This window comes from Ovis aries, chromosome 13, assembly GCF_016772045.2.
Source record: "Ovis aries strain OAR_USU_Benz2616 breed Rambouillet chromosome 13, ARS-UI_Ramb_v3.0, whole genome shotgun sequence".
Taxonomy (NCBI): Eukaryota; Metazoa; Chordata; class Mammalia; order Artiodactyla; family Bovidae; genus Ovis; species Ovis aries.
In genome coordinates this window covers 65,091,880-65,148,199 of record NC_056066.1, presented here as the reverse complement: position 1 = coordinate 65,148,199, position 56,320 = coordinate 65,091,880, and the positions used below count along the sequence as shown (strand labels likewise).

General features: G+C 45.4%; 1 protein-coding gene and 1 non-coding gene across 2 annotated transcripts; one reads left to right on the top strand and one right to left on the bottom strand.

The window, feature by feature from the left end:
- Positions 1-1,901: 1,901 nt before the first annotated feature.
- On the bottom strand, positions 1,902-52,096 carry CNBD2 (cyclic nucleotide binding domain containing 2). Its single transcript, XM_042230093.2, has 12 exons — positions 52,046-52,096; positions 48,385-48,522; positions 45,398-45,451; positions 38,434-38,597; positions 32,976-33,132; positions 32,330-32,481; positions 30,345-30,483; positions 23,082-23,196; positions 16,631-16,808; positions 15,695-15,815; positions 8,410-8,573; positions 1,902-2,244 (listed from the first exon to the last, which is right to left on the bottom strand). The coding sequence occupies exons 1-12, from the start codon at positions 52,094-52,096 to the stop codon at positions 1,926-1,928; spliced, it is 1,752 nt and encodes a 583-aa protein (XP_042086027.1). The 3' UTR covers positions 1,902-1,925.
- On the top strand, positions 26,561-26,633 carry TRNAS-GGA (transfer RNA serine (anticodon GGA)). Its single transcript has one exon. It is a non-coding gene; the product is annotated as a tRNA-Ser (tRNA).
- Positions 52,097-56,320: the final 4,224 nt, after the last annotated feature.

The following is a 56,320-nucleotide window of genomic DNA, read 5'->3' as shown; positions in this document are numbered from 1 at the left end:
GTGGACAGAGGAGCCTGGCGTGCTGCAGTCCATGGTGTCTTATTGAACATGACTTGGCGACTGAACAATTGAACAACAACAGGAATCACCTAAAACACTGGGTTTCTGGGTTTTCCTGAAAAAAATCTGAAGCTTGGCCGTATTGCATCCACATTATTTCTTGCCATGGCATCAACTGATTGGAGCTACCGAGTGGCTGCTCCACTGGCATGGGGACATGGGGAATGTGCACGCCAGTCCCCACCATCCCCCATGACCTCCCCAGGCCGTCTGCTATGCATCTATCTATCTCTTTAATCTTAGCTGCATCTCGTAGCCTACCATCTCAACTTCCCTGTTGGCTCCAGGGGTCTTGGGGAATAAAATCCTCTACTTTGCCATACGTGTACCGCTTCTTTTAATCCTCAACAGCCATTATAAGTAGCAGACCTAGGATCTTTTGCATTCCAGTCCCCTATAATGAAAAGGACATCTTTTTTTGGTGTTAGTTCTAAAAGGTCTTGTAGGTCTTCATAGAACCATTCAACTTCAGCTTCTTCAGCATTACTGGTTGGGGCATAGGCTTGGATTACTGTGATATTGAATGGTTTGCCTTGGAAACAAACAGAGATCATTCTGTCATTTTTGAGACTGCATCCAAGTACTGCATTTCAGACTCTTTTGTTGACCATGATGGCTACTCCATTTCTTCTAAGGGATTCCTGCCCACAGTAGTAGATATAATGGTCATCTGAGTTAAATTCACCCATTCCAGTCCATTTCAGTTCACTGATTCCTAGAATGTCAACGTTCACTCTTGCCATCTCCTGATTGACCACTTCCAATTTGCCTTGATTCATGGACCTGACATTCCAGGTTCCTATGCAATATTGCTCTTTACAGCATTGGACCTTGCTTCTATCACCAGTCATATCCACAAGGCTCCATCCCTTCATTCTTTCTGGAGTTACTTCTCCACTGATCTGTAGCATATTGGGCACCTACAGACCCGGGGAGTTCCTCTTTCAGTATCCTATCATTTTGCCTTTTCATACTGTTCATAGGGTTCTCAAGGCAAGAATACTGAAGTGGTTTGCCATTCCCTTCTCCAGTGGACCACATTCTGCCAGACCTCTCCGCCATGACCCTGTCATCTTGGGTGGCCCCACACAGCATGGCTTAGTTTCATTGAGTTAGACAAGGTTGTGGTCCGTGTAATCAGATTGGCTAGTTTTCTGTGATTATGGTTTCAGTGCGTCTGTCCTCTGATGCCCTCTCATAACACCTACCGTCTCACTTGGGTTTCTCTTACCTTAGACATGGGGTATTTCTTCACAGCTGCTCCAGCAAAGCGCAGCTGCTGCTCCTTACCTTGGACGAGGTTACCCCTCCTGACTTTGAACGTGCAGTAGCTCCTCTTGGCCCTCCTGCGCCCGCGCAGCTGCCACTCCTTGGACATGGGGTTGCTAAACTCGTCTGCCACCCCTGACCTTGGACGTGGGTCTTAGCCCAAGTCACAAGACTCCAGTCAAATGCTTTAGCAAGATGGCTGTCATAGAATGAATGTTCTATGGATCTTAGTTACCTGACCTGGGATCAAACCCAGGCTCTCTGCAGTGGAAGCACCACCAGAGAAGTCCCCTACACTCCTTCAGACAACCTGTCTGGCCTTGCAAGACCTTTGAGTTCACAACCCTGTCTTTCCTCTGTGCCTCCTGTCCACGTCATAAGACCCTCTCACCCTGAGGCCACCCCAGTGATTAACCCCCGCGCCGCCAGACTCCTGACTGTCCCCTACTCAGCCCCACAAGTGCCAGGGGAGACAGTGCCCCCTAATACCTCTCCAGACCCCCAGGTCGCCCCCAGGGCCCCCCACTGTAAGCTCCACAACTCCCATGGCGGTTATTCAGGAAACATGGTGGTCGACCCAACATCTTTTATTGATTCTACATGAGGACCCCTGCATTCTTATACTGAGGCAGGAGCTCCTGGATTTTGTACCGGGGTGCTATAATGGTTTGGACAATCCTCAATGGGGGCAGGTATTTCTGGGGTGCCATAAAAATGGCATGACGACGTTTAGTCTTCTTGTCTAAGCTATACAGGTCCAGCATCACAGTTCTGGGGTTGTAGGTCCCTTTCTTCTTGGGCTGGATTGGAGTGAATGGGGGACGCCAGCGAGGCTCTACCAGTAGCCGCACCAGGTCCTTCCGGAAGATATTCCAGTTGTTCTCCTTGAGGAACCTCTGGCACAGATCTTCATCACTGAAGGTAAGGAACAGGTGTTGGGGTTCCCACACCACCGCCTCCTGACCCCCTGCCCCTCCAGTCCTGCCTCCTGCCACTCCTTCAGTCCCTAAACACCCTGAGCTCTGTCCCACCTCTGCGCCCTTCCCCAGGCCCTCTGTCAGCCTCCTTCACCTTTCCATGCTCCCATCCCCTAGACCTGCACTACTCCATGCAGTGGCCAGGACCCACATGTGGCTACTGAGTACCTGAAGTGTGATTAATCTGAATTAGAGATGTGCTCTGAGTATAAAATACATACCAGATTTCAAAGACTTAATACCAAAAAAAGAATGCAGAGTATCTCAGTCATTTTTATGTTGATTACATGCTAAAATGATAATATTTTAGATAGACTACATTCAATAAAATGTATTATTAAAATTAATTTCACCCCTCTATTTTTATTTCTTATAATGTGGCTATTAAAAATTTAAAATTACACCTGTGATCATTAGCCATCAGGGAAATATAAGCCAAAGCCATACAAGATACCACTTATGCCCACTGGGATGATGACGATTAAAGCGACAAATACTTATTAGTGTCAATGGAGAAGTGGAGATATTGCAATGAGGGTTCCAATACATTGCTGACAGGAATAGAAAATGATACAGCGACTTGGAAACACAGCCTGGTAGTTCTTCACAAGGTTAAACAGTTAACTTATGACCCAGCAATTCCACTCCTTGATATATACCCAAGAGAAATGAAAACATATGCCCACATAAAAACTTGCACAAGAATGCTCCTAGCAGCATCATTCAAAATAGCCAAAAGGTAGAAACCACCCAAATGTCCTTCGACTGATGAAGGGATAAATAAAGTATAATATGTCCATGCATTGGAATATTATTTGACAATAAAAAGGAATGAAATACTGATATTAAGTTGGCCCAAATCTTGGGTTTCTCTGTAACATTGTATGGAAAAAATCCTGAATGAATTTTTTGGCCAACCCAAAACTGGCTACAATACGAATGAACCTTGAAAACACTATGCTAAGAAGCCAGTCACACGCGCTGGGTTGGCCAAAAAGTTCATTCAGGGTGTCCTACCAAACTAATATATGGTTCTATCTATGGCAAATGTCCAGATCGGACAAATCTTTCGAGATAGGAAGTCAACTGGTAGCTGCCCTGGCTGGTCTTGGTGCCCTGCGTTTACTCTGCCCGCCTCCCCCATAGTACATGAGGGTAAGGAAAGAGGTGGGCAATGGTGGATGGGCTCAGGACTCACTGGCTTATTTCCTCCTGAGACTGCAGCAAGGGAAGGCCCGTTTGGCTTTCACTGCCTCAGCTATACTCTCACCCAAGGAGGCAAGCTTGGTAAATCACTAACACATTAGAGCATTCTTTAGGAAAACTGCGTTGACCAGGACAAAGTCAACTTTGATTCACAGAGATCAGCTTAATCCAAAATCTAGAGGTCAGAATGGGCTACAAGTTAGTCCCGAGACCTCAGGTCTCAGCAGTGTCAGCTCCTACCAGCTCACAAGAGCAGCTCCATGCTGAGTGACAACAGGCTGGTAGCTCAAAACTGGCCATGGAGGAGTATGTGTGCCATAGAAACTGGCCAACACTTCCAGTCAGGTGACCTCCCACCTCCCAAAGAGCTGCTTGTTGAACGCTGCCCAGCATACCACTGGAGAGTCTCGACCTAAAGAGCCCCATTAACTCCCACCTCTCACATGATAAATAACACGACCTAACCCTGCTTTGCACTCACCATGCACCAGGCACTTTATACTTGTTAACTCATCAGATCCTCATGACCACCCCATTTCACAAACGTGGAAACTAAGGCTCAAGGAGGTTAAGGAACTCACCAAAACTTAAGAGAGGGCAAGCATGTGACCACAAATTCTTAGAAGACCTTTTTGATGTTGTTGTTCCAGAGTAAAAGCTGAGACAGACACGATTCTGCGTCACCTCCTGATGCTGGTGGCCACGTTGATTCTAGTCTCGTCTCTCACTAAAGGGGGCAGCTCTTCTAAAGCCCTCCACTCCAAGCAGGGGTTCCAGTTCCACCCTCTGCCTCGCTGGAATTGCAACTGTCATCTGTCCCTGCAGGATGCCAGGACATGGTGCCCTCAGTTACTACCCCCATGCCACATCCGCCTGGCCATCCAGCGCCAGATCACACTCAGTGCTTTGGTTTTAGGTTGTTCTTCACTTGGGCCCATGGGAGAGTTCCCTTTTTTCCTGCGAACTCAGCTGTTCATATTCTACATGCGCTCCTTGTATCTGTAGGGGGACAGGCTTCAGATAGTCCAGCCCATGGCATCCACGGGACAGGTCTCACCCACGGACTGTGCCATCTTCAGCATGTCATGTCCCCCTTTCCTGGGCATCACAGTCCTCAATTAAAACATGGGGGATTTGAGCTAGATAATGGATATATTTTCTGCCTGCTTTAGCAGTCTAGAAAACCATGAGTTCGACAATTAATGAATAAGCCAGAATTCGGTCTGTCAGCATTGCAGACGACTGTAGCAGAGTGCTGACTGTGCAGCACAGACGCTGAGGCCCAACATCTGCCACCCTCAAGCCTGCGAAAACCTTCTCTGAATCCCAGTTCAGCCGTTAACTGACACCCATCACGCACCAGACGCTCTGTGAGAACCTAAGGCTCCTTAAACCCTTTCTTTCCTCCTTAAATCCTTTCTTTCCCCCTTAAATCCTTCTTTGAGGAGGTGGCTCTAAATAGCTATTTTCTACATTGATAGGCCACAGGTATCAGAGAACTGGAGCATTGCTGAACTGCAAGGAACCATCAGTGTTTCCCAAGTTGGTTTTTTTTTTTTTCCCCCCACAAAACCCCCCATTTTTCCTATTCCTTTAAAACTTTTTATTTTGTGTTGGGGTATAGCTGATTAACCATGGGGTGGTAGTTTCAGGTAAACAGCAAAGGAACTCAGCCATACATATACATGTAAAAACTGCCCCCAATCTGGATCATAGCTACATTATCACCTGTTCTTTTATTAATGCTTTTCTTAATTCCGCTTAATTTCTTTCACTTAAATATTTACTTTGGCTTGGTTCAAAAGCAACAAGATTGTCTAATCAAGGGTTTAGTGAACTAGTCCTGTTTTTCTAACTCATATTCAAATAAATATGTAGCTGTTTATAATCTGTGGACCACTTCAAATCATCTTGTAAGCCTTCTGAGAAGATGTTCCATAATTTGGGGAAACTGTTCTACTCTAATTGTTTTGTTTTGCAGTGGAGTCTGATGCCTAAAGGAGGGTAAGTGACTTGTCCATGGTAATACAGAGTCCATGTCAAATTCTTTCCTGTGCATATTAGATATGGTTGAAGTAACTTTACAGATATGCTTGCCTTCACCTCTTTCTCAACCACAGGAATCACCACAACTGCTTACAAAACCATGTCTGATCACATCACCACCACAAGAAAAGAAATAGGCAGGGAGGATGCAAAATTATACCTGCATGGTTTCTCTTATGAAAGTTTGTGTGAATGAATGATAAATGTATATTTGGCACATATCCCTGTAGTAAAAAAAAATACTGAAAGGAAATACATAAATTGCTAATTGGGATTGTTGGAGTAATGCAAACACTTTCGGTCTTCACCTTCTTAAATGTTCAGCCTTCTTCCAGTTTTCCACAGTGAGTGGGCCTCATTCATTCACTAACGTTTATCAAGCACCTATCTCGTGCCAAGTACTGTACAGGTGCTAGAGGTGAGAGGTGGATAAAGCCCAAACCCTGTCTTCAGGAGGAAATTAACCAAGTGGTGGGGAAAGAACTGTGCAAAAACTACACAGTTCTAAGGACTTCCCTAGCAGTCCAGTGGTCAAGAGTTCACCTTCCAGGGCAGGGGATGCAGGTTCAGTCCCTGGTCGGGGAGAAAGAGCCCACATGTCTCGCATTGTAAAAATTCAATAAGGAGTTTACAAATGGTCCACACTAAAGAAAAACAAACAAACTACAAAGCTCTAAACAGCTGTGATACAGCGTAGTGTGGCCACTGTGAGAGCTGTAGGACCATGAGTGAACAGAGAGGGGTACCTAGCCCAGCTTTCTGGAGGAGATGAATCTTAAAGAATGAGAAGTTTATCCGAATAAAAGGCTGGAAGGAGGACTGAGGGATGGCGTTGCAGGCAGAAGGGTCTACACTGGCAAAGCAATGGTCTAGGAGGCAATCTGCCTGGGTTGCCAGAGTGGGTTAGAGACAGCAGGAGTGCTACAGGGAGTTGAAGGGTCAGACTACGAAGGGCTGTTTACACGGCACTGAATCTGCACTGTGTCCTATAGGCAGTGAGGTACCACTGAAAGGTTTTAAACAGAAGCTTAACATGGCCAGATTTGAGTTTTAATAAAAGCACAGTGCAGGCTTCCTGGTAAGCTCAGCTGGCAAAGAATCTGCCCGTAATGCAGGACACCTCAGTTTGATTCCCCTGGGTCGGGAATATCCCTTGGAGAAGAGATAGGCTACCCACGCCAGTGTTCTTGGGCTTCCCTGGTGGCTCAGATGGTAAGGAATCTATGCCTGCAATGCCTGAGACCTGGGTTCGATCCCTGGGTTGGGAAGATCCCCTGGAAGAGGGCATGGCAGCACACTCCAGTGTTCTTGCCCAGAGAATCCCCATGGACAGAGGAGCCCGGAAGGCCACAGTTCATGGGGCCATAAAGAATTGGACATGCCTAAGAGACTAAGCACAGCACAGCACAAAAGCACAGTGTGCAGAAATGATCCAGCGCAAAGAAGATGGAGGCAGGAGACCAATGCTAAGATGGCTGCAAGAGGCCAGGTTTGGGGCTCCGAAGCAGGGCTGGGGATGTCACCTAGGGAGGTGAATGAGATCCACTGGGCTGTGTGACTGAAACAGTAGGACTTCATCTATATTTATCTTTGGCTTTTTTTTTTTTTAATTTAAATTTTTAGCCATATCAGGCAGCTTGCAGGATCTTAGTTTCCTGACCAGGGATCAAGCCTGTGCCCTCAGCAGTGAAAGCATGGGAGTCTAACCACTGGACCACCAGGGAATTCCCTCTTAGTCTTATTCTTTTTAAAGATCTATGTTTGCATATTTATAATGTATAGGAGGTAGACAACACACAGCATATATAGATATAACAGATAATAAATAAACATATGTTACTCATATCACATAATACATTCTAGGGAGTATGCACTCAAACACTCTTTAGTAATAGCAGTGTAAGATCAAAACAGTTCTGTGACCAGCGATCAGGCAATAAATTAGTTTTTACGTAAAAAAAAGTGGGTTTTTTTTCGCACTATAAAAGTATTCACTTTTATGGAAAATTTGGAAACTAGGGAAATAGAAATCTTTTTATTAAATCTTTTAAGATAAATATTTTTAAATTATAAAATAAATATATCATCATTACCAAACATTGAGAATAAAGGGGAAAACCCACTTGGGATGTTACTACTCTGACAATAACTTTAAAAAGTATATCATTTTTCCCCTTATTATGAAAGAAATAAATTTTAAAAAAGAAACATATACTCACCGCAAAAACAAACATTAGAGGAGTATATAACTATAACCAGAAAGTCCCTTTTAGTCCTGTCTTCCAGAAAGAATGACCATTACAAATCGGGCAATACCGCAGAATTATCATTTTTGCTCATTTTCCTGCTAGATTTTTCTCATGTTAGTGTTCTACAAAGGCCCGAGTCATAGTATATATACAACTTTGTACCCTGTCCTTTTCATGTAGCATTGCATCACTCATTTCACTTTTGCTTCTTCAAAAAAAGTTACTATTAAGAGAATGTATCACTGTTTTCTAAACTGTCCCCTTGGTGTGACACATGTGGATGGGGGGGGAGGTTTGTTTTCCTATTATGAACATGGCAGCTACAAACATCTTGGTATCTTTCCCTATAATTTAGTTATATAGAGATAAATTCACAGGTAGACCATTGCTTCAAAGGGTAGAAACAGTTTTGGGCCCTTGAAACATTAGTATCTAAAATTACTATCAAAAGGATTGAGCCAATTTAGAGGATATCAGCAATCACCAGTTTCATTCTACCCTTGTCAGCACTAGATATTATCACTTTTTTTCTTTTACTAAAATAAGAGGTAAAAAATTGTTCATTCAATCTGGCGGAATGCACACACTTTTCCAGCACTGACCTGGGGTACTTGATACTGAACTTTGACAATTTTTCTATTGTATTACTGTCAAGCAGTTCACAAAATTTTTCTTTCCTGATCCGTATCACCTCAGCTCCCAGGCTCACAAGGATCAAGGGCCGTGTGTCCTGTTGGCTCTCTGGGAGGAGGATCTGGTGAAGGCCCTAGAGAAAAGAAGTCCCAGAAAGTTCAATCTCAGAGACCATCCACTCAACAAGCAAATTTTCCTGATTAGAAAAGCAAGGCCCCACACAGGACTTGAATCCATCTGGGGTCATTCAGCAAGTGAGAGGGAGAAGTCCAGGGCTCTCTTTGCCAATGATACCAAAGTCCTCAAAGAACCATCTGAGCACTTTGTCCATAGTCCTACCTCCAGGAACAGGCTCTGCAAGAATCATGCTTGTGGGACTTCCCTGGTGTCCAGTGGTTAAGAATCTGCCTTGCAAAGAGGGGGATGCAGGTTCGATCCCTGGTCTTGGAACTAAGATCCCACATGCCAAGGGACATCCCTTGTGAAGCAATGAAACGCCACAACTAAGACCTGATGCAGCCAAATAAATAATTTTTTTTTTTTACAAAAGGGTTTGTACTCACACAGTCGCTTGCCAGGTAGCAGTATTTTACCAGCTTTCCCTGGTGTCCAGTCTCAACTCTTCTTTGTGCCAGATCAGCCCATTTTCTCTTCCTTATGATGATGACAAATAGTTCACCCTCCTAGATCTTCCCTTTTTTGCCACCACACCCTCCCTGACCCTTCCCTCCAGGAAGTTCATAGCACTTGTCCCCACGGAGCCTTAGTTCTTTCTGTCCCTCACAGGCTCTGGGGCCACTGGCGGCTGCTATGCAGCTCCCATTGCTCCTTGGGCTCTCTGGTGTGGATTCCTACTCCATCATATCTGGAAGGGAGATGGAGGTCAGCAGGCCCATCTGCTTGCTTTACAGGGACTGTATTCCCCTTCGTAAGGAGACACTTTGAGATGGAGCAAAGCTGGGACTAGAGTCATGGCTGCTTAAGTCCCAGTCCAGCGCTCACGCAGCCTCTCAGCTATTGAGACTCTGGCAAGGAGGGGAGAGAAGGTCAGTGGTCCAGAGCTTGCAATGCCCAGCTGTCTTGGGCTTAAGAGGGCATCAGCCATAAACCAAGAGGTCTGCTCTAGGCAAGCCAAGTGGGACTGGGAAAAATGCAGGCTTCAGAAGGAAGATGCACATGTTTACTTGTCATGTTCATAGGGACAGAGTAAAGGGATAAAGTAGGTGAATTAAATAGTTAATCCCACTAAAGGATCATAAGTAAAGGAAAAGGTATGAAGACCCCTGTGAGTCAATGATCGCGCTAGAAAGCAGGTTTGCTTAGCAACAAAACCACGTGACAAGAGCACATGATGCGCCCCAAAACAATAAAACAGTGGTGGCATGAGATCCACATCCTGCCTGGTGAGTTCAGTAAATCAATGATCCCAGGACGTGCTCTCTGCACACACAGAAACAATAATTTATGGAAAGGTGATCATTCAGATTCAGTGGATAGGACTCCAAGCTCTTTGATCTCTGGTTGGGGAACTAAAAGCCCACAAGCTGTGTGCCGCAACCAAAAATTTTGGGCTTCCCAGGTGGTTCAGTGGTAAAGAATCCGCCTGACAATGCAGGAGACACGAGAGATGCAGGTTCGATCCCTAGGTTGGGAAGATCTGCTGGAGAAGGAAATGGCTACCCATTCCAGTATTCTTGCCTGGGAAATCCCATGGACAGAGGAGCCTGACAGGCGATAGTCCGTAGGATCGCAAAGAGTCAGACATGACTGAGAACACACAGCATATCATAGGCATTTCAAAGTGAAAGGCTCTCATTGTACTGAGACCTAAATTAATTTTCCCATTGTGCTATGACAGTCCTGGCTAGACCATGTGGCGGTAAGAAAACTCCCCTGCCCAACCTTGGAGGAGGAACTGCTGATGGAAGCCTGATGACTATCCAGGAATGAGAAAGAAGGTGGTTTTTCCCCCTCCCCTCTTTTCCTTTGATTATAAGACTGTAGCCCACTCAAGTTCTCTGGGCATAGCACCCTCTTGCCTGCCTGCTTGTAAGCTTCACAAACATCTTATTCTAATAGATCACTTCTCACTGAATTTTTTGTGTTGAGACACAAAGGACCGGAATTCCCCAGAGCCCCCGGAAAGCCACCCAGCAGTTTCAATGTGACTTTGGGTAAAGTTACACCTCCCTGGTCCACTGTTTGCTCACCTGTGAAACAGAGGTGAGAACACCTGCCCCACATGTCTCTGAAGGATTCTCAAACTGAAGGAGACGTGAAGTAGGATTTGGAACCTTCCCCTCCCTCACCCTCGCCACACTACCACCACAATTTGGGTTCTAGACCTTAAAGAATGACCATCTGCTCTGAGCCCTGGCCTTGTCTCTCCCTGTAAGACTGGAGTGGAGAGGTGTCATTTTTCCTATGAGCTGCTGATGGTCTAAACAAGATGGTGTGTGTAAGGATGCTCTGGGAGATGTGAAGATGCTCACACTTCAGTTGTGCTTACAGCAGTGGGCATGAAGCCCCTTCTAATCAGCACCAAGCCTGGCACAGAAGCCAGAATGGCTGCTCTTTAGTCAGTTTCGAGAAGCATGGATATAAATTTAATCCTCACAACCACCCTGGGATATAGGGATTATCAGTCTTAGATGTGGAAAATGAGGTTGGGCAAAGGAAATTTGCTTGTCAAAAGTCACGTTTATCTTTTTACAGTAAGGATGATGCCTATGATACTGATGGCAGTGATGGTGGTGATGGTGATGATAGCACCAACTCATGTTTATTGAGCAGTCACTAAATCCCAGGCCCTCTTGTAGCTCTCTGGTGTGTGTTAACTCACATAACCCTCACTAGAACCCCACGAGGTGAGTTCTTTTATTATCATCATTTTACAGAGGATGAGCTGAGGTTAAGAAACATGTCCAACATCACACAGCATGGAAGCAATAAAGCTAGGATTTGAACTCAGGTGGGTCTGTCTTTAGAGTCCATGCACTTATTTATTTATCTGTTTATTTTGGTTGTACCATGGGGCATGTGGGATCTTAGTTCCCTGACCAGGGACCAAACCTGTGCCCCCTGCAGCGGAAGCACGGAGTCTTCACCACTGAACCACCAGAGAAGTCCGCAGAGTCCATGCTTTTAGCTACAAGGAAACTGAGCCACAAGGACGTTAACTAGTTTGCCAAAGGTGACAAGGCAGAAAGTGATGGAGTGGGATTCAACCCCATCAGCCTGCCCAGGACCTCACTAAGGGCAGCCCAGCAGCAGGCACTGTTATTCACCTCCAGTCCACCCTATACTTTCCAGCCAGAGTCAGGTCCTCAAACAGCTTCCCAAAGCTCCCAGGATCATATAAAGCTCTTCACTGTGGCTGCCTCACCCCTGTGAGGTTCCCACCTCATTCACTCCATTTCAGCCACACTGCCCTCCCTTCCAGTTCCCTCCACATGCCAAGATCCCTCCCGCCTCAGGCTCAACATGCTTTCTCTTTCTGGAACACTCTCCCTCCCAGGTTGTCCACAGCTCATTTGTCTTGTCATTCAGGTCTCCGCTTACACATCACTGTCTTAGAGCAACCTTCCCTGACCACTCCATTTAAGACCACCTCCCCCTTCAACCCCACTTCCTGCTCCGCTCCCAACAGCAATTCAAAACTTTCTGAATGCTTGCTGCTCTATCTGTTTACTGCCTGTTCCCAGACTAGATCATAAGCCCCACGAGGGCAAGAATGACATCAGTTTACTTGCCCACACTGGCCACTTGGGCCGAGCTCGAAGCTGGATAAACGCTCAAGAAATACTTGTGGGACTTCCCTGGTGGTACAGCAGTTAAGGCTTCGCCTTCCGATGGGTGGAGAATGAAGGCCTTGCTCTGAGCTCCCACCCAGCGCCTTCTAGGATAGTCTAGAGCAGGGGTCCCCGACTTCCAGGATCTAATGTCTGATGACATGAGGCGACGCTGATGTAACAATAACGGAAATAAAGTGCACAATAAACATAACGCACTTGAGTCATCTGGAAACCATCCCCTCCCACCTCTAGTCCATGGAAAAATAGTCTTCCACGAGCTTGGAATCAAGTCTAGAGTTCCACTTGCCACAGCTTCCCACATGCTCTCTTCCAGAATAAGCAATGCCCTTCCTGGCCTTGGTGCCTCCATTCACTCAGGGTGCTTGGCATCCCAGCCCCTCACTGGGCCGGCATGAGGCGCGTTCACGGCAGGTGCCCAGCCTCAGGCGGCCTGTGTTCAGTCCCGAGCACCTCGCCCTGAGACTCTGAAACTGCAGGGAGGCGGAAGCGAGAGGGCTGGAAAGCACATCACGTGACGCTGCAGGAATGGAGGAATGTTTTCCCTGAATAAGAAAATAATTAACGGGGCACTGGCCTGCTGCCTGGCTCCATAAATGTTGAATAGAAAAACAAAACAGCATTCTTTAAATTCTAAGAGGCCATCATGTGGCAAGGAAACTGATTTCTGTTTATTCTTGGGGGGTGGGTAGGGTGCAGTGGGTGCTGGGAAGAACTCGTTAAAAGCTGTAGGAGGCAGAGGTTTATTGAGCAAAAGGAAGAGCTGCTGAAAAGCTGCAAACTAGTCACTCAGCACTGACTGAGGGCTGGGCCAGGGCCTGGGGCTCCAGACAGTGCTGGGCTGGCCTCCCTGCCTCCCAAGGCACACAGTCCAGCAGAGCAGGAGCACCGGGAGATCAGCACATGGGGTGAAGGGGTATGAAGAGGACCCTGGGGATTCATGGTGACAATGACTGACCACACATCAGAAGTCAGGGCCCCCACCCCCAAGAAGACTGAGGCACACGGCTACTCACCAGGAGGCCTCACGCCCTCCCTGTGCCGCTCACCCTCTCCCAGCTCCAGCTTCTATCTTCTGGCATCTAGCTCCCACAACGGTCAGAGTTCAGGGTCAAACTTGTTTCACCCATACATTCTTGTCCACTGTTGGATTTTTTTTCCCCCCTGGCCGAGCAGCATGTGGCAATTAGAGCTTCCCAGGTGGCGCAGTGGTAAAGAATCTGCCTGCCAAACCAGGAGATGTGGGTTCGATCCCTCGTTCAGGAAGGTCCCCTGGAGGAGGACATGGCAACCCACTGGGTATTCTTGCCTGGGAAATTCCACGGACAGAGAAGCCTGGCGGGCTACAGCCCACGACGTGGCAAAGAGTCAGACACACCTGAGCACACACAGGACCGCACGGCATGTGGGATCCTAGTTCCCCGACCAGGGATCGAACCTGCATCCCCTGCATTGGAAGCACAGGGTTTTAACCACTGGGCCACCAGGGAAGCCCCTGGATAATCTTTAGAACCATTTTAGGCTAACAGAAAAACTGAGAAGATGGTACCTCTTAATCAGTTTCCCAGTTAAGATCTCACACTGTGTAAAAGTTTTGTTCCAATTAATGAACCACGATGGATACACATCAATAACTGAAGTCAATGAGTTATTTAGATTTCCGTTTTCTGTTCCACAGTCCTCTCCAGGACACATTACACTTAATTGTCAAGTCCCTTGAGGTTCCTCTCGGATGTGGCAGTTTCTCGGCCCTACCTTGTTTATGACGATCCGGACAGTTTTGAGGACTTCCAGTCAGGTAGGTCTTGGGTTGCCCCACTATTAGATTCTGACTGATTTTTTCCCCATCATTAGATGGGGGTTACAGGTGATCGGAAGACAACTGTAGTACACCATCGTCATCACATCACATCCCACATTTATCATCTCATAAAGAAGGGCCATGCTATCAACATGATTTATTACTGCTGATGTTGGCCTTGATTGCCTCACTCAGGGAGCATTTTACTTTCAGTACTTGCTCCTCTGTAAAATTATTCTTTTCTTCCTCCTTCCCATACTGTACTCTTCGGAAGGAAGTCACTAAGTGCCATCCATGCCTAAGGAGCAGTGAGGGCACATATCTACATAGATTATTTGGAATTCTTCTGCATGTGAGATTTGTGTCTTCTCATTTATTAATTTACTCATATGTATGCATTATATTCATTTGTACTTACAGATTTTGTTAATTTTATCTATTTTTGGCTGGGCTGGGTATTCCTAATGGAATTCCTATGTGCAGGCTTTCTCTAGCTGCGGTGATGCATCTTTTCATATTGATTTCTTTCCCTTAGAAATATTTTAAGGGAATTCCCTGGTGGTCCAGTGGTTAGGATTTGGCACTTTCACTGCCGGGGCCAAGGTCAATCCCTGGTTGGGGAACTAAGATCTTTCAAGGCACAAATTGCAGCCAAAAAAAAAAAAGAGAGAGAGAAAGAGAAATATTCATTTAACTTTGCCACGTCTTTTCATAGTTTGCTAATTTCTTTTTATTGCCAAATAACAGTTCCCTGTATGGATTTGTCAGGTTGTTCATATTTATTTACCTTTCCATATAAATTTTAGCATCAGTTTGTCAATATCCACAAAATAACTCACTGGGATTTTGATTTGGATTGCACTGAATCTATACATCAAGTGGGGACAAACTGACATGTTAATGATACTCAGTCTTCCAATCCACAAACATAGAATATTTCTCCATTTATTTAAATCTTCTTTGAATTCTTTCATTATAGTTATATAGTTTTCTGCATATAGTTTCTGAACATATTTTGTTATATTTATACCTAGGTATTTCATTTTTTGGTGCTATTGTAAATGGCACTGCATTTTTTGTTTCAAATTACAACTGTTCATTGCTTTATACCCTTGTGACCTTGCTATAATCATTTATCAGCTCAGGAGGTTTTATGTGTTCTATTTGTTTGTTTATTTGTCTTATTCTTTATTTTGTTATTTTGTTTCATTTTTTAATTCTTTTGAACTGCCATATTGACAATCATGTCACTTGCAAACAAAGAAAGCTATATTTTTTCCTTCCCGATCTGTATTTGTTTAATTTCCTTTTCCTGATGCACTGTCTAGGACTTCCAAAACAACACTGAATAAGAGTAGTGAGAAGAGACACCCTTGCCTTCTTCCTGGATTATTTTAAAGCAAGTCCCAGATGTCATATCATTTTATCTATAAATATTTGGATATATATAATGTCTTAAATATATGGACCTTTTAAAAAAACATAACCACAATACATTACCACATCTTAAAAAGTCAACAATATCCCTTAATATCATCAAATCCAGAAAAGGATGTTTTTACACCTTTACTCTCATTATCTAGCACCCTCAGCCCATCATGTTACACACTGTATTGTGAACAAGGCTCTCTGCACACTTACCAAGACCTCTCCTTGCTCCACTGTGTGGATCTTCATGTAGGCCCCCACCGCAGCCTCCTTGGGGAGATCGCCATACTTGGTTTGGATCATGGGACATTTGATCAGATGAGAACACCTAGACCTGAAATTTGACAGCTTGTTAAAGAGAACTCGCTCGAAGCTCTCGATAATCAGCCCTTGCTCTACTGCATGTTAAGATCGCCCCTCCCTTCTCCCAGGTGGTGAGAAAACAGAAAATCCAACCCTGGGAGAGACTGACTGTCAGGAATTGTAGAGGTTTAAACAGGGAGGAGACTTGGGAGAGGAGGATTTCATCAAACTTTTTGGCCAATCCATAAAACAAGTGGCCAATCCAGGTTCAAATCTCGATTGGACTGACTCTAAAGCCCTTATCTACTGACTCCCTTAGCTGAGTAGACTTTTATGAAAAAGCTCAGATTCAAAAAGGCCGAGTGATACACAGACAGAAAGTCACCAGCAAAAAATGTATGCAGCCCCTTCTTCAGATGGGCTCCCTGAGAAAGGAAGCAGCTGACTGCCTGATGAGGCCCTGTGAGTCGGAGGCAGAGAAAGTAGACCCCAATATCAAACCCAGGACCTCTCTCAGCTGCCTTCTTTTTTAAGTCTTTTTTGAATTTGAATTCGTTACAATATTGCTTCCGTTTTATATTGGTTTTCTGGCCACAAGGCATATGGGATCTTGGCTCCCCAACCAGGGATCAAACCCATACCCCTTGTATTGGAAGGCAAAGTCTTAACCACTGGACCACCAGGGAATGCCCCCTAGGCAGCCTTCTACAGACACCCCAATCTTTGGGGGCAAGTTGTGATTGCTATCTCTGCTCTCCCCCCAGCATACCTGACAGTCTGCCCTGTAAGTTATATCCCCTTTCAACCAGACTCTGAACCCTCCAATCTGTCAAGGGCAATGCTTACTTGATTTTTGAGCCAAAGGTCTTTGGAAGAGTATTTCCTGAGGTTTTAATCTTCCTACTGAAGCTGGATCCTTCTTGCTCCTGGGCTTTCTGGAGATGAAAAAGCTTCAGAAAACTAAAATCCTGTACAGGATATGACCTGATCTGGAATTCCTTAAATCTCTCCACAGGAGATAAATCTGTTAGAGAAAGCACAGGAAAACACATTAATGACTCTTTCCATACATGAGGATAAAACTGGTGGTGCCTGGAGGTGTATCATAGTCTTATGCATGGTGAGTCTGATGCACAGGGGAATTAAAAACAGAAAAGAAAAATATTGTGGTTTCTGCGTATTTTCCCTCTGGGCTGGGCCCTGAGCTACAGCTTTATAACCATTACATCCAGGTGAATGTCATTAGCCTGATTTAAGAGAGAAAAATGAGAAGCAGAATTTAACACCCAGGAAAGGGCCGAAGGGCTTCCAGGTAAAGAATCCGCCTGCAATGCCGGAGATTCCGGTTCAATTCCTGAGTCGGGAAGATCCCCTGGAGAATGGATAGGCTACCCACTCCAGTATTCTTGGGCTTCGCTGGTGGCTCAGATGGTAAAGAACCCGCCTGCAATGCGGGAGACCTGGGTTCGATCCCTGGGTCGGGAAGATCCCCTGGAGGAAGGCATGGCAACCCAGTCCAGTATTCTTGCCTGGAGAATTCCATGGACACAGGAGTCTGGCGGACTACAGTCCAAGGCATCACAAAGAGTTGGACACAACCGAGTGACTAAGCACAAAGGGCCAAAGCTTCAATTTGAACTCAGGTGTTTCTAATTCCAAGCTCATGTCTTTCCATTAACAGATCACATTGATCTGGTTTTTCAAACTGGGACTGGGGGTTCAGTTCAGTCGCTCAGTCATGTATGCCTCTTTGCGACCCCATGAACTGCAGCACGCCAGGCCTCCCTGTCCATCACCAACTCCCGGAGTTCACTCAGACTCACGTCCATTGAGTCAGTGATGCCATCCAGCCATCTCATCCTCGGTCGTCCCCTTCTCCTCCTGCCTGCAATCCCTCCCAGCATCAGAATCTTTTCCAATGAGTCAACTCTTCGCATGAGGTGGCCAAAGTACTGGAGTTTCAGCTTTAGCATCATTCCTTCCAAAGAAATCCCAGGGTTGACCTCCTTCAGAATGGACTGGTTGGATCTCCTTGCAGTCCGAGGGACTCTCAAGAGTCTTCTCCAACACCACAGTTCAAAAGCATCCATTCTTCGGCGCTCAGCCTTCTTCACAGTCCAATTCTCACATCCATACATGACTGGGGGTAGGGGTAGCAATAAAAGATAAAGAGATGACCAGCCATAAAACCCTGAGCATGTGCTATGCCTAGCACAGTGCCTGCACCATAACAGGCCCTCTGTGAGAACTATTAAAAAGATTTCCACGAAAATACCACTCAGAAATGCTATGCTGAGTGAATGGACCCAGACACTAAAAAGTATATACTCTATAATTCCATTTACATGAAACCCTAGGAAAGACAAATGGAACCTACAGTGATAGAAGACAGATAAGTAGTTGCCCAGGGCCAGGGGTGAAGGATAGAGATTGACTGGGAAGGGGCACAAGGGAAATTTTAGGGGTGCTAGAAATGTTCTATAACTTGGTTGTGGTGGTTACAACAGATGTAAATTTGGTAAAACTCATTGAACTACACACTTTAAATTTGTGTCTTTTATTTTATGAAAATTGAACCTTAATGACATTAATTTAATAAACAGATCTCCTGAGAGTTCCCTGGTGGCCTAGTAGTTAGGCTTTCACTGCCATGGTAGGGGGTCAATTCCTGCTCAGGGAACTAAGATCTCACTTAGAATCAGCAAAGTAGAAAAAAAAAAAAAAAAAAGAGCCCCAGTGTTAGAATTAATTGTTAAAATTAAAATTAATGTTAGTAGAAGTAAATCCAAACTACACAAGGAGTAGTACTGGAAAAACAGAGCACATGTTTTTTTTTTTTAAAAAAAAAAAAACCCTAAATACAACCTATTTAGAAGACGTTGTAGCAATATTTATCAACATTTAAATGCATTGCCAGTACACACTTGATCCAGTAATTCTAAGAATTTATCCAATATGCTTCTGTGCACAAGTATGCAAAGATAAACACACCAGGAAATTCACCACAGTAGGGTAATAGCGAAAAACAGAAAATAACCCAAAGTATTTGTAAAATATAATTGGTTTAATTGTAGTATGTCCATACAAGAGAATAAAACTCAGCTATTAAGAACCACAGATCTAGATTTTTGCTTCCAACCAGAGTAAAAGGGACTAGATCCACTAGATCTACTCTCTCACCAGAAAGTAATAAAATACTGGGCTGCTGCTGCTAAGTCGCTTCAGTCGTGTCTGACTCTGTGCGACCCCATAGACGGCAGCCCACCAGGCTCCCCCGTCCCTGGGATTCTCCAGGCAAGAACACTGGAGTGGGTTGCCATTTCCTTCTCCAGTGCATGAAAGTGAACCCATTTCCTTCTCCAATGCATGAAAGTGAAAAGTGAAAGTGAAGTTGCTCAGTCGTGTCCGACTCTTTGCGCACCAGGCTCCTCTGTCCATGGGATTTTCCAGGCAAGAGTACTGGAGTGGGGTGCCATTGCCTTCTCCGAAAATACTGGGCTCAATACACCGAAAAAAAAAATGGTTTTCAAGACATTGGGCATCAGGCCATGAAGAATCATTATCCCTGCAAGATAGAAAACAAATGGGATGAGCTCTTCTATTGCCCCAACCGACCACCTGGAGGCTTTCTGGACGATGGTGCGGCAAAGGGAAACCCAGGAGGACTCCAGCCCTCTCTCCAAATTAACGTGACAGAAGCGAGAGTGCGGGAGAAGACAAGGCAGCTGCAGTTCACGGAGCACAGTTCCGGAGAGGAGAGCTCAGGAGAGAGGTCTGAAGATCTTCCAAGGGTCTCCTTCAGTCTCAGCTGAGTGCTCAGCAACACACATATAATGTCAGGAAACCACCAGCGGAATGCAACCCCTAAGACGGCTCTCAATGATTCCCGCCTCCTAATGGCCACACAGGTGTGTACTGTCCTCCCATTAAGTGCGGGCTGATTCTAACAGAGAGAACACAGCAGAAGCGACAGGATGTCACTTTTGAGATGAGGTTTTAAAGATTGTGGCTTTCGCCCTTGGGTATACTCTGTTGCTCTCTCTCTCTCCAGGGGAAGCAAGCTGCCGTGTCAGAAAAATAGCCCCGTAGAGATACTCACAAGATGAGGGACTAAGTAGAGTTTGCAAACAGCCATTAAATGACCTTGGAAGTGGGTCCCTCTTAACTGAGTCTTCACATGAGAACACAGCCCCTGGAAGACAGCTGCAACCTCACGAGAGAACTTGAGCCAGAGGCACTTGGCTAAGCCATGCTCAAAATTCTGACCCCCAGGAACTGAGAAATAAGAAGTATTGCTTTAAGTCATTAGGTTTGGGATAATTTGTTCTGCAGTAATAGATATTGCATAGTAGTAACAGTAGTAATACCCAAGGCCGGGGAAAGAAACACCCAAAATGTTTAAAGATGATGTTTAAATCATCAGAGTTCTCAAAAGACCAGAAACAGTTCCTGTTCCCAATAGCTAGATTAGAAAGCCTCACAAGTAAAAACGGTTTTGTCTCATAAATGGGACAAAACTAGCTCTAGATTAACTGCTCTGATCTTACCTACCAAAGTCTAAGTGCTAGTTTTTAAAAGATTAAAATATTTCCAAATAACTGACCTGCATGCCAGAAACAAATCTAAGAAATATTTACAGGAATTTAAAAATATGCAGCACCCAAAATTCAGTTTGTGGCATTCTGTGAAAATTTAACAAACATGCAAAGAAGTAGGAAAATAGGAACCATATAAAGAGAAAAAAGCAAAGAATTGAAACTGACTCAGAAATGATACAGATGACAGAATTAGTATGTAAGGACATTAAAATAGTTACTATCATTGTATTCCAAAGAGGAAGTTTTGTGTACATTAAGCAGAAAAATAGAAATTATTTTTTTAAAGCCCCAAATCAAATTTCTAGATGTGAAAACTGCAAGGTCTGAAATGAAAAGATGTATTGGATAGGATTAATAGTAGATTAGATAATGCAGAAGAAAGACTGATAAAGTCAAACATATAGCAATAAAAATTATTTAAAATGACGGAGAGGAAAAAAGACAACAGCAAAATATTATTAGAGCATCAGTAAAACAACTTCAAGCAGCCCAATATACATATGATTTGAGTCTCCAAAGTGGAGGAGAAAAAAAGAGCATTTTAAAAATAATGGTTAAAGATTCCAAATCTGATGAAAAATATAAACCCAAAGATCCAAAAATTAAATGAACCCCAAGCACAGAAACATGATGAAAATTTTTCCAAGGCACAATGTAATCAAACTGCTTAAAACTGATAAAAGAAAAATTTTAAACTAACCAGGGCAGGGTAGTGGTGGTGATTTTACCACTTACATTGAATTGCTCCATTGTACACCAGGAACTAACATACTGTTATGGGTCAGTTTTACTTCAAAAATAAACAAACGAACTCGTAGAAAAAGAGATCAGATTTGTGGTTACCAAAGGTGGAGTGTAAGGGAGAAGGAACTGGCTGAAGGTTGTCAAAAGGTACAAACATCCAGTTATAAGATAAATACTAAGTAACAGAGGTGCAATCTACATGATTAATATAACTAACATCACTCTATGTTATATAAGAAAATTGATGAGAGTAAATCCTAAGAGTTCTTATCACAAGAAAAATGTTTTCTTTTTCTTTTGTATCTATATGAAATGATTAATGTTCACTAAATGTATTGTGGTAATCATTTCATGATGATTTGTAAGTCAAACCATCTTTCTGTTTACCTTAAACTTACATAGTGTTATATGTCAATTGTATTTTGATAAAACTGGAAGAAAAAATAACAACCTCGGCAAAAAGGCATAGTATGTATAAAGGATATAAAAAGTTTTGCAAAGAGATTATACAAAGGTAAGAATGTTGGCAGACTTCTTACTGAAAACAATGTAAGCCAGAAGACAGACTTTAAGGCAAGTCTTTAAAATATTGAGCAAAAAAAAAAAAAAAAAAACCAAAAACTGTAAATCCTGAATTCTGTACCCAGTAAGAAATTTATTTATAAAATTAATACAAAATCATTCTTAAACATAGAAAAGCTGACAGAAATGTTAAAGGAAGCACTTTGGGCAGGAAGAAATGGTACTATGGAAATCTGATCTATACAAAGGCATGAAAAAAAATCAGGAATGGTACCACATAAAGACAAAATAGTTTTGTTCTTATTATTTAAATGTTTAAAATACAATTATTTGAAGCAAAAATAATAACCATGTGTTGTAAGGTTTTTAACATATCTGAAAGTAGAATGCATGACAATAGCACATCTGAGAGGGGAGAAACACAAGTATCCCGCTGCAAGGTTCCGATTCTATACGTGAAACGGCGTAATATCACTTGAAGGCAGCCTGCGATAAGTTAAAGGTATATACAACAAACTACAAAGCAACCACTAAAACAACATGACAGAGCTAATAAGCCAACACAGAAAATGAAATGGAATCATATAAAATAATCCAAAAGAAGGCAGGGGAGAAAAAGAATGTACTTAATACTGTTGAACTGTGTGCTTAAAAATAAAGATAGTAAACTTAATGTTACGTGTATTGTACCATAGTTAAAAAGAAAAAATTGGGGGAAAAAGTGAGAGATGTAGCTTTTTCTCTGGTGGATTAGCAATGGAAAAGAGAGAAAAAGGACAGACGTGAGAAGAGAACTGAAATTTACTGAGTACCTGCTAGGCACTGTGCATACAAGATTTCCCCTCATTCAGTAGCAACCTCTGTGATAACGACAGTGAACACCATCTATGTACCAACACATCTAGGTAGTGTTCTAAGAGTGTTATATATTCATTTGCTTAATTTTATAACAAGCCTACATGGTAGATACAAGGGTCTGCCTTACAGACTCTGAGGGCATCAGTGTGCAGGCGCACAGAATCACTCGCCCAGTGTTCACAGCGAGTAAGAGAAGGACCCTAGGCTTATGCTCTTAACCACAACACACAGCGACAGGCTCCAAGACACCAGCCCCAGAGGCCTGAGTACTCACCAAAGTCGCCCTGCTAATCAGCGGAACTCACACCTAGCTCTGGCTAGCCCCAGACTATCTTTTCTCCACCCCTCTCCCTAGAAGAACCTGAGGCCGAGGGGAAAGGCTGAAAGGGGCTGCAGGGATCAGCAGAAGCCTCACCTGGAGGCCGTGTGGACCCGGTTTCCACAGCTGGTAGAAGATTGTCTATCCTGCCAGGCTTTTCTAGCTCTAGGTTTCTGCAAGATGCGGTGGACCAGGCATCAGGAAGCTGCAGGATCAAGCGCCCCCTGCTGGCCGCCGGATGTGGATGTCGGCTTACCTTTGAGGTGGATGTTTGGAGGTCCGTCGTCTATGAGCTGCAGATGCTCCCAGATCCACTTATGGTAGAAGGGCGAGCTCTCAAGGTCTATCAACCTCAGGACTTCACAGATGCCCTGGACACGTACGGGACACAAGCAGAGGGGTCAACCCCAGCTCCAAGCAGGACAGGCTTTGAAGATAAGCTCTTTTTTGTTTTACTTGCTTCATGCAAGCGGTTCAAGGTCCTTTTTAAAACTGAAAATGCTATCTACTCATAATTTAAAAATTCAAATAGCTAAACAGCACGAGAACTAAAAAAAAATCACCATTAAGGATGTTATACATATTTTAAAATTTGATATATATTGTCAACCAACCCTCTAGATACGTTAGATAAGTTTACACTCTCCCCAATAGTGCATAACACAACTCATTGTAATACATCTGTGTAATACACTGACAACTTGGTTTTCACAGCCCTTTTAATCTTTCCTAATCCGAGAGATAAGAAAGATTTGTCATTTTTCATATGCATTTCATATCTTTATTAGACCTTAATTTTTTAAAAAAAATTTGGCCACATCACACAGCTTGTGGACTTTTAGTTCCCCAACCAGGAATTGAAGCCAGGCCCTTGTCAGTGTAAGCATGGAGCCCTAACCACTAGAAAGTCAGGGAATTCCCAGTCTTAATCTTTTTTAGTAGGAACTCTAAGAGACCCATTAGGATTAATATTCAAGATAGATTACTGTTGAAGAGATCAAACATTTTAATAAGCCCTTATTATATTCCAGGCATTGTGTTAGGAGCTTTATTCAACATTCATTCAACAAACATTTATCCATCGGGAACTGCAGGTACTAGAAAAATACACATGAGCAGTTCTCTTTGGAAAGATTCTCATGGGTGTTTAATCGCATCTGAATCTGTGGAGAAAACAATTTCACCATGTGTTCCCAAATGATAAACTGTTCAAAATGAGTTGATTACGGGCATTAATTATGTTTGCAATGCTAGCAGAAATCATGTTCTCCAACTTTGCCCAGGCCCCAAGGACACCCAGCCACCCAAGGCCGATTTCTCCCTCTACTGGCAATAAGAGTAAACTATCAGAGTGGGGACAACTGTGCAAACAGCTGGCCAAGTGGGAAATAAAAATGAGGAAACAGAGTAGCCCCTTTAGACATGGCAGGTGCTCTTCAACTCCAGCCAGAAGGGCCACCCCAGAATACACCCCGGTGTTGCCTGATCTTCTGAATGTTCAGAAGAAGCCAGAGATCAGAATTTTCATGTATTATAGAGTCTTCACATTAACAATGGAATCAGGGGTCCTGCTTCTTTTGTCTGCTCAGGCTTTTCTAGTTGTGGCTCCAGGGCTCCAGAGCGTGTGTGCTCAGTAGTTGAGGTGGGATCTTTGTTCCCCAACTAGGGGTCAAACCCATGTCCCCTATACTGGAAGGCAGATTCCTAACCACTGGACCACCAGGGAAGTCCCATAAGTTGGGTTTTAACAGAAGACTGTAAGGGACTAGTCAACTCATCTGCTAGTCAAGGGGCCCTCTACCTGCTGTCACTTTGTGACATCTGTATTATTTTTCTCAGAATGAAATTCAAGCATCAGAAATCAGCTGTGACGCTTATTTAGAAGCAGATTTCCAGAGTTAATGAAGCAGAGTCTCTGGGATGAGGCAGGACTCTGCCTTTTTTAAGAAGCATGCTAGGAGTTCTTTATGCATACCAAAATTTAAAAACTCTTCCCCTAGGTCAGGGGCCCTCCAGCTTTAGTGCACATCAGAATCACTTGGAAGTACAGGTCAGTGTTGCCAGGACACAGAGTACTGAGCTCTGTCCTCCCAGAGTTTTGGGTTTACTAGCTCTTGCGTGGGCCTAAGAATCTGAATTTTTTAGTGAGTTCCCAGGTGATGCTGATGCTGCTGGTCCAGCAGCAACACTTCGAGAACCACTGGATTAGAAGATGACTGAGTAGAGTGAGCCTGTGCTAAACTAATCTCATCCTCACAGACTATGAAGTAAGTACACAGTCTCATTTTACAGATGAAGAAATGAAGGCTCAACCAGAGTAAGAACTTTCTGTTAGTCAGGATGTCATTATCATGCTGATTAAAGGAAGTCTTGAATTTATACCCCTCGCCACACATCTCCCTCATCTTTCCTGCTTACATAGTATCAAAAGAATTTAGAGTCAACTGGGGGGACACATGGCCTTCCTGGCTTTGGAGGCGATCACCCCAAAATTTTAGGAAAGAGGAAGCAGAAATCAGGGAGGGGAAGGAATGGTAAATTACTGAGGTTGGCCTTGCCAGGTGGCGCTAGTAGTGAAGAACCCGCCTGCCAATGCAGGAGATGTAGGAGATGCAAGTTCGATCCCTGGGTCAGGAAGAGCCCCTGGAGAAGGAATAGCAACCCACTCCATATTCTTGCCTGGAGAATCCCATGGACAGGGGAGCCTGGTGGGCTACAGTCCAAGGACTGCACAGAGTCGGACACGACTGAAGCGACTCAGCACACAGGTTGGCCTTCAGGGCTCTCCCCTACCAGTTCCTCCTCTAGGCCCTCTCCCACCTCTCCTCACATAGGATTCTCCAAACTTACCAAACCATTCCCCGCCCTCCACTGGCAAGGACCTCACCCTCATCCTCACCCTTCTCTGGGTCAGATTCTGTGCATTGAATTCCCCTTCAGTGTTAAGCGTGTAGAGGCCAGCAGCCAAACACTACATTTCCCATGCTCCCCTGCTGCTCAGGCTCTGGATGTGATTTTTTTTTTTTAATTCTTGTATTTATTTATTTGGGGCTGTGCTGGGGCTTTGTTGCCGTGTGCGGGCTTTCTCTAGCTGCGGTGTGCGGGCTTCTCGTTGCAATGGCTTCTCTTGTTGTGGGGCACAGGCTCTCAGGGGGGTGGGCTTCAGTGGGCGTGGCACATGGGCTTAGTTGCCCTGCGGTATGTGGGATCTTCCTGGGCCAGGGATAGAATCTATGTCCTCTGCATTGGCAGGCAGATTCCTAACCACTGGACCAGCAGGGAAGTCCCTGGATGTGATTTAGCTTCCACCAATCCAATGAAGCTGGGCAAGGCTTGGTTATGGAACTGAGGGACATCCACTTTGTCAGTGGAGACAGTGGTTGTAAAGGTGGCTTCCTAAACTTGGCAGGGGCAGCAAGTATCAGGGACAGTCCAGTTCTGGATTCTGGTCTGAAGTTATGTGAGAGTCACTTTCAGTCCAAAGCCTGTTTATTCAGGTCTCCCCTCACTAGTAAATCTGTTAGTCATTTAACATCCCATTTACAGTAAATCCCTTTCCTGCTTACACTAGCTAGACTTGACTGTTCTCTCAGACTGAACACAGGATCACAACACAAACATACTCCTGGAGATGCTCAAACAACCTGCTCCTGGGTAAAGTGTATCCATGTTTATACATTTTACTGTTATGAAGGGTGCGTTACACACAACTTATACACAGTAGTAAAATGGGCTTCCCTGGTGGCTCAGAGGTTAAAGTGTCTGCCTGGAATGCAGGAGACCCAGGTTCAATCCCTGCGTCAGGAAGATCCCCTAGAGAAGGAAACGGCAACCCACTCCAGTACTCTTGCCTGGAGAATCCCATGGAGGGAGGAGCCTGGTGGGCTACAGTCCATGGGGTCGCAGAGAGTCGGACATGACTGAGTGACTTCACTTTCATTTTCAAAATGTACCACACTCTTATTGGAAATTCTATATAGCCAACTGATTCTCACAGAACGCTTTCGTTGATGTTGGCTGAACTCATATGCCTGTGGCTAGCCTGTAGTCACAGTTCAACCATGATTTGACAAATTAAGTTACGTGCCAAACTACTCTTTTCCCCAAATAATTAATAAGTCTGACTTGTAATCCACTGGTAAACTCTTTTTCACCCTCGTATAAATTATATTCATTACACTGAAACCTCTTTCAGGTTTAACACTATGTATATTAACTTTCCTGGTGGCTCAATGGTAAAGAATCCACCTGCCAACGCAGGAGATGCAGGTTCGATCCCTGGGTTGGGAAGATGCCCTGGAGAAGGAAACGGCAGCCCGCTCCAGTATCCTTGCCTGGGAAATCCCATGGACAGAGGAGCCTGGTGGGCTACAGTCCAGAGGGTCGCAAAAGAGTTGGACGTGACTTTGAGACTAAACAACACTGTGCATATCAGAACTTCACCTCTTCATCAGTGAGGACTTTTAGGATGAATCTATGATGGGTCTTTCTTAAATACTGGAAAAACATTTCCTTAATTTTTTTCTCTTTACAACGTAACAGCTAGACACCCAGCCCACTGTGGAATTTAATCTGCATTATAAATATTTTCTGTATAGCTTTCTTAAGACAGTCAGCAAGGTCATAAATCAATGCCTGACTTAAGAGTGTCTGCCTATTTCCCTTGCATACATGCTTCCACTACGGCTGATTTTCAGCTACCAGTGGGAAGTCGCTGAACACGGAATTGAGAAGAGATGGGCACAGTGTTTAGATTTCCACCACACGGATATGACAGGCAAAAGCCACCTCGAGCGCACAGATGATAGTAAAATGCAATAACGCTCAGGAATGATATGTTTTCCAGTATTAATAGCCTTGTTTTCAATATAATAAATTTAATTGTAATTAAATAAATTGAATAAATTCCTGAGAACTTAACAATCAGCTTTCACCGGCCAGGAGGAGCCAGCTCCAGCACACAACCAATCTTAACCCCTGCTTTTGTTTGCTGCTGCTGCTGTTAAGTCACTTCAGTCTTGTCCGACTCTGTGCGACCCCATAGATGGCAGCCCACCAGGCTCCTCCGCCCCTGGGATTCTCCAGGCAAGAGTACTGGAGTAGGGTGCCATTGCCTTCTCTGCTGCTTTTGTCTAAGGGCCCTATATTTCAAGGCTCATCCCCCACCTCACCTTCTCCAGGAAGCCCTCCTGAGAGCCTTCAGCCTTTCAAGAGTTTCCTATCCTGAATTCTTATAATTCACAGAGTTTGCACTAATTGCTCGGTAACTGGCACTGACAACTTTGTTTGTCTACACACAGAATCTAGTGGAGAATATATATATAAGGAGAGAGAACCAGCCTTTTCCACCTTTGTATCCCTCCAGGGCCTGAACCAATGTGTCATGACCTTGGCAAAAACTTGCCAAATGTTTGTCTTGGTTTAACATGTAAATCATAGGTCTATGGGAGATACTAAAAGTCCGGGGGCAGAGTTCTGGCTCTGCCACTGGCTAGCTGGGTGGCCTTTCCTAAGGCATCTTAGCCTCAGCTTCCTCAACTATAAACTTGGAATAATAATACCTTCCTGGTAGAGCTCTGGTGAAGATTTATGGTGGAATGGTACTTGATACATGGCTGTTCATCAAAGCACTGTTTGAAAAAGCAAGTGTTGAGATAACCTAAATATCCATCAATTAGGGAACTGGTTAGATAAATTAAAATACAGCCATACAGTAAAATACTACACAATGTTAAGAGAGAATGAGTAAGTTCTTTAGGTACTGATATGGAACAACCTATAGAAACACTTATAAGTGAAACAGCAAAGTGCAGAAGAGTCTGTATACGGTGATGCGACTTATGAAAAAAAAAGGAAAACACACACACATGCATTTGCCTGTGTACACAGACAACGTGTGCAGAACAGACGTGAGAAACTGGTGCCAGGGGTGGTCTGTGAGGAGGGATAGAATGGGGAAGAGAGGGGAAAGGGAGCCATCACTCTTGTGAGTATTTTGAATTTTGAACCATGTGAAGTACTACCTATTCCAAAGTAATGCAAAACAAGATTAATGATGCCCAGAAGTGAAGAGCCTCTCCCCGCCGAAATGGTGGTTTTGATGATGAGGATGTTGGTGGTGATAACGAGCTACTTAGGGGTCTGAGCAGAGTCAACAGGTGACAGAAAGGTGGACTCAAGTCAATCCCAAGCCCCAGCTTCTGGGAAAAGGAGCCTTGGGGTCAGACAGACCTGGGTTCAACCCTGCCTCTGCCCCTGATCAACTGGGTGAACTTGAACAAGCCACTTAACACCGTCCCTTTCGTGTCTATAAAACAGGAATGATGACAATAGCAACATCCTTTGGTTACACAGTAAACACACAATAAATTTAAATTTTTCTTTTCATTATCAACCAACAGAGAAGTTGGCAAAGGACATAAAGCAATTTGCAAAATACAAAATTGAGATAGTAAACAAATAGGATTAATCTTGTTAGTAATCAGAAAAATTATGTAAATTAAATTCTCAAAGAGGTAGTAACCGTACCTATGAAATTATTGGAAAAGACAAAATTTATATAGTAAACAAGATTAATCGCGCTAATAATATAAAAGAGTATATATAAGTTAAATCCCCAAAGAGGTAATAACTGTCACCTATTAAATTAAAGAAACCTTTGAGAGAGCGACTGGCAGAGGTTGGTGGCACTGACAAAGCTGTATGTTGCTGGGAGCTAGAGAAAGTGGAGCCCTCCTTCTGGAAAGCAATTTGCTCTGAGAGTCAAAAAAACGGTGATTTTAAGAAATATCACTTTTGAAAATCTATTCCCAGGTGAAGAGCTCATTGTCTCCTCTTCCTGGAAATTTTTATAATACGGTCATTATCACTTTTACAATTTTAAGATAATAATTTTTAAAAAGTGATCTGGAATCCTTAAAATTCAATTGCCAAATGCATAATTTAAATATGTATCTATAAATAAACACATAGATGAGCTCAAGGAAAGAGAACCCTCCCCCAACACTTGCCTTCTTTCTGATGGAACAGCTCTGTATCTTAACGATCACAGAAACCCTCTGATGGTGGGAGGCCAAAGAGTGTCCTTTGCTTTTTTAAACTCAGTCACTCAGTTGTGACTCTTTGCAACCCCAGAGACTGAAGCCCATCAGGGTCCTTTGTCCAAGGAATTTTCCAAGCAACCAGGATGTGGGTGCTCAGAAAAGGATGTGCTGGGACTTCCCTGGTGGTCTAGTGGTTAGGAACTCACCTTCCAGTGCAGGGGGAGGGGCTCAATCCCTGCTCAGGAAACAAAGATCCCACATGCCTCATGGCCAAAAGAACAAAACATTAAAAAAGAAAAGAAACACTATTGTAACAAATTCAATAAAGACTTTTAAAAAATGGTCCAGGTTAAAAAAAAAAAAAATTAAAGAAAAGGACATATGACAAACCAGGGCTCCCCCCGGTCACCTGGCCACAGGATGCCAGACTAGCCATGGTCTCCTTAGCTTCACCACCCCCGCCCCAGACCTCTCACCTCACAGACAAACATGATGGAGGACGATTCTATAAAGTCCTTTGAGATCAGCTGCCCGTAGGAGAACTTCTCTACCTTCCCCAGGACTACGAGCTTCCAGAGCGTCTCATCGGACCAGGAGTGAAACAGGTCCATCTTCCTGAGGGGAAAAGCCTGTGAGACTTCCTCACTGTCCATCACGGCAGAGGCCTAGCACTTGGCGATTCCTGGAAAGGGAGTGTGTGCTCCTGCTCTGGCAGAGGCCTGAGGTGGATGACTTCGTACCCGTCCTGCTCGCTAGCCCTGCCTGCAGCCGGCCTCCTGTCACTTGTCCTTTGCTCCCCTGCCCTCTTCTTCTCAAGGCCCTGCCCTCCAACTGCTCCCCTCACTGCACCTCAGAGGCACCCGAGCTATTGGGGCTTTGTTCTCTTTCAATCCTCCCTCCAGAAGCTTCTTCCAGCTGAATCCCCCACCAACCTGGAGACCACTAAACTGCTCCCATTCCAAGGAATACCCAAGAGTTCCTCACTTCAGCTGTCCTCTCTCCCAGCCCAGCAGTCCAGGCCCTGCCTCTGGTTTGGGCAGCTCATTCCAACCCTTGTCTCCCTCCTCCAGTCTACTGACTGCCGGTCCTCAGCCCTGGGCCAGGGGATGGCGGAGGTCAGGACCCTCTTCTTTTGGCCTGTTGGTGCCCTATGGTGGAAGGCCCACCCTGTGATGACCACCCCTTCTTTGACCTCAAACCTAGTATACCATAAATCATGGGCTTTCATAGGTGGCCCCACTGGGCTGCTAATAAGCATCACAGATCTTTTCTCAGCTCCAAATTGTGAGCTCAGAACTCGGGTGACTCAGGCCTCAAGCTGGGGGTGGGGGCAATGAGCTCCATCGGGGCATCAAAGGGGAACAGGGTCGGCACTGTGTGCAAGGAGGAGAGGGGTCTGGAGACAAGGAGGAAAGTGGGGCGACCAGAGAAGGAGCGCCTCCTAGGCCAAGACTGGGCCACACACTTCCCATGAACATGGCATTGGATTCTTACAATGACCTTGGAGAGAGGAATCCTGATCCCCACTTTCCAAGGCAGGAGATGAAAGCCCAGGGAAGTGAAGTGACCTGTCGAGAGTCCTGTGGCAGATAAACTCAAGAGCTGTGATTAGAACATGGCCCTATTTTTCTTCCACTGTATGAAAATATGAACTGCCCCTCCCTTCAGGACTGAGTCCGCCCTTGAAGGGCTGCGGCCCCTTCATGGGGGTGGCTCTCTTAGCTCCAGCCCACAGAGGCCAGAGCCCTCTGCCCATCACACTTCTCTCTGCTTCTGCATCCCTGCAACCTGTATCCTTGGTGCCAGCATGGATGCTGCAATTGATTTTCACTCTTTTCCTCAAGGCGAGGAACAAAAGATAACTGGATGAGCACCTGTCTGTGCCTGGCACTGGGACAGCAGAGAGAAGATGATGGTGAAAAAGGCAGGCCTGTCCTTGCCGCTGAGCTGCTTGCTTACTGTCTGATGGCACAAGAATTATAGTTTGGATGGGGCTTTAAGGAAACACAGGGTGTGATAGAGCACTGAGGGGGGCACCCACTCTATTCTGGGATGCAGAGAGGTGGCCTTGGTGAGGGAGGTGAGGCAGTGAAGCCTGGGGACTTCTAAGTCAGACATTCTGGACACATCACCATCCTGAGCTTCGCTTCCTTCACTATGAACTGGGGAGAATGAGAAACAACACGGTGGGATTGAATGTTCACATTAGATAAAGTGGGTGGTACAAAAGGCTGAGCCCAACAAGTGTGCAAAGCATGTTACCAGCTCATTAAGAAAGGGATATTTGAGCTGCGACCTGAAGGTATAGTAGGAGTTTGCTAGACAGAAAAGTTGAAGTTGGGTGGGAGGTGGGTCCCAAAGAGCATTTCAGGCAGAAAGAATGGCACCCAGTGTTCCCCACCGGGCCAAGGACAAAGGTGCCTACGAAACACAGGAGGAAGGTGCTGGCTGCCAGAGTTACCTAAAAAATTCAAACCGAAGCTGAGCATCCTTTTTAACTTCTTCGTCCAGCTTATTCGCCATGAAATCCTCTCGGTCGACAACCAAGAACTCCGTTTCTTCCATACAGACCACGGTGGCCCTTCTCACTGTAGAGATGAGGGAGCCCATTTCCTGTTGAATGGACAGGAGCACAGGCAAATGAGAGGCACCCTGAGCTTTCTGTCTGCAGCCTTGACCACCTCTTCCCCGTTTCCATCTCCCCCCAGAAATCTCTCTTCCCCAGAATGCGGGTTCCCTGGCCCATTCTGTGCCCCTGCTCACTCCCTGCTGCTGTGGATCGATCCCCTGCCCCTCCACTGCCCACCGCCATATGCTGCCTGTGGAAAAGAGGCAACCAGGCTTAACCAAGGCAGGGAAAGGAAGCTGGAGAGGCCTTGCTGAGGGTTCACTGCATCTCTGGGGGTTACAGAGAGAACATACTCCTTAAAACATCACAGATGAAATGGTCGGACTTGGACATTACCAGGCCCAGCTCAATCGGCATTTGACAGGGCAGGGACTCGCACGAAGCAGAAGGCAGGACTGGGCCGGGCCTGGAGGTTCCAGCAGGAGTCCTGTCACCCCCAACCCCTCCCCAGGAGGGCAGACCCTTCCCCCGTGCTCACCCCAAAACAGCTGCCCTTTTGCAGCAATGTCGGGTGGGGATCCAAGAAGGCACTGCTGCCATCCTCGTCCTCCGTCACGGCCACCGTGCCCAGGTAGATAAAATAAAAGCTGTTGCCCCTCTGGCCCTTCTTGATGATCACACGCCTGCGACCAAACCTGGGGAAAGACCGTGGCCGGTTGGTCTGGTAGCAACACACAGTCTGGTCCCTGCCAGGAGGATATCTAGATGGCCTGCTCTTTGTTCTGGAGTGTGAAAGCACAGACGGGCTTCCCAGGTGGCACCAGTGATAAAGAACCCGCCTGCCAGTGCAGGAGACCTAAGAGACTCGGGTTCGATCCCTGGGTTGGGAAGATCCCCTGGAAGAGGACATGGCAACCCACTCCAGTATTCTTGCCTGGAGAATTCCAAGGACAGAGGAGCCTGGCAGGCTACAGTCCATAGGGTCACAAAGAGTTGGACACGACTGAAGTGACTGAGCATGCACGTGCGCCTGAAAGCACAGATGGGGCTCGAGGGACCTCAGAACTGTCCAGCCCCAGCTCCATCAAGCTTGACCTCTTCACTAACATGTGTCCAGTTCCCACCTCCATTAGACGGAAGCTTCAGGAGAATACAGCCTTTGTCAGTCTGCTTTAGGCACCTAAGTAAATGCTCAATGAATGGTCATTGAGTAAATGAATGAACAGCTGCTGGAAGCAGTGGGTGAGTAGCTAAATGATTAACAGCACTGGCTTTAGAGTCACACTAGGATCCAAATCCTGGTTCTGCCCTTAGCTGTGTGATAGTAGGTGACTCATATCCCCTCCCTGAGCCTCAGTTTCTCCTGTCTGTAAAATGGAGATGAGCATATATAGAAAGAGATGGATAAACGGTTTTATTATGATCCCTAATAGCTCAGTACCCAACTAAGAACTTCTAGAGCAGAGGTAGCCAGGTTCAAAGCAAACTAAGAGTTCTTAAGCTCAGAGGAGGATAGTTTCTATATTTCAAATACAAGTTCAAACCACACCTCTTTTAATATTTATTAATCCATTCAATAAGTTAGACAAATACCAGTGGTATCTACCAGGCTTAGTGATAAAGGACACAAATCTTGTTCTCAAAATTATGGTTAAGTACAGGAAGTAAATAAGATTTTATTTTATTATTTTTTTTAAATAAGATTTTAAAATGCTTTAAAATGAGAATTCCCTGGTGGTTCAGTGGTTAGGACTTCACACTTTCACTGCCTGGGTTCAGTCCCTGGTCAAGGAACCAAGATCCTGCAAGCTGCAAGGCACAGTCAAAAAGAAAATCACTTTAGGAGAGGCTAATTCAGAAGCACAGAGAAAGGGCACTTAACCCAGTGTAGGAAGACCAGAGAAGCCTCTAGGATAGTGAGTGGAGTCATCCAGGGCAACAGAGAGATGGAAGAGACTCCTAGGCAGAGGGGCCACCATGTCCAAAGGCAGAGAGAGCTGGAAGCCTGCACGTTCAGAGAAACAGCAGTAAGCTCCAGCAGAGGGGACAATGTACAAACCAGAGGCTTTATCAACAGAGGAAAGAGGAGAGGCCCAGATAACAGTGACTAGTTTGGAGAAGGCAGGTATATTCAGCCGGGAAAGAAGACTTTAGGGATAAAAAGAACACAGTTCAGTTCAGTTCAGTCTCTCAGTCGTGTCCGACTCTTTGCGACCCCATGAATCGCAGCACGTCAGGCCTCCTTGTCCATCACCATCTCCCGGAGTTCACTCAGACTCACATCCATCGAGTCCGTGATGCCATCCAGCCATCTCATCCTCTGTCGTCCCCTTCTCCTCCTCCCCCTAATCCCTCCTAGCATCAGAGTCTTTTCCAATGAGTCAGCTCTTCGCATGAGGTGGCCAAAGTACTGGAGCTTCAGCCTCAGCATCATTCCTTCCAAAGAAATCCCAGGGTTGATCTCCTTCAGAATGGACTGGTTGGATCTCCTTGCAGTCCAAGGGACTCTCAAGAGTCTTCTCCAACACCACAGTTCAAAAGCATCAATTCTTTGGCGCTCAGCCTTCTTCGCAGTCCAACTCTCACATCCATACATGACCACAGGAAAAACCATAGCCTTGACTAGACGGACCTTAGTCGGCAAAGGAATGTCTCTGCTTTTGAATATACTATCTAGGTTGGTCATAACTTTTCTTCCAAGGAGTAATTTTAATTTCATGGCTGCAGTCACCATCTGCAGTGATTTTGGAGCCCAAAAAAATAAAGTCTGACACTGTTTCTACTGTTTCTCCATCTATTTCCCATGAAGTTATGGGACAGGATACCATGATCTTCGTTTTCTGAATGTTGAGCTTTAAGCCAACTTTTTCACTCTCTACTTTCACTTTCATCAAGAGGCTTTTTAGCTCCTCTTCACTTTCTGCCATAAGGGTGGTGTCATCTGCATATCTGAGGTTATTGATATTTCTCCCGGCAATCTTGATTCCAGCTTGTGTTTCTTCCAGTCCAGCGTTTCTCAAGATGTACTCTGCATATAAGTTAAATAAGCAGGGTGACAATATACAGCCTTGACGTACTCCTTTTCCTATTTGGAACCAGTCTGTTGTTCCATGTCCAGTAGGCCAGCCTTTATTCCAGGGTAGACCCTCAGAGATCATCCAGCTCATCCAACATTTGGGGGGGTGAAGAAAGATCTCTCTTATAGCAGATATCTGTTTCTTTCTTTCTTTTTCTTTCTTTTTTTTTTTTTTTTTTTGCTGTCAAGCATCTGGTCACCTTTTTCCACCCACTGATTTTTGGTTTTGTTTGTTTAACTTATTTTTGGCTGTGCTAGGTCTTTGTCTCAGTGCCTGGACTTCTCCTTGCAGCGGCTTCTCTTTCTGTGGAGCATTGTGGAGCATTCTCATTGCTGTGTGCTTCTCTGGAGCACTGGCTCAGCTGTTGTGGTGTACAGGCTTAACTGTTCCATGGCATGTGGGATCTTCCTGGACCAGGGATCCCACACAGAACAGAGACTGTCCACTGCAGATTCCTAACCACTCAACCACCAGGGAAGTCCAGTCCCTGATTTTACTTTAGGGAAAACACCTTTTCTTGACTCTCAGGCAATCAGAACATCACTGACCAATTGGTGATTCGAGTGAGGTCAATCTGGTTCAGAAAATACTAATCCCAAGGCTCTGACTTAACTGGGAAGAGGTAACTCCTTTTCCCAATGGACTGAACTTGGACAGATGGAAGCTTGGAGCTGTGGCTGTGGTAGCGGGCTGGCTACCATGAAGTGGGAGTCTCAGCCAGAGACCCTCCTTTGCATCCATATTTGCATAAGCTGCAAATATATATGATATATATGAGCCATCAACACATTCCCCTAGGCCGGATTTTCTGTCACTTTCTAGTGGAAGAATCCTGTTTGATCTGTTAACCCCCAGTCTCAGAAATAACAAGCAACCAGCAGAGAGCTTTAATAATCATGACCTCCTGATGTTCACAAAAAACCTGGAGATTTCATAGTATTGTCTTCATTTCCCCCATGGAAATTGTAGGCTCAGGAAGGTTAAGTGGGTTGCCTGAGGTCACACCAAGGCAGATGGGACATTAAATTCCAGAGTTTCTAGGCCTGTGATTCTTTTTCTTACTGTGATACAATTCTGCCTGCTATTGAATCTTACAGTTAAGACAGCAGTGATACCCTCCCCTCTCCCCTGAACTGGAGCAAAGAAGATGGTTCCCCCTGCCTGAGATGTCCTGTGTACAACTCCACCTGTCAAATCTACCAGCTCAAACACCACCTCTTCTGTCAAACTCCCTTGGCCACGTCAGCTGGAAGGTTATCTCCCTTTCTTGGCTTTTATTATCTGTGAGATGGACCCTGCCTTGGTAATGAAGGGTCCATTTAGTTAGTGGTGGTTATGCCCTAGACTGTGACCTCTATGAAGGAAGATAGAACACAAACCTATAGTGAGCTTACATTTAGAGTTTCAAGACAGGTCTTACCTCAAATACTCTACTAGGCTGCCCCCCTGAGGCCACTGAAATTTCCTGGAAATAATGTGGAAATACCACAAAAGCACCTCTCAGGCTTCTCTACGCCAAGGGACTTACTCGGTCCTTTCTTTGTGCCATGGACCAACTGGCAATCTGGTGAATGCTTCACAAAACAATGTTTTAAATGTATAAAAGAAAATATAGCAGAATTACAGTTAACACAAATCTAAGTTTGTGATACAGCAATATATCTGCCTCTTTCTGCAAAACAAGAGCTAGCAACAGACCTAATAACTACCATCTTTTCAAGACCCAGAGAGATGTTATGGGGAGGGAGGTGGGAGGGGGGTTCATGTTTGGGAATGCATGTAAGAATTAAAGATTTTAAAATTTAAAAAATAAAAAACTTAAAAAAAAGATGTGATAAATGAAAATTGGCTTTTGAGAAATCTGCAACATCTTAAATATGTGATAATATCTCTAAGTTCTTTTGGTTTAAAAAATTATATAGTGGTTTGTTACCTACATTCACGACTGAAGGTAATGATAAATTTAAGAGGGTAATGAAAAAAGAGATAATATTTTTTCTCATCCAAGTTCACAGACCCTTCCCCTAGTTGTTGCTACCTGGATGAAGTACACCTCATCTGTGATCCCTTCTGGCTTTTAAGGCCTGAATTTGAGTCTCAGCTCTGCTACTTCTTTAGGGGGTGAACTCAGATGAGTCATTCCCCTCACTTTGCCAACAAAGGTCCATCTAGTCAAACCTATAGTTCCCAGTAGTCGGGTGTGAGAGTTGGACTATAAAGAAGGCTGACCGCCAATGAACTGATGCTTTCAAATTGCGGTGCTGGAGAAGACTCTTGAGAGTCCCGTAGACAATGAGGAGATCAAATAGGACAATTCTAAAGGAAATCAACCCTGAATATCCATTGGAAGGACTGATGTTGAAGCTCCAATACTTTGGCCACCTGATTCGAAGAGTCGACTCATTGGAAAAGGCCCGGATGCTGGGAAAGATTGAGGGCAGGAGGAGAAGGGGGTGACAGAGGATGAGATGGTTGGATGGCATCGCCGACTCAATGGACATAAGCTTGAGCAAACTCTGGGTGGGAGATAGTGAAGACAGAGAAGCTGGGCATGCTTTAGTCCATGGGGTCGCAGAGAGTCGGACCCAACTAAGCCCCTGAAAAACAACAACAACAAATTCCCCCCCACCCACAGCCTTAGTTTTCTCATCTGAAGACAGAGAGAATTGGACCATATCCTTTCTGAGGTTCTAACTAGCCACACTCAGTGGCTCCTTAATTCTGAGCAGATTCTCAATAAATGGCTGAGATACAGCATGCTGTCGTCATAACAGTGAGCATGAAGGTGAAATGACAGACGGTTTCTCACAGCCGACACCCCACAGAGGGGCTGGTGGACCCAATGTGGCCTTCACAGCCGGGCCCTTCTTGCATTGCCCCGCCCCAGGCCAGGGGCCAAGGGGTGAGCCCCTCACTGACCGTTCAAAGCGCATGACCTTGGCCAGGAGCAGCTGCAGGGGCTCTGAGTAGTTCCGGTAACTGTCCAGAACCTGCAAGAGGTTGCAGAGTGACTGGATCTCGTGCTCTGCCCTCCAAGCGGGCTGCTTCTGCGCGATCTGAATGGCCCTCGGAGGGAAGTGACCCTGGGGGGAGAGAGAGCCAAAGTGATGCAGAGGACCCAGTAGTTGCCCCCAGAGGCTGGTGGGCAACTCCCCACGCTCCTGCCCCACCCCTTCCCATTCCCACACAACAGTGGCTGACATGTGATGAGTGTGCCCTGTGTGCTGGGTATCAGGACAGGCATCTTACACATACCATCTCGCTGCATCTTTGCCCAAAGAAGCGTGGCGCGATTATTATCCCCATTTGACAGATGCAGACACTCTGGCAGGATTGTGACCTAGAACTGCTACATGCCAAGGCCTGTGTCCCCAGCTACTGACCAAGAACCACTGCCATTCACTGACCCCACCAGTCAGTAATGGGGCTCCCTGGGCCCATTCGATACATTGCACGCTTCGGTCAAGGCGGACGTCCCTTGTCTCAGCCTGTACCTCAGCAAGCCTCAGGAGCCTAAGGAACAAAGAGAACCTACAGAGACTCTCAGCTAACCCTCCTAAGCCAGGACTCATGGACCAAGATGCGGGCAGATCCAGGCATTCGCTCGCCACTCCCACCTTCCAGGGAAACAGTGTTGTGATATTTACTTGTATGTATTTGGCTGCACTAGATCTTAGTTGTGATGTGTGGGATCTATTAGTTGCGGCACGTGGAATCTAGTTTTCCCAACCAGGAAGCGAACCCGGGCCCCGTGCATCAGGAGCAAGGAGTCTTAGCCACAGGTCCACCAGGGAAGTCCCAGGAGAAAATCTGAACTCCTACCACAGCCTGGGGCCCCACGTGGTCTGCCTCCCTACCTGCTGACTGCCCTCCACCCGTGCCTTCTGCCGCTCTCCTTCTTTCTCTGGTCTCCCCTCGTCTTTTGCCTGTGCCAGGCTCACTCCTGTCTCTCAGGCTTTGCTTGGACTGCTCCCTCTGCCTGGAATGTTCCTCCCCTGGATTTTTACAAGAATATGACTGCCACTTCCTCCCCTATTCTGCTCTCAGCTCATATGGCGCCACATCTTCAGAGACTCCCTTCTGGATTATCTGAGCTAAAACAGTAGGGCCCCTCCCAGCACTCTGTAAGCTCAGAATCATTTTCTTCAAAGCATTTAATACTTTCTGAAATGATCTTACTCTTTTTTGTTAAAGTAAAAGAAAGTGAAAGTCGCTCAGTCATGTCCACCTCTTTGCAACCCCATGACTATACAGCCCATGGAATTCTCCAGGCCAGAATACTGGGGTGGGTAGCCTTTCCCTTCTCCAGGGGATCTTCCCAACCAGGGGATCAAACCCTGGTCTCCTGCATTGCAGGTGGATTCTTTACCAGCTGAGCCACAAGGAAAGCCCCCCACTTTTTTTTCAACCCCGTGGCCTGGAGCCTGCCAGGCTCCTCTGTCCATGGAATTCTCCAGGCAAGAGTACCGGAGTGGGTTGCCATGCCTTTCTCCAGGAGATCTTCCCGATTCAGGGATCGAACCTGGGTCTCCTGCATTGCAGGCAGATTCTTTACTGTTTGAGTCACCCAGGAAGCCCCCTTTTCTGTTAAAGTGTATATTATGTCATTTTCCCACCATAAACACACACACACACGCACACACAAATCTTGAACTCCATTGTCCAATATGGTAGCCAACAGCCACATGTGGCTATTTAAATTTAAAAATTAGTTCCGGAATTCTCTGGTGGTCCAATGGTGAAGAATTCACCTTCCAATGCAGGGGACACAAGTTCGATTCCTGGTCCAGGAAGATTCCACATGCCCTGGAGCAACTAAGCCTGTGCACCACGACTCCTGAGCCCACACCCTCGAGGCCGTGCTCAACAGCAAGAGAAGCCACGGCAGTGAGAAGCCCACGAGTCGCAACTAGAGAGTAGTCCCCACTTGACTCAACTAGAGAAAGCCCAGGCACAGCAACGAAGACCCAGTGCAGCCAATACATGAATAAATAAAATTAGAATAAAAGAACTAGTCCCTCAGTCCCACTCGTGACAAGTGCTCAGTGGCTACACGAGTCTGCTGACTACTGTACGGGATAACGCAGACTACTAAACATTTCCGTGTCACTGAGAGTTTGATTGAACAAAGGTGTTCTAGAATATAAGCCCCAATATAAACACAATAAGGACTTCATGGTGGTCCAGTGGTTAACACTTCACCTTCCAATGAACGGAGTACGGGTTCAATCCCAGGTCAGAGAGCTAAGATCCCACTTGCCTCGTGGCCAAAAAACAAAAAAGACGCAAAAATACTGTAACAAGTTCAACAAAGCCTTTAAAAATGGTCCACGTGAAGAAAACCTTTTTAAAAGATAAACACAGCAGTGGCCTCATCTCCCTTGTTTACCATTTTTAGAATGTCTCACCTGTGGTGGACACTTGACGAAATAAATGTTTACAGAAGTAAGGATGAATGCCGGCATCTTACATAACAGTAACTGTCTTGAAGAAAAAGGAAAGTGGGTCACGATGAGAATTCTGGTCATCACACCAGGAGATCGGAAGCCATGCGCATCCACTCGGAAAGATAGTGTAGCACAGTGGTTAAAAGCACACAGGCTTGGGGACCAGATGTTGGGTTTGAACTTGGTCCTGCTACTTCCCAGCCAGCTTTGTGTCCTTGCACAAGCCTCTTCTCCCAGAGACCCAGTTTCCCTGTCTGATAATAACAGAAACTTTATGGGCAAACCAGAGTTAATGTCAAGGGCTTACAATGTGCCTGATGCAGAGCAAGGGTTATGGAAGTGTCACAGTCTCTTTTATGGTCCGAATCCATTCCTTCTTACTATCAATAACCCATTAGGACTTCTATTATAGGGTCTATTTTTGGCAAAACACAGATGCCTTTGGCTTCTATGAACCAGGCTCACTTAGGGCCCTAATTCCTCCAGGAAATACTTGTTACCACCCTCAACCCTTGAGACCTCCTTCTGTGGGTTCCTACAGATTGTTACTTAACTTTCTGAGTAAGTTCCATCACCTTAACTCCTATTAGCTGCTTAAGGACAAGTGTGAATGTTATAGTCATCCCTGTTCCTCGTATCCACTCGGGTGGGGCAGGGAGGAGTGGATTGGTTCCAGAACCCCTGTCAATACTAAAATCTGCTGTTGCTCAAGTCCCTCCCTTAATATGGTGTAGTATTTGTATGTCCTTCCATATACTTTAAATCATTTCAAGATTACTTAAAATACCTAACGCAATGTAAACCCTACATAAATGTTGTAAATACAATAAATAGTTACTGCCGGCAACTATTTATTCCAATTTTGCTTTTTGGAACTGTCTGGAATTTTCCTTTTCTGAATAGTTTCTACCTACGGTGGGTTGGATCCGAGGATGTGGAACCTGCTACAAAGATACAGGGAGCTGACTGTATTCCCCACCACAGACACAGACCAAGGCCTACCTAAGGAGCTCAAAAAAATATCTGGAATGAAGAAAAGGAAATCACTCAAACACAGCCCTGACTGTTTCTCAAACACCATTTCTCAGCACTGTCAATTTCACTCACTTCAGGCCAGTTATTCCCTCACTGTGGTCCTCTAGCACAGCAGTCCCTAACCTTTTAGGCATCTGGGACTGGTTTTGTGAAAGACATTTTTTTCACAGCCCAGGTCAGGGGGATGGTTCAGGTGATAACGCAAGTGATGAGGACTGATGGGGAGTGGCAGCTGAAGCATCACTTGCTCGCCCACCACTCACCTCCTGTTGTGTGGCCCAGTTCCTAACAGGCCATGGTTGGTAGCAGTCCACAACTCTGGGGTTGGGGACTCCTGCTCTAAAATACAGGGAGGATAAAGGAAAATAAGAGGGGCCGTTCATAATCTCAGCGCACAGAATTAGCCATTAACATGTGGCATTTGCACACGTGTGTGTACATGTGTGCTCAGTCGTATCCGACTCTTTACAACTCCATGGACTCTAGCCCACCAGGCTCCTCTGTCCACGGAATTTTCCAGGCAAGAATACTGGAGTGATTGCCATTTCCTTCTCCAGGGGATCTTCCCGAGCCGGGGACCAAACTTGCATCTCTTGCATCTCCTGAATTGGCAGGTGGATTCTTTACCACGGTACCACCTGGCATTCTTGCTTCCTGCCTTTTTCCTATGTAGACATAAAATTTTTGAAACTAACACAATATAATGACTATTTTTCCATTAAAAACCAGAACAATAGATAGTTAAAATCCCCTCGTACCAGGTCACACCTAATCCAGACCTGCTCTCCACCACTGGAATTAATTATTTGTATATGCTATTTTTTATTATATTTGTTTTTCACTCTGCTGGGTCTTCACTGCTGCGAGTGGGTTTTCTCTCGTTGCAGTGAGCAGGGGTTACTCTCTAGGTGCAGTGCGAGGGCTTCTCATTGAGGCGGCTTTTATCGTTAGGGAGCATGGGCTCCATAGTTGTGGCACACGGGCTTAGTTGTTCTGAGGCATGTGGGATCTTCCCAGATCAGGGATCGAACCCATGTCTCCTGTATTGGCAGGCAGATTCTTTACCACTGAGCCACCTGGGAAGCCCTATGTATATTATTACAAACTTATACATGTGCCTACAGAGTACATATAGAATGATTTTGCTTTTATTTACATAAATATCAAGACTGCTGACATTGTTTATGCAACTTGCCTTTTTTTCACTCAAAACTACATTTTAGAAATGTGCCTGTTGTTTCCAGCATCTCACAAATGGTATAATAATTGAGTTTGTGATTCTAAGCCGTGATAATTCTTAAGATTTTTTTGAGAAGTTTAGTGTTAGTAGAGTCCTAATATGGACTATACTGAAGTTAAGTTTTCAAGTGTTAACCTGAGAGACAGCTTATATATGTATAAATATGTGTATCAGCTTGACTGATGTATAATTTATATATAATTCACCACTGAAAGTGTCCAGATCAATTTTTAGTGTATTCAGAGTGGTACAGATATCACTACAATGGATTTTAGAGCCTTTGAATCACCCTAACAAGAAATCTGGTACCCAATACCAGTCACTCAAAGGGCAGGTTAGACAGCATCACCGACTCAAAGGGCACGAGTCGGAGCTAGCTCTGGGAGATGGTGACGGACAGGGAAGCCTGGCGTGCTGCAATCCACGGGGTCACAGAGTCGGACATGACTGAGCAACGTATCAACAACAAAAAGGCAGGGTTTTTTTTTTTTTTTTTTTAAAGCGAAGTCGCTCAGTCGTGTCCGACTCTTTGCAACCCCGTGGACTGTAGCCTACCAGGCTTCTCCGTCCATGGGAGTCTCCAGGCAAGAGTACTGGACTGGGTTATTCTCCATCTCCGTGTTGGAGACAGAGCCAGAGAGGCCTTGCCTATAAGGTGGACTTCCCCTCTGCGTCCTCCTCTCTCCCTCTGCTGCTATGCACGAGACTGCCCGCATCTCTAGAGCTCTGTGGCCCTCTGAAAGACCCCTAGTTTCTCCCATCGGAAGGGCAAAACTTGGGTAGTATTTCATGGCCAGCATCAGACACTGGCTGGTCTTGAAATCTGAAGAAACTCAGAATTTGGATGATTTATTGTGCTTCATACATAATGGGACATGAGAAATTGGATTATGCCCAGTGGAGGCAGGCAATAGAAGCCACACCTTGGTTCCGAGGGAGGAGAGGGGAGCAGAGCGATCCAAGTGGTCCTGTACCTGTTAGAAAGCTCTGTGCTCCCTGCTCCTCCCGAGAGGAAAACCAGCATGGCTGCTCCAGGCCAGGGTTGAGTCAGGTCTATGGGGGTGAGAACTTCAGATCTTTCCTATAAATAGAGAAGCCCCTTTAAAGTTGACATTAAATTTCAAATTTTAATTTAACGTCCAGGATTTGTTGGAACATAATAATGCTTGAAATTCGGAGAGCAAATCGCACAGGCCAAGCCACACGATGCTGGCAAAGATGGAAGGCGGGAGGAGAAGGGGACAACAGAGGAGGGGATGGTCGGATGGCATCACCGACTCGATGGCCAGGAGTTTGAGCAAGCTCCAGGAGATAGTGACAGACAGGGAAGCGTGCTACAGGCCACGAGGTCACAAAGTCGGACACAACTGAGCGACGGAACCACTGAACAACAAGCACAAAGTCACATGGAGGCATCCCCTCCTCAGGTGGCCACCCAAGCCCAGGCCAAGGACAGGGGTGCCCAGCACCTCTCGGGAAGTCTGGGGAGTTCATGCAGGCCAGGGCTTCTCCCGCCTCACTGGTTATTTCTCCTCTGTTTGCAACTCTCACATCCTCTGCTTCGCCTTCCACTCTTTCCCACTGGTCCAAGCGCAGGAGACCTCCCCTGCTGGTTCGGCTCAGCTATAAAGCAACACTGAGGACTTTCCTGGTGGTCCAGTGGTTAAGAATCCGCCTGCCAATGAAGACAACATGGGTTCGACCCCTGGTCGAAGAGAAGATCCCAGATGCCAGGGAGCAACTAAGCCTGCGCACCGCAACTGCAAGTGCCCAGAACCTGTGCTCTGCAAGAGAAGCCACCGCAATGAGAAGCCCATGCATTGCTGCCAGAGAACACTCCACGTACAGCCAAAAAACAAATTAAAAAATAATAACAATAATAAAGCAAAACTTTAAAAATAGTGAATATTAAATAAAGCAACAATGGGTTCAGGGTGGGGGGTGGGCTCACAGTCTTGGGATGCCAGAACTGAAAGAAACCACTGAGAGCAACTATTTCATAGGTGAGGAAGCTAAGTGGCTAGCTCTGGATGGCACACTGGATTGGTAGCAGAACCTGATCTGAACCCAGCGATCCTGATACCCAGCCCACAGCTTCTCTGAGACTATGAGGTAGGAAAAAAAAAATTCCCAGCAGAAGGTCAGAGCTTTCTATACATACCGACTCTGCAACGAAGTCCATAGTATCAAATGTGATTCGGCCTTGTTTCCTCTTCTGGAAAAAACAAAAACAAAAAAAGGAGAGGAAGGAGAATCAGCCAGACTGCTTCTAGAATTTTGCACTGAGACCCTTCTGCATAACTAGACCACCATGCAAGGCAGGCAGCCTTGAGAAACGTCCACCTCTGCTCAAAAGCCCAACTCTGCACAAGACTTGGGCCCAGAACTGACAATATGTTATTATGGAGGCAGAGAGAGAGAGCAGGGGTGGGGAGAGGGAAAGGGGGACAGAGAGGGAGGAAGGGAACCCAAAAGAGGAAACAGAAGCAAAAGAGAAAGGGAGGGAAGTACAGTAAGTCCGCTACATTCCGAGAGCACCTTTGTAAGTCCCGTTTGTTCTAAGTCCAACAAACAGCCTGGAAACCCAACTAACGCCATCGGCTGTATAGTACTGTACTGTAATAGGTATGTAATACTTTCCACACAAATAATGCCTAAAAAACAAACAAAAAAATACAGAAAACATTTTTAATCTGACAGCACAGTGTCTTGGCTGGCATACAGGGGCTGGCATCAAGTGAACAGGCAAGAAGAGTTACCTACTGGAGGAGGAAGAGGAGGTGGGAGATGGTAGAGCTGAAGGGTGTCAGCAGAAGGAGACAGGGCCAGCTGCAATTTCACTCACATCTGACATTGATGGGATGCACGTATGCATCTTTGAAAGTTCGCAAATTGAAGGTTTGTTTGTAGGGAACTTACTGTATGGAAGGGGAGAGAAAGAATAGAAAGAGGGATAAAAAAAAGGAAGGAACAAATGAAGCCTGTCTTCGCTAAGTGCCTATAGCAAGCCAGGCACGGCTTATCTTATTCCATTTCATCATCAGGACATAGCAGGTAGTATTGAGCAGCCCCGCTGGGGACTTGAAGTGGGTGAAGGAAGTTGCCCAAGAATCACGCAGTAAAACGGTCCTGGCCTAAAGGATGGCCAGGAAGAAGAGGTGTAGGAGGTCTTAGGGAAGAACTAATCCAACCCTATTTCCTAACAGATGCAGGGAGGATGTGGAAAGAGTAGAGAAAGGGGCAGAGAAAGAGGGAAAATGCTATGATGGGGGAGAAGAAGGGAAAACAGGGACAAATAAGGCCCTGACCACCATCCTATGTTACACTAGGGAACGTGAAAGTTGCTCAGTCAAGTCCGACTCTTTGTGACCCCATGGATTATAGTCCATGGAATTCTCCAGGCCAGAATACTCGAGTGGGTAGCCTTTCCCTTCTCCAGGGGATCTACCCAACCCAGAGATAGAACCCAGGTCTCCCGCATTGCAAGCAGATTCTTTACCGGCTGAGCCACACTAGGACCCTCATTCATTTCTCTGAGCACACCTCACTCCTCCCCCAGAGCCCACTTGGATCCCTGTCTTCTCCCTCCATTTATAGTTTGTGCATCCATCTGGTGCTTCTCAGGGAGGCTGATGAAAGAAAGATGTAGTATTCAGAGAGGTCTGGACTCATATATTTCACTGAAAATTAGTCTATGGCTCTCTGCCTGACGCTCCTTCCCAGCCCGCCAGGTTCCCTGCCCGGAAGCCGTATGACCGCCATAGGCTGGCCCATCCGGACAGGGCAACATTGTTAAGTCTCGCACTCCCTTGATGACAAGCCTGTCATCTGGTCTTCAGCTTCCAGCTTCCCAGGCATCACCCCAAGTCTTCTGGTAACCCAGAGACTCCTGGTCTCCAGGGCCCTTCCCTTCACCACCGTGTGACAGCCTGTACCAGAATGTACCAGAATGTCCTTCCTGAGGTTACGATTCTCCTACTCTATCCCTTCTCATCTCAGGGCGGAATCTGGCTGCAGACTTGTTGGCAGCACAGCATCGCATCTTCAAAACGTGAATTTGAATGAATTTTGATGGGGCAAATCCTTCTCCTGCAGCTGCCCCCAGGTGCTTACTTCCTGCTACATCTTCAACTCAGCCACAGACACAGTTACATTACCTGCTGTCCCCTTAGAACCCAATCTAAGACACTTCCCTGTCCCCCATCACCACCCCCCCCCCCCCCCGTGACCCTCTCCTTGGCTGCTAGCCTTCAGAAACTGTGCTGGGAAATACTTCGGAGGGAATCACCAGATGAAGGGGGGGAGATGGGGCTGGGTCTAGTCACTTTTGGCAAACAGGACTCTGGGTAGGGTTTGTCCAGGAACTGGATGAAGAAACTTTGGAGCCCTGGATAGTAATGAACACACCTTTGGGGACCCAGAACAACTTAACAGAAAGGTGATCTTTTTGAGCCAAAAAGGGCCTCAGGATCCACTGCTGGGATAAAATATCTGAAATTGAGACCTTCTAGAAAACCTAGAAAGCACGGTCACCAGGATGGCCCTGCAAATGTCTCCTTGTCCAGGCAGAGGGACAGGACAGAAGGAAAGAAGGCAGACGAGATGAAGTTGGAAGGGATGTGGGAAACCCTGGCTTTGTTGTGGCTCCCAGGTTTCCTCTGGTCGTTTGATCTCCTTTGGAAGGGAGACGGCTCCTTCCCCACTCCTGATGCTTCTCTCCATGTGGAGGGAGTTGTGCTAGGAGAACATGACTAGCCCTGCTCCTTTCACATTGAGAGGGAGTAACCTAAAACTCTCCGGTGAATCTGGAAGAAGAAATAGACCATGATCACCCGCACCTCCCTCCCTTCAAGCCCACATTCCGCTGTGCCCATCTCTGCTATGAAAGGAGGGCAGGAAAGCCTGCTACTGCAGTGGAGGCCTGCCTTGGTCCAATACTGCCCCTGACTGGGGTCGTTGGTAACACTGTCTCATTCTGGGGTTTAGCATTAGGTAACCACCGGGCTTGATGACACCCAATGTATTCTCCCAGCTGATTCATCCTTTGTCTTCTCTCTCAGTTGATTCAGAACTAGGGCTGGGAAGTGAGGTGCTATTTGTTGGACCCCTTTAAACCCTCTTATAAACCTGCTAAGCTCAGCAGCTTACATCCCAGAAAGAGAAGATAGGGTGCTTTCTGTGAGCAGTCTCAATGATCTGATATTCCCGAAATCCCCTGAGGCCTTGACGGAACATTTTACACACACGGTTCATCATGATGATGTCCATGGAGAGCTGGTACAGACGCTGTGGAAACAAAACAAACACAATCCCTGGAAACCAGCTGATTTCAACAGCCAACAGCAAGCTGGATAGTGCTGAGCAAGGTGAAATGCAACAGGATTAAATGCAGTGCTGCTGCTATACCCATAGCTACATCTTCAGGAAGTTTTCAAGTCTGCTGAAATCCTGTTGGTAGCTTGAAATTGGCCAGTATGGGAGTATTTATGCCCTAGAAACTGGCAACTGTTATCAGTGGGGCATCTCCCTCTCCAGGAGCCAGGTGTTGAAATATTTACCAGCCCGGCTTTAATTGGACTTCTGAGAGGGTAACAGGCAGGAAGGCCAGGGGTCTCCAAATGGAGGAAATAGCCTGCAAGTGTCAGACATTTTTATCTCTCTTAAGCGGAAGGAGGAAACAAACTAGCGATATTTTTTCCTTCTCTATACAAATTTAAAAGGAGGTTTCTCTTAAAATTCTGTGTTGCCATAAAGACACCTGGTTTCACTTGAAGCTAACCATTGCCTTTTTCTTATGGAAATATTTAGCTTAAGCTATGCTAATGTACTATGCATTTACCCCAAACTCTGTCTCTGACTTGATAAACCAGTATGTTATACTCCGATATTGTTCCTCTAATCTATGTAAATGAAACTATTTGTATGGTGCTCTGCCCTTCTTCAAGATTCAAGTTAATCCTTTTATGGCTCAAGATAAACCATTTGGTGCCAAGATTATCCCAAAGAACATCTTATGGGTGAGGGGCCTGGTGCCATTCTAAGTTTTGAGACATTCCTTTCTTTCATTAACAGACTGCTGGTGACTATATATCATCCAGCTGAAGACTAGCAGGGGGGTACTCTTTCTGCCCCCTTCTGATGCCTATGTTAGAAGCTTTCTCTATCTCCTTTATACTTTAATAAATCTTTATTACACAAAAGCTCTGAGCGATCAAGCCTCATCTCTGGCCCCGGATTGAATTCTTCTCCTCCGGGGGCCAAGAATCCTGGCGGCGTGATTCAACAACCTTTCACTTCCCTGGTGGCTCAGATGGTAAACTGTCTGTCTACAATGCAAGAGACCTGGGTTCGATCCCTGGGTTGGGAAGATTCCCTGGAGAAGGAAATGGCTTCCAGTACTCTTGCCTTGAAAATCCCATGGACGGAGGAGCTTGGCGCAGGCTACTGTCCATGGGGTCGCAAAAAGTCAGGCACGACTGAGTGACTTCACTTTCTTTCACTTTCACTGTGGTCCAATAATGTGCACAAGTAACCACAGGCAGTGAGGGGTGATGGGGAAAGCCTGCATGCTGAACTCAGATGGATCTGAAGGAGATGCAACGTTGTGGGCTCTGAAGAGAGAGGGGCCCTGAGGCAAGGAATGTGGGTGGTCTCTAAAAGACAAGAAGTCAAAGAAATGAATTCCTTCTTCCATCCTCGAGAACCGACACAGACCTGCTAACATCTGGATTTTAATACGTGCCAGACTTCTAGCCTCCCTCAGATAATAAGTGTGTGCTGTGGGTACTTCCCTGGTGATTCAGTGGTTAAGACTCCATGCTTCCACTGCAGGGGCCATGGGTTCGATCCCTGGTCGGGGAACTAAGATCCCACATGCTGCACAGTGCGGCCAAAAAGTGTTGGTCGCTTAGTTGTGTCTGACTCTTTGTGACCCCACGGACTGTATCCTGCCGGGCTCCTCTGTCCACGGGATTCTCCAGCTGAGAATACTGGAGTGGGTTGCCATTCCCTTCAGCCAAAAAATTAAAAATAAATGTGTGTTGTTCTCAGTCACTAAACTGTGGTACAGCCCCCAAAAAGAAAACTCATATAGCACCTAATCCAAGAGAGGCCATCCTGTCTTTTCTCTGGAAGTTGGAATTGGAGCTGAGAACAAATCTCTCCATCTCAGTGTGAACTGAGGATTAAGGGAGTCTTCTTCTCCCTGCCAAGTAAGCATGGCTAACAGGGAAGCAAGTTCAACACCAAAGAGACAAACCTAGATTATAACACAATCTCTACATCAACTCACCCAGTTTCCTCAAAAAGTCAATCTCGGGAGGAAAAAAATAAAGTATGAGGGATATCCTAGATTAGTAACACTCCAAACAAGGACAAAACATGAACCTTGACTGGTCCCTGGTTCATAACAAGCAGCTGTGACAGCTACGTTAGGGACAGATAAGAAAACTACATTCGATAAGTCACAGGACTGGACATGGCATTAGCGTGTGTCTATGTCACTGCGGGGAAAACACATAATTCTGAGTGGAAAAAAGGTGAAATGAGCTGCCATGTATGAAACCACTTTGAAAAATGAGCTGCACACGGCAGCTGCTTATGGATGCACACGTTTGTAATAAAATTGTAACATACAGACAGGAAAGAGACACATCGGCTTCTGGAAAGTGATTGCCAGTGAGAAAGGGAGTGCGACAGTGAGGCACTTTGTCTGTAACAATAATACTTTTTAAAAATGTTTATTTTTCTGTTCTGGGTCTTAGTTGCAGCATGCAAACTTAATTGCTCCATGTGGGATCCAGTTCCCTGACCAGGGATTGAATCTAGACCCCTTCATTGGGAGAGTGGATTCTTAACCACTGACCACAAGGGAAGTCCCGGGAACTAAACAATTTTTTAAAAAATCACATATCTAAAGGAAATATGGGGGAATGCTTTATCAATACAATTTAATATTTATTGGGAATTCCCTGGTGATCCAGAGGTCAGGACTCTGCACTTTCACTGTGGGCACATGTTTGATCCCTGGTCTGGGAACTAAGATCCCACAAGCTGCATAGTGTGGCCAAAAAAATAATAATGAAAATTTTAAATAAAATTAATATTGATTGAATACAACTGGCCATTGTCAGGCACTATTCTAAGCCTGTTACATGTATTGACTTACTGAACCCTCAACAATAAATCAGCGCAGTAGGTTACTAATGTTATCAGTACCCTTTACAGAAGAGAAAAGAGGCACAGCAAGTCAAGCAACCTGCCGAATACTATTATTAGTCACACGACTAATAGGTGATAAGGATTGGGGGGATTGCTTTGTTTTTAAACAGTTTTTTTAAAGTTGCATCTATTTATTTATTCATTCGGCCGCCCAGCATGGCATGTGGAAACCTAGTTCCCCAACCAAGGATAAGATTCCACCACGCCCCTTGCATTGGAAGCTCAGAAGTCCCAGTGATAGAGATTTGAACCCAGGGAGTCTGGCTCGAGTCTATAAGTTTAATCTATTACCCTACCCTGACACTGGGCGTTATTCTCTCTGAATCTCCTATTAGTACGAAGGGCGAGTTCAGAGCAGTTCTCAGGGGCTCCAAGTGCAGCCAATGCCAAGGGCAGAGCAGGCTGCAGGGCAGGGGTGAGAATTCAGTCTTTCTGAAGCCTAATCTGAAACTCTCTCCTTTGCGACTCCAACAGGTACAGGGTGGCCTTGTTTATCCAAGGCCACCTCCTATACCTGCATCTCTCTTTTTCAAAATACCTATCTGTTCAATCTTCCACTCTTCCTCCCAGGGCCCTTGCCACTCCTCACCAATTTCTTCCTCAGGATCTGCCAGGAATGGGACACCATATATCTATTCATGGTTCCTGAACTGGCAAACAGCACAGCAATCCCTTTGCCTTTCAAGGGTAGGACCACAAATCTCTCCCAAGAATCCAGTTATACTAGAAATCAAAGTTTCCCTCAGTGGCAAGGTAAGAGCTCCTCTCCATTCCTCATACCCGACCACAGTGGCTGGAAGCCTTGTTCTAACGAATCTATTCTCAGAACCTCCTTATGTCACATTCGAAGATTCTGGAAGGAAGACAGGGTAACGGGAAGTAATCGGAATCTGGGAATCTAACATTTAGTGAGCACTCAGACCCATTATTTCAATTAATCCCCACAACTATTCCAAGGTGACGGGTTTTGTACCCACTCCCTATGTGAGGCTGAGGCCCCAAGTAGCTAAATGACTGCAGAGTCACGGCCAGCTCAGAGAAAGTAGGAGGCTTCCGGGATGGGGGTAGAGGCATCCAAAATCTCAGCCTGGGGACCACTTTGAGGATTAGAAATTGGAGACAACCCTGGAGGGTAAGTATGTGGCACTATCTCATAGCAATAATTTATTAAATTTAATAATTTAATCTTATTAAACTGGCAAATCAGGAACACTCAGCAAATTGGAAGTCCTCAACTAAATGGAGTGTGCCAAGTGTTAAAAGGAACTGGAGGGGGACTTCCTTGGTGGTCCAGAGGTTAAGACTCAGCACTCCTAATGCAAGGGGCCTGAGTTCAATGCCTGGCCGGGGAACCTAGATCCCACCTGCCCCAACTAAAGATTCTGCACGCTGCAACTAAGACCCAGCACAGCCAAATAAATAACTTTTTTTTTTTTTTTTTAACAAAAGGAACTTGGTGACTGGAACTCAGTGACTCTGAGGTCCTTCCAAAAGTACAGTATTTAAGTTCTAAAATACTTTTTTCTACTAGATCAAGCATGACATTGTTACTGGTTAGTTGTTAAGTCATCTCCCACTCTTTGGGACCCCATGGACTGCAGCACGCCAGGCTTCCCTACCCTTCACTATCTCCTGGAGTTTCCTCAAACTATGTCCACTGAATACGTGATGCTACCCAGCCATTTCATCCTCTGCTGCCTTCTTCTCTTTTGCCCTCAATCTTTTCAAGCATCAGGATCTCTTCCAATGTGTCAGCCCTTAGTATCAGATGGCCAAAGTATTAGAGTTTCAGCCTCAGAGTCAATCCTTCCAATGAATATTCAGGACTGATTTCCTTTAGGACTGACTGGTTTGATCTCCTTGTAGTCCAAGGGACTCTCAAGAGTCCCCTCCCTTTTCACCCTCCCTCCCCCACCTCCCAGCCCATCCCACCCCTCCAGGTTGTCACAGAGCACCAGGTTTGAGCTCCCTGCATCATACAGCAAATTCCCACTGGCTCTGTATTTTACACATGCTAACGTATATGTTTCAATGTTACTTTCTCAATTTGTCCCATCCTCTTCTTCCCTGTGTCCACCAGATGTTTCTTAAACTGTTCCAGAGCATAAAAAGAAGGAAGACTATCAAATTCTATTTATTAATAATAGGTAAGGAGAAACTGACACTGAGGCCTGATAAAGGTAGCATAAAAAGAGAAAGCTAGAGATTTATCTCATTTATGAATATTGTTTTAAAAATCTTAAATAAATTGAGCAAATAGAATTGAACAGCACATTCTAAAATAACATATTATTTCAGGAATGCAAGGAGGGTCAATAGAGAGTCCATAAATATAATTTATGTTAGCATGACTAAGGAGAAAAATCATCTGATCTTCTTCATATTTTTAAAAACCATTTCTGACAGAGGCTGAGTGCCAAAGAATTGACTGTGGCAATTCTTCTGACTGTGGTGCTGGAGAAGACTCTTGAGAGTCCCTTGGACAGCAAAGAGATCAAACGGGTCCATCCTAAAGGAAACGAACCTTTCATTGGAAGAACTGATGCTGAAGCTGAAGCCCCAGTACTTTGGCCACCTGATGCAAAGAGCCAACTCATTGGAAAAGACCCTGATGCTGGGAAAGATTGAAGGCAGGAGGAGAAGAGGATGACAGAGGATTGAGATGGTTAGATGGCATCACCTATTTAATGGACGTTGAGTTTGAGCAAACTCCAGGAGATGGTGAAGGACAAAGAAGCCTGGCATGCTGCAGTCCACGGGGTCACAAAGAATCAGACACAACTGAGCAACTAGACAATATTAATGAACACGTCACTCAGTATCTAGCGCTCCAACGTGCTGGGGACCTAAGCAAGACTGCACAGAACATGCCTCTCAAGGAGGAAGAAATTTCCTTCTGCCTTTCTAGGTTCTTCTGGCTGGTCTAAAAATTAAACTGATATGAGACAGACTAACAAGAGAAAATTACACAAAAGTTTAATAACATGTTTACTTAGAAGAAACCCAGGGAAACTGAGTAATTTGCCAAAATGGCCAAAATCCTCACTTTAAATTTCAGCTTCTTTAGTTTAAAACAAAAGAGGATGTTAGGGGGGCTTCCCTGCTGGTCTAAGGGCTAAGACGCCACGCTCCCAATGCAGGGGACCAGAGTTTGATCCCTAGTCAGGAAACTAGATCCCACATGCCACAGGTAAGTGTCTGCATGCCACAACTAAGACCCACTGCAGACAAATAAATTAATAACAATTAATTTTTAAAAAGAAGATGCTGGGGGCTGTGATTTGGGACTTGAAGGAAAAGAAAGACAATTTCATATGGAGATAGAAAAAAACAAATATTTGATAAACACATGTTTGCCAGCCTTGCACACATAATGGTGTAACCAGGGAGGGTTAATTTTTACTTTAACTCTTGTTTTTGCCCATTTTGTTATAATCACACATAATGGCCTGCCTCAGAGAACCCTGCCCCCTCTGCATGACCCTTACACTAAAGAGCCTTTGTTCAGGTTCACAGGGAGATCTGACCCTGCCTACCTGTGAATGACTGTAAGGAAAAGAAGCCTGCCTGAGGCTTGCCAGGCTAGGAGATAAATATTCGCAAGAATTAAATGGTCTTTTACTTTGTTTCCTCACCTAGGCCCATCTCTGATCCATAAAAGAACCTGACATCCAGGCCCCCCAAAAGCTGGTTATTTTGAGGCGTGAATCTGTCATCTTCTCCGTCAGCCAGCTTTCCGAATAAAGTCATATTCCTTGCCTCAACACCTTGTCCCTGGGATTCACTGGCCTCTTGTGCGGTGAGCAAAGTGAGTTTGCACTGGGTAACAACGGAACATGCAAAAGACTCTGATTGCTAAAGTCCTTTGACTTTCCTCCACCACACTCACTTCATATTCTTTGCAGGTATCTCTGGTATTAGCTCTATTCCAGGTTCTTTATCTAAATTCTCTAGGCAGCTAAGGGGGTGGGGGTGGGAGTGGAGGTAAAAAGAAAAGTTCCTGAGGTTTCTGTTTCTTAAAAATAGTCAGATTAATCTTAATGCCAAAGAGACACATTTTGGGGTGGCAAACTTTGCTTCCCTACACCTCAGAGCTGTCATTTTGGTTGAGGGCTGCTCCTAAAGGCATTCAGTTCAGTTCAGCCACTCAGTCGTGTCCGACTCTTTGTGATTCCATGGACTGCAGCATGCCAGGCTTCCCTGTCTATCACCAACTCCCGGAGTTTACTTAAACTCATGTCCATCGAGTCGGTGATGCCATCCAACCATCTCATCCTATGTTGTCTCCTTCTCCTCCCACCTTCAATCTTTCCCAGCATCACGGTCTTTGAATGAGTCAGTCCTTTGCATCAGGTGGCCAAAGTATTGGAGTTTCAACTTCAGCATCAGCCCTTCCAATGAATATTCAGGACTGACTTCCTTTAGGATCAACTGGTTGGATCTCCGTACAGTCCAAGGGACTCTCAAGAGTCTTATACAACACCACAGTTCAAAAGCATCAATTCTTTGGTGCTCAGCTTTCTTCACAGTCCAACTCTCACATCCATACATGACCACTGGAAAAACCATAACGTTGACTAGACGGACCTTTGTTGGCAAAGTACTGTCTCTGCTTTTTAGTATGCTGTCTAGGTTGGTCATAGCTTTTCTTCCAAGGAGCAAGCATCTTTCAATTTCATGGCTGCAGTCACCATTTGCAGTGATTTTGGAGCCCAAGAACATAAAGTTTCTCACTGTTTCCATTGTTTCCCCGTCTATTTCCCATGAAGTGATGGGACCAGATGCCATGATCTTAGTTTTCTGAATGTTGAGTTCTGAATTCATTCACCAGCATTCTGGGTCGAGCAATCTAGTGGCAGAAAAA

Excerpts from the sequence above, each read along its gene's own strand:
- CNBD2 (XM_042230093.2), bottom strand. The coding sequence starts at position 52,096 with ATGAATAGATATATGGTGTCCCATTCCTGGCAGATCCTGAGGAAGAAA. Across the intron at positions 33,133-38,433 it reads AAGGTCATGCGCTTTGAACG|GTTTGGTCGCAGGCGTGTGA; the intron begins GTCAGTGAGGGG and ends GTCTTTCCCCAG. Across the intron at positions 8,574-15,694 it reads TGGAGCAAGGAGAGGTCTTG|GGCCTTCACCAGATCCTCCT; the intron begins GTAAGTGTGCAG and ends TCTTTTCTCTAG.